Here is a 72,089-nt window from a genome sequence, read left to right on the forward strand (position 1 = left end):
TTTGCTGAGATACTGTCAAATATTTGCATGTTATTCCTCATCAACCCAAGGCATGTATTTGCAGATAGAATGCAATGAGCACTATAGCTGAAAACATTTTCTATACATTTGCATATAATCACACTCATAGGAAAATATATGTTTAATTGTGTGCTTCAGAGCAGAATATATTGATGTAAAATATGTTACCATGCTGCTTTGTACTGAAAACTTATGAAAAATGAGAACACTTCTCAAATCCCATAGTTTTTTGGTTTTTTTTTAGGAAAGTCACATACTCTTGTTTTCTGCAAGCCTATGTTTTATGGCAAAAATATTTCCCCTGTAGATATTCTTAGTCTACTATAGACCTCTGGGTACTACTTTTCATATCCTAACTTGTATAAATCAAGTTTACTCTGATACTGACATAATTACTCATGTAAACCAAACTCTTCTAACTTTGGCTGTTTTCTTAAAATCTACCTTAGTATTTGTCCTCAGTCAAAAGAAATGCAATGACTTGATTTCTTGGTCTGGATTCCTCCAAAACAAGGGTTTTGGATCCCACAGACTTATCTATAGAAAGAAGATTCTTGTTCATTTCTTCCTATCTAGTAAAATACCACTCTCTTCTCCACCTCTATGTTCATCATCCCTAGTCAATGCATGCATCTCAGTGAGAGATCTCCTAAGATCAAAATTACCCCTGCCATTAGAGGAATTTTTTGGGAACCCTGAAATGTTAGGCTATTTTTATTGGTGTTGTAGTACACACACACACACACACACACACACGTGTGTGTGTGTGTGTTTATATATATACACACACATATATATATGCTATATATATATATATACACACACACACACACACACACACACACACACACACACACACATATATATATATATATATGCTATTTTAAAAGGAGAGTTTAAAAAATCTTTTTTTTTTTTTAATTTTGCTATGGGCATGGCATATAGATATATAAATTATTAAAATCTTCTGGTAGATAAGTAAAAATTATAAGTAAAACTTGCTCACCATCACCTTCACTATTGTCTGCTGATGCTGACTTAATTTAATACTGCTTTATGACCACAAGATTCTTTATTACAGAGACTAGTTCTTACCACCTTTATGTACCGACTATCTAGTTCAGTACCTGGCATATAATGGGCATTCAATAAATGTTTGAACAAATTCATATATAAGTATACCAATAATTTTTTGAACTAATAATATGTTTTAGAAGACTGAAGATTATAATACTACCACTAATTTGCTTTAATCATGAGTCAGGACATTCATTTTTGAAACATGAAATTTTCATCCTTCCTATATCCTTCCCATGATGCATAAAACTGCTTATCATTGAAGGTCAAATTTTTAACCATGTCTGAGGAGGGTGAAACAATGGTTTCCTAAGGGCTGATTTCCATGTTCAATTTGGTCTGCATATTTCCTTGAGTCTTCAGTACAAAAAGTTCCACTCATCCCCAAATTCAAATTGAAATTGTGTAACCTGTTAATGCTTCATTTAGTTTATGGGTTCTGTGTCTGTGCAGTTGCTTGAATGTCGGCTTGCCCTTAGATGTTTTTTTTTTTCTTCAGCATCAGTGTTGTCTCTCTTGCTTGTCACTGAGGATAGCATCTGTTTAACTTTCTTTCTGTTCAGCAAAGATCACTTCTGTTCTGAGCTGTAGCCCAAAGCTAAGTCTGATTCTTGGAGCAAGTTATCGGCTTTGTTACGCTTCCCTCAACTCACAGGTGTGTGGTTGTGTTCTGGCCAATGAGGATGCAGAGTAGGGTGCAGAAGCACTGCCCTTGTGAGTACCCTGGCTCTTGTGAAGATGAGGGCAGAGCTGCAGTTTCTTTGAAATCATGGTGTTCTTCTTTAGGGGAAATGATGTAAGGGATAGCAAAGGCATGGCATTTTACAATTTTTCATGGATTTGAAAGTTATGTTAACCTCCTCTTTAAAAACTGGGACACATTTCTTAGTTCACTCTAACTGATCAATTACTGTCATCATCATAGGACCTTCTCCTTGCCTGTGAAACAGTCTAGAGAAACCCATGTCCTCTTAAGGATTAAGAGCCAAAAACATATTAAAACAAAGCAAAACAAAAAGTTTCATCTCATTCAGATTTTTAAAAAATTTCTAGCCAATTTATTAAAATAAAAACAACTAAAAGCCAAAAAAAAAAAAAAAAAAAAGGACCAAAAACACAATACAAATATATTTCTAATTTTTTCTGTGGAGATGCACAGAATATTGACGACAGATCCAGTTTTGATGTAACACCATATTTGACAATATACGGGGATAAATCCCATGCCAGACAGTTGCACATACTGAGACACTGCGCATCCTGGCACATCTTCCATTAGATTCTGCTGACTCCACACAGAGGGTCAGGCCAGCGCTTCCGGGTTCCACCCACATCTGCGTCACGTTTTCGCTTTCATCATCACATTCTCCAACTGTTCACATTTTCACATGATTTGCCTCGTCTGCTCTCACCAAATGCCTCCATGTACACACAGGTACTTAATCAATGCTTCAGCATGATGATTTATGGCGTTGTGGTCTTTTTTTTTTCAGGCCTTAATGACCACTAGAAGGTAAAACTAAATCAATAAGTACTTAGCATCTGTGGAAACAGAAGGTATTTGCCTGGTAATCAGTGTCATTTTGAGGTGCTTTATAGTTGAGTAAACTGCGTGGTAACAAAGGTTGCTGCTATTTTGGGTTGATTTATGTTATGTCAAAAAAATGCTAATTCTGGAAAGTCTGTCTAATGTCCTGAAGGCCATGATCTATAAAGTATGAGAAGTGTAAATAGCATATTTCCTTCTTCCGTCCTCTGAAAGTTATTCATTTTAGATTTGCTGTGTGACTGCTCTCATCACACCCTGACGAGTGGTGGTGATAGCTCTTTTCACCACGTCAGCTGTCTCTGTCAACAAGCCATTATAGCAAAGCAGTCAAGAGTTGAACCAGGCAGGACCTCAATCCAACAGGAACGTGGCACTGTTACAGGTGAGAACCACTCTTCAGTAAAATTGGTTTTCATACAAGATGTTTAGAGACATAAAAATTTGGATAGCAATTGCTCCTTATCCTGTCTATGGTACAATAAAGTATTTTTCCAGGTGATTAAAATTCCTTCAAAATATGTAAAATATTTTGTTTTCAAGTTAGAATTTTATACATCCCCATTCCCTTCGAAGACATAAATTATGAAGGATTTTTAAGAATGACTACTTCTTTAGTGTATACATGTTTGCCATCTGTTTGTGAACTGCATGTAATTATACCTAAAATTGACCAATTACGGGTCAATTGGACAACCTTGTGTGAAACTGGATATTTAAATTTATAAGGCAAAGTATTATATTTTCTAAAATTATTTACTTTCTTAAATTTAATTAGATAATTTAGATTATGATTTTAAATACTATAATTAGTTGATACATTTTAACAAAAATAATTACCAATTTATAAAAATTATATATCAAGATCATTTTAGAAGAAATTATATGACATAGCCCTAGGCAATTAAAAAAAGAATGGTTGTTGGGTTTTGGATAGAATTTAGAAACTTATTGGAATGAAATTAAATATAATAAACATGGCAAAATCAAAATAAAAGTGTACTTTTATTATATATGTTTATGTGAGTGAATATGTACATATATACAAAGCAGTCAGAGCTAAATATATAATAAACATAATTTAGAGGACTAGAAACATGTCTATGTATTGTATTCTTTCTCTGTGACCAAATGAGAGCTATATAGTGCTATATGCCTTTCTGATAATAATAATAATAAAATTCCTTTAAAGTGTTTAAAGAAGGGACAGGACACCTTTATTTCGTATGACATGTTGTCTCTTTTGGAAGGGTGCATTAAGTGGTTTTGCGAGCCTTGCATTTACTATGACAGCCAGTTATTTTCTATAACTTTAATTTGCATGTGTGTTTCGTGTATCATTGTTATCATTGTTGATTTTATTAGTGACATAGGATTGCCTTTTATTGCCTAGAAATCTGTGTCGTTGAGGTAAAGTTATGTGAATTTGTTTTGTGAAAATAGCCAATGTAATCAAAGATTCAATAGATTTGTCATCTGAATTTTTAGTAGTTAATATTTTAGAGGGACTACTTTTTCTGTAAATAACCCAGTCTCTTAGTTAGTATTTAAGTTATCAACCATTAATATAGAAGTATATATTATTCCATTTTCACGTAAAGTTTCTCTACAGATATACCTTAATTCTGAATAAAGATATTTTCATGTTAAAAAAACTAAGCATATACCAGTTTCCACACCTTGGGTAACATGAACAGAGAAAAAAAAATAGTTGAAAAATAACTATGTTTTGCTTTGTCTCAGTATGTCTTTATTATCTATATTATACAGAGTCAGTGAGCAAGTTAATAAATATTATGAACAATATACTCAAAACTCAGCCCAAATACAAATAGAATTCTGATTTCAAAGCAATGTTTTCACCTAGGAATAATAAAAATGTTTGACTTAGAGCTATAAAAGAAAGCATAATACAATATGAACTAACTGAATTCACATTAATAAAAAGGTTAAGGGTGAGATTTAGGATGTCATTAGTTGTTATTGAAACTTATTTGTGAAAATGATTTTCTTTAGTCACAGTGTTTCTTTTTTGTTTTTATTATCTATTACTAAAATAAGTTCTTTGTTATGAATGAACTTTTTTTTGTTGAAGTCACAGACACCATTAGGTCAACGTGGAACCTGCCTTCTCAATAGGACCCCACAGATATACATCAGCAACAGCCCTGTTTGACCATTTCGGGAGTGATGCACCTGTAAAGAGTGATACGATTGACTGGATGCACAACATCACCTGCTTACATTCAGTAATGTTTTCTAAATGGACTTTCTTTTCTCTAGTCCCAAATGAGTCAGCATTTGATCTGACCTTGGCGGAGATGGCTCCAGCATTGGCTGCTCACAGCTTCAACAAAGGGTTTATATAGGTGAGCATGACCATTACATTCTCTTCTGATAAACATGCTTACGTGTCCCTGCCCTGGGGGAACTACAAATGGATAGGAAGTCAGCAAGCAGGTGGAGAAGGTTGATGGGGTCTGGCCCAGGACTTCTCACTCTTGAATGAACACAAACCACTTGGGAGCCTTGTTAAAATGCAGAGTCTGGTTCAGTAGGGCTGGTGGGAACCTGGGATACTGCACTAACCAGCTCCTCCCTGATAATGCTGGTTCTGCTGGACCAAGGGCCAAACTGAGGAACAGGGAGGTCACTGACGTGGATACCATTGACCAACTGCAACTAAAGTCCTAATGATAATTCCTGACCTAGCAAATAAAAATGATTCTCATACTAAGACGTTTAAAGTACTCACTTACCCATCCTGATGTACATGCTGCTTCAGCACAGTAATGCTACCTCTTCCACAATGCTGACATGTAAGAGCCTATAGGTCTTTTTTTCTTAGACAAGTGATCCTTATTGCTGGAATTACATACTCTTTATTTATATTTACCATTCCTTATTCCATAATGTGAGACAACTTAAAAGACATAAAGATAATAAATAAATGAAATTGAAAATTGGAATATTAAGTCTAGAGAGTGGCAATAAAAAATACATTTGTTATTTAATTTTATTGGCCATAAATCAATAAATAGATTTTTGATTCCTACTGTTTCGCATATAGTTTTAGATAGAATGATAATACAGGACTTAATCTATTTTGAGGTATTATTAGAAATAAAAGTGCATGTATAAAATAATGCAATTACATTTCAACTCGAAATCCTTACTGAAAGTAGTCATTAGAAAATAGCCATTATTGTTAGAGTTTTCTACAATGGAAGGAGCTCTGAATCAAAAAATGCAGCAAGAACACTTCTGGCTGAAAATTCATTTGTGAGATTTTTAAGGGAGTGATTTATATTACATGCTTTGTCCTATATGCCCAACAGAAATAATAGTAATGTTTGATATATCCCACTTAGAATTACTGCAGTTCAGATGAGATTTCCTTATATAATAAAATTGCATGTACATGTGTATGTACATATGTGTATGTAGAAATATTTAACCTAATAAAATTATAATTTACTCATTAAAGTAATGTTACTAATGAAATAACTAAGATGTAAGTCATTGAACAGTTAATTTATGTGACACTTCACACATATTCATAACTGTCAATAATAGCATCTCACTTTTACTCTACCTATTTAACACTGTCTTTTTGCACTTTATTTCTTAAAAATTGAGAAAATTTCACTTGTACTGACAATTTCACTATGACTTAGGAAACTATTTTGCCTTTAAAATAGGTGATAATAATTCCTATCAACTATTGTCTTAAAATATTAAGTTAGTACCATAAGCTCCTTTGATAGAAGAAGTTGAGTCCTGGAAGTAATAAATCACCAGAAACTATAGCATGCTGTCTTTAATTTATAAGATTCTCTGGAGGGATTGGTTTAGTAACCTAAAGCTGAGGGTACTTTCAAGGCTAAACATCAGTTTTGGGTGACGGGTCCCCACTGTCATTTAGTGGAACAGCACTCCCACTACACAGTCTGATTCCATATTGATTAGGTGACTTTTGCCAAAATGACTTTAGAGCTATGATTTTTTGTTGTGAGTTGTTCTTTTTGCACCACTATGTAGACTAATGAGCAGAAATCCAGCTAATTGCACCACTGTGTAGACTAATGAGCAGAAATCAAGCTAAATATCCTACCAGATTAGCTTCTTTCAAAGAAAGACATATAGGGAACTTGAGAAGTGGAAAGGTGGTGACACAGTGGGACAGAAGACAAAGGTATCTCATCACACTCTGTATTAAAATGGCTTGGAAAATCACTTAATAAGTCTAGGCCTCAGTTTCTTTTCTGTAAAATCTGTGCTTAGACTAACATGTTACAATGTCCCTTTTAGCCTAAGATTTTACACTAAAGTTAAAAAAAAAAAAATTCCTGAGTACAAATAGTCTTTTTTTGAAAATGACCTATGCTGAATATTTCAAAGTTATAAAAAGTTATTCTTAGCACTAATAGTTGAATGCCCCTATTTGAGACATAGTAGGCTATTTTAAAATGCTCTCAACCCCTTACCTCATCATTATTCATACCCCCTCTATAGTTTGAGGGTCAAAGATAATGTCTAAAGCTATTATTTTCCCCTAACCTGAGAGAAAATATGCCATATTCTCATTAAACATAAAGTAAATGGTTATAAAATGAAAGGTTGTAATGCGAGTTTTCAAGGACAAATTCCCTACTTTCATTTTCCTTTGAAAGTTAGAACTGTCACATTTGTCACAAACACCCTTTGTATTATTTTCTTGTGTTATTTTCATTAAAGTACATTATCTGTCACACATTTTTCTTTGAATGTTGTGTCACCACATTTATGAACAGATGAATCAAAACATGTAAGATAAATTATGTAAATGTTTACATATTAATCAACATGAAATTATTCAAGAAGGAAGTAAATAAACATAAAAAAGCAATGAGATTTTTTCTTTTGATAGTGCTTTACACATTACACATTAAAAGGGTGAATGCTATATGAAATATGTATCTAATACTAGCCCAGTAGTGCTATGCAGAATAAGGTAGCCAACAAAGAATCTAGATAAAATCTCTCCATGATAAAAATTAAATCAATATTTTAAAGCGGTCCTTATAATGAAAATGATAATCCACAAAACCATAATATACATTATGCTGAGTGTAATATTACACTCATAAGTGTAAATTATCCACACAGGGGTCCTCAAAGACTATGGCCATAGCTAATCAAATCCTGTATTCCATGAGCAGCAAAATTCATCTCTGTTTTACTTTATCCAGGTGGAAAAATTTATCATGATTCCAAGAATAGAAGAAATTTTTAATATTCATCTAATTGTGTCTTTGTTGTCCTCGTATATGAATATAGACATTTATTTGAGTATCTAAAAAATATGGTATTTGCTTTTTCAAGAACCTAATAAAAATTCATTTTAAAACTACACTAAAAAATGTGTATTATACTTTTATATATTCATTCATAGTTACCTTTGAAAATTATTTTAAAACTATTGTTTTTCTTTTCTACAAATGTCAGGATTAGAAATTTGTGCAATTTTTCAAGTCTGTAATTTTCATGTGGTTTTACTTAATTTTTTTGTAATTATTCAGTATTTTTTTTTTCCATTTAAGAGTTCTATATTGTGGTATGGGGAAAAAAACAGTAAAAATACAAATGACACATATGTCTTCACTATTTTATCAATACAAAAATATGATTATTTACCTCACTGGTAAAGCATTAAACCATATGCATAAAATGAACCAAACCAATAAGTAACTTTTAATCCCTAATGCACTTTGCTGCTTCAGGATTTCTACCATTCAGGGTACCATGTTTTGGTAAGAGTTACCAGTGAAGAGAAGTCAAGTAACAACACTCGAGTTACTAGGGAAAAAAAAGAAAAATGACTTCCTTAATTTTGATTAAAAGTTACTATTAAAAGACAACTGAAGTAACTGTGGACAGCATGTGTTGACAATTCTGCTATTATCTTATTCCTCTGGGATGAACAGATTCCAAGATCATGGGGATATGACATGGGGATGTCATATATATTTATGGGAACTATGGCCTCCTAAGATATTTACCTTATAACACCAAATATGTTAATGAGAATATATTTTGACCTAGCAATATATTCGAAAAAGAAAATACTCTCATTCATTCTCAGATGCCAAGTGCTAGATACCAAGAATACACAGATGAATAGTACAATGTTTCTCTATTCAGAAACGTTCAGTCTAATGGGAGCCTCGATCTATCAAACACTTTCATTCTGTGTAATAAGTAGGTCCAAGTATAGAAGGAATTATAGAATCCCTTGAGAAAAGGGGCAAGCAGGTCGTCAAGTATGTATGACACCTAAATATTATGGTAAAGGACAGTTAAATAGGACAGACCAATGCTTCCACCAGAAGCAACTAGAACATTTGCTTAAAATATAAAATTCATGTCTAAGGCATCAGAGAAGTGCTGGGATAGTTAGAAGAAACTGGGATAATTAGAAATGGCAATATCCCAGAGAAAGGAGACCCTCAGAGAATTGAGCTGACTTTTGCAGAAGTGTTTTCCCTGAGGGGATTTGCTGATTCTGCCTTTATGGAGGAGGCTGAGAATATAAGCTACATACAAAAGAGGTCTGTTGTTTGGAAGAGAAAAATTAGCAGAGCTTTCAGTGGTCTCATGGGACTGCAAAGAGAAAATGGAAGCATGATGGCTCCTAAATATATAGCTGTTTTTCTCTCTGAAGCTGTATGGAAGATGAAGAGTCTCAAAAGACTAAACAGAGAGCTTTTGAAAAGAAAATGGAGCAAGGCTAGCCCCGATGAAGAGACAATGACTAACTCCATTCAACATGCAGGAGAAGGTTGTGGAAACAACACCAACCATGCATCTAAAAGCACTGAGAGGGCTGTGCCCAAGGGGAGGGTAAACCAGAAGTAGAACTAAACATTACCCACACTGCAAGACAGCAGACCCATAAAATCCTAAACCAAGGGAACAGAGGAGATGATTGAAACAGACCCAGGGATCGTATAGATATTTAGTTGGTAGAACAGGACACTGAAAGAACTATGGTGAAGCTGTTAAACGAAAATAAAGGAAGAGATTGAGAAGGTAAAGGGATGGTGAATTATACTAGAAAATGAAATATGTAAAAGCAATATAATGAACCTATAGATGAAAAAATAAAAGTTTAAATATAAGAACTCAATAGATGGATTCAGCAACAGATTAGATACAGCAGAGCATAGAGTGAATAGTCTGGAGTACGTGTCAAGAGAAGATAAACCTACCAAAGAAAATAAAGAAAAAAGAAGAGAAAAGAAAGAAAAGAATGTAAGCGAAGCACTGGACAGAGAGATTATGTATAGCATACCTATAATTGCTGTTCCAGGGGAAATCAGTAAGAGACAGAGGAAGAAATTATATTTAAAGAGATAAAATGGTAAAGAAATTCCAAAAACTGAAAAAAGATACCGTGTTCCCCTGAAAATAAGACAGGGTCTCATATTAATTTTTGCTCCAAAACACACATGAGAGCTGATTGTCCAGCTAGGTATTATTTTTGGGGAAACACGGTAGTATAAAAGAAACAAGAAAGGAGAGAAGTAAACTTGAAATAGATGGCCAAAGAGAAAATGAATAATAGTAATAATATAAACCTGGATATATAAAAAATTACATTGAATATAAATAGGCTAAAACAATAATTATAACACTAGCATTGCCAAATTGAATTAAATAAGAGCAAAACCAAAATCTATATATGGCTTACAAGAGGCACACAAAAGAATGCTCAAAATTAAGAACATGAAAGGTCTTTCATGAACACACTAACCCAAAGAAAGCCAGCCATTATGATTGTATTACCATTACCAGCCAAGTCAGATGCTAAGGGAAGAAATATTACTATAAGTTTCATAGTAACTTAAAAATACATAAAGCAAAATGTGATAATTAAATGAAAGACAAATCCACAAACATAGTGGGATTTTAATATTCCTCTCAAAAAGCTAAGAGAAATAGCAGACAGACACACACACACACACACAAAGACTAAGGACACAGAGGCTATAAATAATACAATTGACACTTATGCGCTCGTTGGCATATGTACAGCATTTCACCCAACAAAGAATACTATATTTTGTTTTTTAAGTGCACCTGTAACTTTTTTTTTTTAAATGATCACTTGCTAATCCATACAGGAAGTTTCAACAAATCTGAAAGCATTGGTAAAATTCAGACTATTTGTCTCACACTCATAAAAAAATGATAAGTAGGAAATCCCCAACTATTTGAAACGCTTGACATATAGTACTGAATAACCCATGGGTAAAAGAAGAAATCACTCCAGGATTAAAATGATAATGTGGACATGACATATCAAAGCTTGTGAAATTCTAAATTGACACTTAGGAATGTAAAGTATATGCTACACATACACATATATCTGTATATATGAAAGACGGAAAATGCCTGATGAATTTTGAGGCTTTTATCATGATTCACGATCAAGGCTTTTATCTCAAGAAGCTGGAATTTTTAAAAAGCATATCACATCCTCAGAAATTAGAAGGGAATAATAAATGAAGATAAGGACAGATATTAGTGAAATAAAAAGCATACATACAATAGATAGCATCAACCCAGGCCAAAGTTGTTTGTTTCTCATAGATTAATAAAATTGATAACCCCCCAGCAAGACTAATTACAAAAATAAGAAAGAAACACAAATTACCAATAACAAGAAAGACATCATTACTTAGATGCCCTAGGGTGGTAAGGCGATAAACAAATAAATGAAATAAATAATCTGATGCCAGACAATTATGAGAATAAACAGGCTATAACTACATCAAGAAAACAAAGGAATTTCACTGGCACAGTTTAGTGAAAGAAATCAGACACAAACATGCATACTATATGATTCATTTACAAGCATAAAAACAGGCCAAATTAACTGCTGCTGTCAGAAGTGGACAGAATTTACCCTTGGTGAATTAATTAGTAGGAGGCATCTTCGGTTACCCTGGTGATGGTGGTGGGCGGGGGGAAGGGGTCCTGCGGGCTTACTACTCCCTGTGTTTTGATCTGGAAGCTGGGTATATGAATATTCTCAGTGTGTAAAAATTATGTGAGATATAGAGAAGATTTTGGCACATGTTAAAATACATACATGTTAAACTTGAAAATACTTGCATTAAAACACAGTGACAAGTCTCTAGAAGGTACATATGCTGTAAATAGATATCAGATCACTAAAACATATTAATGCAAGAAACTTTAGCATTCTTAAATATTTGACATCTTTTTCCTGAATGAAAGGACACAGAGATATTTCTTTGTAAGATTTCAACTGTATTTGAGAGATTTACTAATGATGTTGTTTTTTTCCTGAAAGAGCAACCTTCCTGTTACCCCATTTCAGGGGGTTGGCTCACAATTTGCATGTCTGTGTGTGGGCAGGGAGAATGGGGGAGGTGGCACCTGTAGCTCTTTATGTCACTCGTTTCCCAAACATAAATTCATAATTGAAATTATGCTAGGAACCTAGAGAAAGAGTGAAAGATATCTTTGAATGATTGACGTAAATAAATAGATACATACTAAATAACAATAAACAAACCAACAGACCAACAAATAGCTGAGGCTTCTCCAAGAATGAATGGAAAGGGAAATGAGAGTGATGTGGTGTGCCCCTGAAAGGGCCAGGCATGAAGGGTCCACAATGGAAAGAATGAGGATCCTTCCACTATGTAAATAAAACTCATATCCTTTGGTTGGTTGTCCTAATTCTGAGAAGCACAGAATTTCAGTGATGGGATTTCCAATGGGGTTTAATACCTCATTAGTAAAATTGTCCTCAATATCACATGCATTATCAGATGGATTGCTATGTGTTTGGATCAAGTGGAGACCAAATACTCTCAGAGTAAAGGTACCGATGAAAAATGCAATGGCATACACGTAACGCCGGTGCCAAGATTTAGATCATTCTATTGGTCATACTGGCAGAATCATACTGAACATGGCAATTGAATTGCAGCCAAAAAAAGAAAAGAAAATCTGTCGGATCACATTAATATTGTAAACTTTATAATTTGATTGGCTTTGTATATTTTATTTTGCTTATACCCAGTGTACATATTGGTTTGGTCTTAAAGTTGGATAACACTATAATTATAGAAACTTCCTAACAATGTTATGTGCATACATACATTAATTTAAAATTCTAACTCAAACTTCACTTTATTAAAAACAAAATGTTCTTTAAGTCTTTCAATGGGGAACCATATTTTAATGAAGTTAAAACACTGGAGTAAACACTTTATTGTTGAATGGAGTGTTTGCTTTTAACGCATAACATCAAAGAAAAAAATTTCACTGATAAAGTTAAACAGGTAAGGAGGATGTTATTCAAGGGCTATTGCAGTAGAGAGAGAGGTCAGAATTCAGGTTGAACTCAACTGTCCTGAAACAAAGGTTGGGTAATCTTAGGTTATTAGTGCTTGCTAATTCTCTTTACCAAGGAAAAGTAAACTTTCTCATATCTTCAGGACAGCTAACAGTTTTATAACTTGGTTCAAGGCATGTGCTAAATTAAGGTTCTACCCTCCCACAAAAACCAGGAAGTCAGCTCTCTCTTCTTGATTATCATATTTCTAAGGGATGGATTCCTGGACTTTGAGAAACACATTTCTGAGATGTAAAACTAGCAAGAAGCTTTTTAAAAGGTTCACATTTCAAAGGGGTAGAGAAAGAATTTTCAATTATAAGTTTTCTTCAGAAAATGCTCTGAGGAAAAGGTCAGGGACCAGGAGTCAGGAAGAAGCCTGTCTAAAGTTTAATACTTTTCAGGGGAAAGTTAAAGCCATCAGAGTCAATAACATTATATTGACCTTACATTGACCACTTGTTCACAATGACCATAATGTACTCATATAATCTGCTCAGTTTAATCTGGTTAATTTTCATGGCAATAGCTCATGTTTGGAACTAAAATACTCTGTTTGATCATATTAAGAAACCTAGCGTAGAATAGGTTTTTGTTTGTTTTGTTTTGTTTAAGTTCTGTTGAGTGTTATGTATCAAAAGCACTTAGTAAATTTATCACGATTGTGTTTATTTGTATTTATTTATTTTTATTCAATTTACTTAAACTAATAAGCAACAAATAGTTCATTCATTTCCCCACTGTACGTGTTTTAATTACCACCGACCTGTAAGCCACACAGATGAATGTGAATAATTCACGGCAATTAACAGTTAAAGGGCATCGAGTGGTTGAGTGTTTGTGGGACGAAGCAAGGAGAACCTACAGGAGTACATTTCATTAAACCAAAGTCGATTTAAATTGTGAGAAGCAAATGTTCAAGGACAGTTTTAAAACTTGCCGTTCTAGACTCACATCTAATTTGTAGAAGCTTAATAAGATAAAGGTGCATGCTTCAACAGGATGCATCAATAAGTTAAACAAATCTGCAGTAACAATTTATTTCTAGCCCACAAGCATTAATCTGCTAGCTATCAGAGATATAGTTGATTAGGTCATTGTCCTTTGCCCTCAAGAGGTTAACTTCCAGAGGGGAGACACACACACTCCCAGATAATTTTGATACAATAAGCTAAAACGAAAATGTCTCCTTTCTACTCCTAACCAGTGCACATGAGTCCTTAGTTGGTCGATTTAAGAGTACTTGGAAAATGCAAGTCATGCTTTTCCAAGTGTCCCTATTTTTCATCTTTGGTCCACGTTCAGTAAGCAACAAGATGAAGGCGAATTCAGCATATATTACAAATTAATAGCCTTTTAAGCCTTAGCATGGGAATTCTATGTAAAAAGTATATTTATTAAAATAACTGATTTATATTCATAATTAACCAAACAGCAAATATCTTTTATCTGATTACTGAATACTTTCCTTAAGATGTCACTATCATACTGGTATTCCCACACAGGGCTTTAAGCCCAGCACGGACTGTGAGGCTTCTCTATCTCTTGGAAAGAAAGTATTCCAGGCGCAAGGCCCATTCTTAGGCAGCCACATGGGGGTCAAAAGACTGCATGCAGGAGACCGCCTTTCCCAACAAGGATAGACTACTAGTTTAGAAAGTAATTAATAAAATTGCATTTTTTTTGTGGCCATATTAATCATGCTACACCAGCGTTCACTGCTCAAAGATAAACTACTTTAACTGTGGCATTAAATTCTAAGGGTTTCTTCTCTTAGACTTTTGCATATGCTACTATGTTGTATTCTGCCTTGTAAATTAATACCTTTTATTTTCTCCCTAATTTATTTCCCAAATTTACTTCCTAATACATACAGTTCAACGTATGTACCTTGAAAAATGCCTAAAATTGATTTTACTCTTAAAGAAAATATCTTCCTATCTGCACTCAACATTATCCCAAAGATGAAGACATTAAGATGATGAGAAAAGTCTTCCTTTCTTTCAATATTGGAAAGAATGAAAACAAGGTTACCACATGTGGGCATTTTACAACACAGACGTGGAATATAATCCACACACTTGCCTCTCTCACAGAGCAGAAAAATCTCCACAGCACTCTCAGATCTTGATATGAGTACATGGTGGTGATATTTACATTCAAATGGAGATAGGATCATAAAGGGTTTAGCGGAGCTATTTGCTCATCAGGACTATAGGCCCGTCAGGACTCATCCTTTTTAAGTATTCCATTTCTTTAGAACAGAATCTAATTGTTTCTTGAATGATCCTTGTGTTTTGCCTCAGCAATTGTGCCTGATAGGCCGTTCCATATGTTTATTATGTTCTAAGTAGGAGGGAAAAATCTTGCAAACATCTGTTATGGGTTGTTTTTCCAAAAAAAAAAAAATTTGTTTACATCCTTTGAAATCGATACATTTCTGGAAATGGGCAATCCATTGACATTACATATTAATAAAATAGTATGTGGTTTAACCACTGCAATATCTGTAGTTTTATTTGTGTTATTTTCCTGATACTAAATTCTGTTCTATTAGAAATTAAAATGATCTTGATTTTATCATCTATTAGAAAAATAAAACAATAAAATAAAACCTAGATAGCAGCTGCTCTCCGTAACAAGGGATTTTTTTTTTTCTTTTAAATGAAGCTGCCACTTGATTCATAAGCCAACCTTTGTTACAGATTGTACAAATCTAGGGGTGTATAAACAGAGCTGTAGCAAAGTAAGACAAATAGAATGCTTTTAAAATTAAAGAACTCAAATTGTCTCCCATTTATTTCTTTTTATTCTTCTACTAATAGTTTTATAATAATGCATTCATCTTGGCCTTCTCTTTCTGTCGTTTATTCTTTGTTTTGAAAGTCTAAATATTATTTACAGTTCTATGTGTTATTAGTATATTTTCATAAGTCACTTCAAACTTTTATAAAGGCAAAGTCTAAATAAATAAAACACAATATTAACAATAAGGAAAATGTCTTAAATTTGTATGATATTATTAACATATTTGCTTATAAACTCTCATATGACTCTTATAACAACCTGCAGAAGATCACATATTTATTTTGTTTTTCACATCACCTTGAAAAGGAGAGTGAAACTCAGAGAAATAAAATAGCTCACCCCAAATGGCAAAACTGGATAGGCCCTAGGTCTCTGGGTTACAGAATCTTTTCAGTGCATCAGTTTTCCATACAAATTTTGCCCACTTTTACATATTTTATTTGTTAATAATTGACTTATATCTAGCTTCAATTCATTTAGAGTTACTAAATGATTAAATAACTTCTGGTGTAAGTGTGTGTGTGTGTATGTGTGTGTGTGTGTTGTCTGTGTGTTCACCAATACCAAGACATGCAGATTACATAATTGATAAGAACTTGAGGGAAGCATATATGACATAACCCCAAAAAAGAAGAAATTCAGAGAGAAAGTGAAGGAATTCTGATGTCCAGCACATACATAATCTTATTTAATTGGCATGCTCCATCGGCTAAAGATATCCAGGGATCTTTAGGTGATTAAAAACAGGAGGATGGCAACTGAACAGAAACACTTAGGGAACATTCTTGTATTTTGGTGAGGAAGGAGAACTGCATTCTAGGTTTCATTAACTCTCACATTGTGATCATGCAGAAGTGTGGATCTGCTTTAGTAGTTTAGGCCCTGGGTCCTCTAGATCCATGGACAAACCACTCATGACTCTATCATGCAGTTCCTACAGAACAGGTTTTATAGGCGGGCCAGTGGGAGCGTGTGGCTGCACTCCTGGAAAGTAAGCCATGTGGTCCCGCCATCTGAGCACACATAGGTGATACAAGAAGCCAAAAACGAGAGACAGATAAAATGGAGGAATAATCTCTACTCCATGTCCTTTTCATGTCAGAGAACTTACATTAAATCTTGTGCTCTTCATGTTCTTGTTTTCTACACCATTCTGCCTGTCAAAGATGACCCATAGCTTGCTAGGGTCACAACAACCAGCAATCTGGTTTGATGAAAACCGGCAGAATTTATATACATACTCTCAGAGATGATTTGGAAAGCGAATAGCAGGAGTCATTGCTCCTTAAGCTCTTCAAAGCAGGCAATACTATTTTGGTGGAGGGGGGAGTTATGTTACTGGATCAAGTGAAATGCATTCCAGCGTTTTTTGTCAAAGGTGCACTACACACAGTGATATGTGAAATCTTAATGTTTTAAATGTAGACATAACAATTATTAATAGTGTCATGTTACACAGCTCCAGTTCTAGGCTGTATGCAAAGGATTTTCTAACTCCTGCAGTAATCTCTGTATTAACACTCAAAATTTCAAGTCAAGATTTATCACTGTGTCACCAAAATGTACTCCTCGTATTCCCACATCGCTTGCGTTTGTTTTGAATTGCCACCATCCTCTCTGTCAAACAAGTTTGAAATTTCTTATTTTATATTTGTTTTCACCAGTATTATGTGGCTCAGGGTACTTGGGTGATAGAATGATCTCAAGATTTGGAGCCAAACGTCCACATTTCACTCCTACTCTGCCTTGTATTTGCTGCATGATCTAGACCTATTATTTTAACTCCTTTGAGACTCCATTTTCTCATCCTGAAAATGAGAAGAAAAGGAATTTCAGAAATATAAACTTCTGGTAAGACTTAACTGAATGTAGAATTTCTAGCAAAGTCTGGAATAAAAAAAGCACTCAGAGAATTTTAACCCTGCTCTATATTCTTCATTACACATGTTTCCATTAGTATACACTTTTATTCATTCACTGTTTATCATTTCCATTGCTACTAATCATGTAAACACCTCTTGCCGCAACCAGTACAATGGCCAATTAATGGATGACCCTGCCACCTCTGCCCAGCCACCCTCCCCAACCATGTTGCAATTGTTTCTGTAACTACAGTGCAGAACTCATCATGTTACTTGTCTATAAAATATATTAAATATTCCTCTGGTTGCTAAAATAAAACAAAAGCTATGAAACTTGGCATTTAAGAGCCTCCATTATCTGGTCCAACAGCATTTTCCACTTCAATTTAACTTACTACCTTTAATGTCCTCTTATGTATCCTGCATTCCCTGGTCCAGCCAATCTATTCATTCTAGTCCTTAAATACTTCCTTCTATCATGCCAGGTGTAACTTTTAATGTAATTATAATAATATACAACTTATTATCATTTATGTTTTAAAATTATATACCAGTACTTTCTATAGACTCATTTAATCATCACAAATATTATGCAACTGGTAAACGGTACCAAAAAAAAAAAAAAAAAGAAAGAAAAGGACATTGGCGCCCTACTGCCTCAGTTGGAAACGGAACTTTGCCACTTCCTAGACCTGTGACCTTGAACAAATTACTTAATCTTCCATTTTATAGACGTTCAGAGGACATTTCATTTCAAAGATATGGTTTAAAAACCATACAATTTTCCAGAATCCAAATGTAATGTCCCTTGTATCAAGCGAGGCAGAATGTTCTTCCATTCACTCATCACAAATATTAAGTATTTAGTTGTCAACGATAGCAATAAGTATAAAATTAATAAATATCTTAATGAATATTAATATTTTTGTTTTCTCAAACACTTAAGAACACACACACACACACACACACACACTGGTCTGTATACACACAGAGATAAATCCATTTGCTTGACTGAATTTCTAGAGTATAAGAGTGATTCATCAAAGGCAGTGGCAAAATATATGACCTTGATATCTTTAATAACAGGACACAGAACAGTAAGTTCAGGGAAGAGAATGAAAAGTAATGTTAGAAAACACCCCCAGAAGTTTACAAATGCAGATGTTTCATTATGTATGACCTTGTGTTGTGGGGTAACTCTACATCTTTCCAGTATAAATCTTACACTCATCATCAAATGGCCGACAGAGTGAAAACAGTCTTAAAAATATATATTTTTAGACATTTCCATAACTATGCTTCAATTCTTCTTTTAAGGATCAAGAACTATTACCAAGGACATTTCTCCTCATAATGAAGTGTTTTCCTTTTTACTGTTTTTTTCATCTCCATTCCTTTTCATGTTTCTGTTAGAAAGATGAAGGTCTCGTTCATGCTACCCTTCTAGTACGGCATGCTCATGTAGAGCTTTAGTGTTTACACTTCGCTAACTGAACTACCAAGCATTGCAGTTTTGGTGGGCTTGAAAGTTTGGGGGATAAATGTGCCTAATCCCTTCAGTGACATTTACCCTAAGTCCTCACTTCTCTAAGCAAAGTGACTCTTACTATCTCTATATAAAAACAATACAAGCTCGGTGGTAAAAATGTGAAAAACATAGAAAGGGAAAGCAACATATTTTCTCATAGTCACACAATCCAGAACTTCATTATGAGGAGAATCCAGTTAATTCATTCATTAGCTACACATTCATTCTTTTAAGAAATATGCATAAATATTCTCTACTGTCTCCAGTCCTGTATTCAAGATGGGGTAACTTGGTCTTTCAGGCTCCCAGGACGCACACTCCATTGCAATATAATATAAATACAATAGTAAAATGCATCTTTTTAACACTGAAATGCATCCTACACATTTTTGAAATGTTACGCATTTTCATATACACAGCGGATGGCATATGATCTCAGTTTCTTTTCTGAGTTGTTCTTTTTGGAAAGCCTCATGAGCTTTAACTGATGTGTCTCAATCATCAATGATTTCAGCTACTTTATGTTTTCATCCTTTTCTTGAAAAAAATAGTTGTTAAATTTTATGTTGAAACCCAATCCATATTCCACATTAAACAAGAAATTTAAAAATTAAGATATTAAGAGACAGAACAAATTCAGTGAATCCAGGATTTTTAGTGCACTTATTTTATTAAGAAAATGGAAGTAAACTAAATTACCTATTTCTAACTAAAATATCTGATCAACCACAATTGCAGCAGAAAACGAAATCTGTAGCAACAAAGTGTATATATGAATATTTATAGAATCAAATCAAGTCATTTAATAAAGCACCAAATTTTTTAAGAAGGCAAATTCTTTAAAAAAAATATTAGTTCTGCAGGCTTCTGTGTTTTTCTGCTTAGCAGTCATGCAGGCTACTCAACAGAAATATTATTAGCATATTGGGAACTAGTCAAGTTAACGTGAGTTCAATGCTTGGGTTCAAGTTCTGCCTGTGTGACATTGACATTTCTTAACATTCAGTTTCTTCTGTGGAAAATGCAGTTGATAACACTTTGCATAAGGTTGTTGTATTAAATAAATGTCTGTAAACTGCTTAGCCTAGTGCCTGGTACTCAGTGAGCACTGAGTCAGTCAGGGGTTCTTAACCCTTGTCCTGTTTTCCTATTCACGCTGAAACACTAATGCCATGAGGTGTCCTGAAAAACACAATCTTATCATATTTTTCAATCACTTATAAGAATGTGAAAATGCCAAAATGATGCCCTAGGCTCGCAATAAGAAAAAAAACCACCCCAATAACACAATTTAGGCTCTATTGAAAAGCATGTTTTTACTATTCCTTTTTACATGCATGAAACAGTCTTTTGTGATGGGAAGACATATACCTTGACTTTTAAATTCCATGTGGAGCTTGAGTGTGTTGGCGTAAAAATAAAGGTAGAATTCTTCTTAGAGAAAAGCCACTTTTTTCTTTGTTTATGATAATGCTTTATTCAAGGTCTTTGGTAATAGAAATTAAGGTTATCGGGAAAGTGTTGAAAACAAAACTATTAGACAAATGAAAGTAGAGACAGGAGAAAACAAGTAGAACGAAAATTTGAGCCACCTCTGGAGCTTTCAAAATAAAGACTGACCCCAGACAGATTAAATATATGGCACCATCAACGTTACAGACATTAAAGTTCACAAAATGTTACATATTTACCCCTTAAGTCTAGTTAATTGACAGCCTGGAGGACAAGCCTCGTGTTTTCATATTATTCCTGTCTGAGAGCAAGGTGTTAGAGTCAGTGATCCCACTATTTTAAGATTTTTTTTTTTTTTTTACTTATACTCATCTAAATGTAATGATTAAGCCTAATATCAATAACAATGACTAATATTTCCTGAGCATTTAGAACTAACTACCAGACAGTGCCTCAGTGCGCTGCATGTATTATCTCATTCAACACTCACAAAACTATTGGTTTGCCGTGATAGGTATTTCCATTTTATAGAAGCATAATGGAGGCGTGGTTTGTTAAGAAACTTGTCCAGTAACCCCCATCTAGTAAATGACAGGGACATATTTCAAAACTAGAGTTTCTGATAGAAAAACAGCTACACTAAAAGATTCCAAGAGCAACAAGAGTGTAAATGCTTAGGAAAACCATGATAAGACTTTCCCAGATCTCAGCCTGAAGTCAGTGGTTTACGAGAAGGCTGCATAACCCCTAAGCACACAGCAGGCGTTGAGTGTCCTGTAAAGCCAGTCTCCCACTTTTAATGCATTTCGCCTTTCATTTTTCCTTGGATCATTTTGGGTAGCTATCAAGCTGGAGTGAAAAGGTATGCTCAGTGATGCATGCTTAAATTAGATTTGCTCTTATTGCTTTATTTACCCCGTCATGATAAATCATAACATTTCCATCCTCTGCTTAACTGCATATTAAAATGACATGAGATGGTAACAGTTTAGTGGGCAGAAAATTAGAAGAATGTTTTTTGTGGGGTCTTTTGATTTTTTTTTTCCATGAGATACATTTAACTTGCACCTATATTTCCTTCTGAATGTATATGAGTGCCCTTTGAAAAATCACAATCCTTTTGCCTTGATATCGATAGTAATTATCAGGAAAAGCAATCAGTAATAGTTGTGACAGTCCAGTGAAACAAAATAGCAATCAACTCGGAGAAAACGGCATTTTAAACGCCATTTACTGATGAAATGTACTTCAACGTGACAGACCTTTAAGTATATAAAGAGTTATTTTAATTTCTGTAAATCCAGGTCTTTTTACCTTTCCTAAAATGCCATGGTTGCTGACATCCCTCTGTGCGTTACTAATACCTAAGTGTATAAACTACCTCTTCCATTCAGAATTCCCATCTCAATTGGTTATATGGATACTTTGGAAATACATATGCCACGTTTTGCTAAAATTTCCAAGTTACTTCACACATTTTTCAAAATTTTTGAATAATTTATGCATATTGGCCTTATTAAAGAGAAAAGCACAGACCCAAAATGGCATCCCTATGCCCATGACACCAAACCTAGATTTAATCCTTGACCTACTTGCTGTTTCAACCTCTCCCAGAAACATAATCTTAATCACTCAGTCTGGAATATTCTCACCAACTTCAAGGAGGAGATCTATCATGTGGGCCCTCTCCATCCTTCACAGAAAGAAGAGACACTCTGCATGATAAAAATAGTTGACATTCCTTTCCCCCCAAAAGAAGATGTCCTGGTCTAAAAATAATATTTTCTTTTGTTAGTAGCTGCCTTGCCCCATCCTTCTTTCTAAAGAAAACTTCCATTGCGTACAACCACTGGGAGTACGCTTCTAGATGCTAAATGGGGTGCTGCCTGATTTATGAATCGCTTAATAAAGCCAACTAAATCTTCAAATTTTCTCAGTTGAATTTTATTCTTTAAAAGCATCTTATGCAATAAATGCTTCTCTAAAAAAATTTCCTGTCCTCCTTTCCTTTCAGAAATGCTGGATTTATTTCCATTGTTCCCAAAGTGGTTACCTAGATGTCAAATCAACATCTTAATATATTAGCAACAAGAGCTTAAAGGTGTGGTTAAACCCTTGGAAATTAGAAAAAGAGAAAAAAAGAAAGTAGTGTCCAGAAATAACAACAGAAATGTTTGTAAGGGTAAACAACAATGGAATTAGCATCTGCCTGTATTTACTTGTTTATATCTAGGATTCTAGAAATTGGATCTTAATGAACCAGAAAGTATTAAATGTGTGAAATAATGATAAATAATATAAATGTTAAACAGCTCAAATCCAAGGGACAAATCCAGTTTTTATGGTTAAAGGAATCAAGGTAGAAAGAACTGAAATCCGGGATTAAAAAGGACAAGCTGTGGTATGCCATTGGAGGGAAGAGGGCCTGGAGTGAAATAATTCTCAAGTCTTTGTATTACCCAGGAAAAAGGTAAAAATATCACTTATACTTAAACATTTTAAGTTAAATATGAATATTAACATTTCAAAGGCACTGACAAAAATAATTTTTAAAATGGTATGTATAACCATATTAATTAAGGAAAAATAATGAAATACTGAAGGGAAACTCAATCCAAATAAATGACAAAAAAAGAGGAAAGAAAGAAAGAGAAAAAAATAGAAAACTAGTAAGCAAATATTATGAAAAAAAATTATGTATAACTTTTCTAATTTAAATGAAATTTTGAGTACACATATGAACAACAAAAATGATTTTTGAGGAGCTTAAATATAAAAGATAAAACAAATACTGCTAGAGTAAAGTAGAAGAGGATATTTATAACAAGGTTTGAAAGGACCATAGAAGATTGAAAAACAAAAACACAATCCATATACAAAGTAAAATATTTTCAGTCCACTATACATATAAATTATTAGTATCCAAAATACGAGTATATAGAAACTTTCTACAAATCAGAAAAAAAGACATATAAACCAACTGGAAAGTGAAGCTGTAAACATAATTTCATAGGTTTGCAAATACAAATCACCATTAAACGTGAATATACTCTCAACTGTATTGGTAAACAAGAAAATACAAAATAAGATTTATACTCAACACTTGGCAAAAACTTTAAAATCTGATAAGTGTTTTCGAGGACAGGTACCCATGGAATCCCTTAGTCCCATTTGATGGTTGTATAAAATAATACAGCCACATTAAAAGTCAAGTAGGCACTACCTAGTAAAGTTGAACATGCATATATACTGCAACCTAACAACCAAATATGGGCATACACACACACAATACATAGATATGCATGTACACAGATATGCATGTACACAGAGTCTGACAATTAAGTTCGAGAACTTGTTGCAATGATGTTGCTAACCTTTTTTGATATCAGAGGGATTATTCATTATGAATTTGCACCAACTGGACAAAGAATTAACCAAGTTTACTATTTGGAAGTGCTGAAAAGGATGCGTGAAAACATTAGACGACCTGAACTTTCCGGCAACAATTCATGGTTCTTGCATCATGACAATGCACCAGCTCACATGGCACTGTGAGTGAGGGAGTTTTTAGCCAGAGAACAAATAACTGTATTGGAACACCCTCCCTACTCACCTGATCTGGCTCCCAATGACTTCTTTCTTTACCTGAAGATAAGGAAATATTGAAAGGAAGACATTTTGATGACATTAAGGACATCAAGGGTAATACGACGACAGCTCTGATGGCCATTCCAGAAAAAGAGTTCCAAAATTGCTTTGAAGGATGGACTAGGCGCTGATTTTGGTGCATAGCTTCCCAAGGGGAGTACTTCAAAGGTGACCATAGTGATATTCAGCAGTGAGGTATGTAGCACTTTTTCTAGGATGAGCTTTTGAACTTAATTGTCCAACCTCACATGAGTACATATGTTGTGTGTATATGCATGTGTTTATATGTACACATGTACACACACACACCATAGGATATGCACATGTACATCAGATGACATATAAAATAATGTTCCTTTGGAAGCATTGTTAATAATAAAAAAAACACATGCACACACATCGACACACAGCAAGAAATACTAAATATCCATTTTCAGTAGAATGGACCAATATATTTTCAATTATTCATATAATAACCCACCATTTATTAATAAAATTTATGAAATAAAACTCTAAGTTCTATTGTAAAATCTTTTAGTGATTGCAGCTATTTTAAATCTCACACTGTTTGATTTTTAAAGGGACAGAAAATATCTTATTCTTCCACAGATTCATCATAATATGTTACAAAACATAAAAGGTTATTTATATATAGCAAGCACGATATTTTAGGACCATTCCTTGAAACAATAATAAGAAATTTTCGTTGGTCATGGCACCTGCCAATTAAATTGAAGTTGAATTTAAATTGAATGATTCTTGACATTTCAAGTAGAACTTTGAAGAAAGGAAACGTTTTCAACTGTCCACTGAACTACAAGGTAGATGTCCGCACATTGCACAGACCAGACGGAGCAGTAGGAGGCAGAGGGTAATTATTATTCAGATACAGTTTTCCTTTTTATACCATGCACAACATTTTTATTGTTAAATAAACTATTATGAAATAAAGCCAATATACCAGATATTAATAGCCATGAAATTCATTACTTCCTCAAAAACAATAACAAAACTATTTGATTATTCTTCACAAGCAAATTCTGGTGCTGGATGAATTATTTTCATTATTATAATAAATGAATCTGATGACTCAGAAGTGATCATTTAAGCAAGTTTTAAGTAATGCTCAGCAAGAACATTTGCTTTCTTATTGGTAGAGTGGAGGCAAATGGGTGTACAGTTTTAATTTATGTTCAGAACTTATGCTCTTTCACTAAGTATATTTTTCTCCTTCACATATTATCTAAAGAGTTTACTAGCATTTTATCTTCTTTAGCTTCTCTGTGGCTAGTGCCAGTTGAACTATCTTACAATTTAAACTTTTGCCTTTTCATTCAATCAAGAGCAAATGCAACTTACGATTTTGTGTAATACACTATCAAGAAAGAAACAAAGCATAGTGCTGTGTAAGATAATTTTGGATTAGACTGTATTCTAATGTTACCTTTCTGGTTTTATATTTTAATTACCACTGCACTTCGAGGAGTAGAATAATCCACACTTAAAGGCATTTTGAACAAACATCGTGATGACATTGACTGACTAAAAGGTAAAAATGCCGGATTCTTAAATGACTTTCTGTGGCTACAATATTAGTGCAATCTCTGTTTCCTGCAGGGGAAGTGAAAAAGACTCCTGATGTTCAGACGTATAAAGTCCCTTCAAAGGCTGGCAGTGAGGACAGAAAGTGGCATTAAGTGGCTCCCTGGCTCCCAGCCCTGGGCTGGTGGCAGCAGGTTAGTCAGCTTCTTGCAACTCAGGCCTGGATGTACATTACAGAGTCTGCACCAGAGTGGAACTATTGATCAGAGATGATTTTCTGTCATAGAGAGACAGGCTTTCAATAGCTTTTGGCCTTTTAGTGAAACTAGTCAGTAAGAAAAATGTACATTTAGTTTCAGCGTTACAGGAGAGAAGAAAAATATTCCTCAAATGGCATCATTAGATTCTGGCAGGATGTGCTCAGAGCTATTGTTTGAATTTAATTAGTGGACCCGTTTGTGGAGTCTAATCACTGGTTTAATTTTTCTTCCACCACATACAGAGTCTCTATAATCAGTTTCAAATTGAAGCACTAAGCTCAACTAACTTTCTATAGTTGAGAACAAACCGTACAGTAGAGCCTGTGTTTAGGGTACACTTAGGGTTGTGGCATAAACATAGCGGAGATTGAACACTATCTGATTCTCTAAGATCACAACCAAACCGTGCCCCTTTTTATGTATAGCCGTGTGATAATGAGAAAAATCTGGTCCAGAAAGTGGACTCTTCTCTGAAGAATCGGGCACACGGGATGTTTCCCAGAACTTTCCAAAGACTTCACTGCAGTCCCTGTTCAGTGTCCAGCCAGGGCAGGTTTCTAAAGCCAGACCTGGTTCTCTGACGGACTGACTCCAAAATCCAAGAGGAGGAGTTTGGGGTGGAACCATAGGGCACGCACACCAAAGGAAGAGCTTCCCTTGTGTCAGTTCAGTCTACTCTGTAGCCATAAACTCATACAAAACGCTGGTCCTTTCATTGGAGACGATGGGAAGCAAGAAAAAGCATTGTGTTCTATTAGGGGACAAACGTATTGTCATCACTATGGAAGATATTATTTAAATGCAAAAAAATTAACATACAAAAGAATTCCTTGACTTCTTTTTGTGTTTTCCACAAAGTATCTATACCACATAACACACACACACACACACACACACACACACACACATATCGTTACTTAGATTAACATTTAGTAAATTCATATTAGTGTTAGTTCTAGGCAAACAACTGGAGGGTATGTTGGAGATTACTTGTCTAATATTATTAACATTAAAAATAACTTTTGGGCCCCCCATCTTTTGGTATTGCCCCTGCACCCCACATTTCACAGTGCACTACCCTCAGTGAACGTTTCCTTTACTAAGTCCTCCAATATAAATATAATTGAAACAAGTTAAGATGGTTAGAAACTACCCAGTGACTTTTCTCTACGTCTGCTTATTTTCTTGTTTGAGTCCACAGAGTGTGCTTGAATTATGTGTCTTCAGTATCATCAGAAATTTTGTTCAGACTGCTGTATTTGGCACGGGGGGAGCACTTATGCCTATACCAGCTACGCTGCTAACCTAATCATTTCAGAAAACACGATTTTCCTTATTAACCTCTTCATATTAGGTCTTATGAGGAAATGACAACAAAGAGACCAAGGCATTAACTGTAAGTTTTGTGAAGTTAGAGAAATTTGAAGTCACATAACGTTCAAGCAAACGCAGTCACTGCAGTGCCTAAACTCCAACGTTGTCAGTCTGTCTTGTGAGGTTAAAAAAGTGAGTCAGTCCTGAATTCAGTCCCCAGAGGGTTCGTCTCCACTGCGAACATGGGCAAACTTCCTCTGTGCTTAGAAAGCACTGGCAAAGGGGACACTTTTCTTATAAACTACCACAGACTTCTTTAGACATTTTATCACATTTCTTTGTGCGTATTCATTTTTCTCTATTTCTGCCTGATTCTGTTACCTCTTCCTCCCTATTCCTTTTACTCTGTGTTTCTGGCCCTCTACAGAAATTTGATTGTGGTTTTGGATGGTTTTCATCCGTGTGCAATAAAATAAGAGTTGTTTCCACACTTTTACACAAGACTCGGGGAATTGTAGGCACTCTGGAGAATATCAAAGAAGTAAACATTCTTGCTCTCTGGACCTTTACGTTACAGTCTGGGGAATAAGGCTGTTGGCCATTGAGCCTACAGTATGTTCCAGAAACTGTTCTAGGTGCAGAGAACAGAGATGAATAAGGCAGTTAAGGCCTTTGCTCTCAGAAAACTCTCAATCAAGTGGAAGGAGACAGAAAAATACACAAGTAAGATAACTTTAAATATTGATAAATGAGTAAAAATAGGATGATAAATGTGGTAGTTTTGTAGCAAGTATATTTCCATGAAGATTATAACTTTAATTAAGTATGTAAACCACATGTAAGCTTATCATGAAATCTGTCATGCAAATATATAAACCTTATATGAGAATAACATTTTCTAGTCTTATAATGGTAAAACAAACAAACAAAGACACAAACAAAAAACCCTCAAACATTTACGATAAAATTTCTCGAAGTTTCAAGATGCCATATTAAGAAAGCCTGTAAAGATAATGAGTGGTTATTGTTATGCTATTTATATTAATTCTTGCAGCCAAGCTGTTTCATAAATGTGATATGTATAAAAGTTATATTTGCTCTGAAATGCAGGTGCTGGAAGCTTATGGTAATCTGTACGACACAGTTATTCCCTCCTGTTCCCCTCTGTTTTAATTTCATTTCCCCTTCGATTTAAGTGCAGCTAATAGTTTATTTTAATTTGAATACTTGCTACAGATGATGAATTGCTTGCATATCTGCATTTTTTTTAAAAAGACGAACTTTTATACAGTTTTATGAAGAGCAAGTTGGGCGGGCTTTTTTAATTGTGAGGAACTGAACATCTTCCAATTAAGTGCAAGTAAAGAGGCAGGAGGGGTGGAGAATAAATGAGAAATGTGGGGGATCTCACTTTCTCCAAGTCTAGATATGTACTGGGCCTGGAAAGGTAACAAAGTACACGTATGGGTGAGAAATTATACATTAAAGAGGCTTCTTTCTTTCCTTGGCCTCAGCCGTCCGCCCTCACTGTGCACCCACCTCCATTACTACATCCTTCATTCTAGACATGTTTTAGTCTGTGGGTCAGCTTTCACAGATTTAGTATGTGATGAGAGTATGCTATCTACATCGGCTTCTCGAAGGCCAGCTCCTCACGTCCTGCTCTGACCCACTAAGACAGAAATACTCTTTGTGAACTTGGTCACTTGCGGAGGTTTCCTTGTGTTTATTCAAGTGGGTGTGGGGTCAGGGTGGAGTGGATAGAAGAATTTGAAGAAGTCTCGAGAAAATAGAGCACTTCACGTATGAATCATACTGTAGAGGAAAGAATTAGTCTTGGAGTGATTGCCATGTGATGAAGAATTATTTTGGGAAATGATGGAAGAACAACAAGGATTGATTTTAGCTATAGATGGGGTTAGTGTCCCTTTGGGGTGAAAGTGTGGAAATGAGGTTCTTAGGAAGTCTCTAAAATTTTTATGTAGTAAAAAAAAAATTATTCCTGTATCGAGCCCCCTAAAGGACCTGCATTATAGTGTTAAGTTTCTTGTCTTTGCTTTTGGGATTGGATTTGTACTTTGTTTTTATTTATTTATTTATTTATTTATTTATTTATTTATTTATTTATTTATTTATTTTTTAAATGTAGAGTGACGCAGTACTGTGTCTAGTCTCAGTTTAGCCTTGTTTTATCCATATTACATTTACTTCCTTTTTCAAATGGGGAGAAAATGGCTATGTGTTCTCCTATGATGCCCCACAACTCCGCGTTTCTAAACTGCATCATAGTTTGATTAGGTCATATTCCCTAGCACTTACTCAAAATTCTTTATTATCTGCCAAATACATGTTATCAATGAGTAGATATCAACTTCATGAATGCTTTTACACATAATACTTGCTTTTTGCTTCTTGCTTCTTATCGCTTCTCATTCAATTACACCACACTGCCCAGGTATTAAAATATAATTTTCGTTTTCCTTTGGTCAGTATTCATTTGCCAACCTTTACTGATTTTTCTGCCCATTACAGTAAACTCATCCAGATTTATCACTGAACTCCCTGCCTAACTGGACCAGACTAAATCCTCCCTCCAGTCTGGATTCCTCCTGTACCCCACACACATTTGTATCTTGTATTTTATGGTTGACAGTACAACCCCACAGTTTTCAAAGATTTCCACATATTAAAAAAAATGGAACTGATTTATTTATTTTTTTATTTTGTTAACTCAAAGAGGCATCTAAACCAGCTACTTTCATTTTTCCTATGAAGAAAGTTAGAAAAGAGTATGTAATGGACAACTCTAAAATCCCAGTTAGTCAGCTAGGATGAAAATGAAACACACTGTACCAAACACATCACAAACACACTGTACCAATAACCCTAATCTCTTTTTCTTATTCTTAGTTTATAGTCAGCAGCTCATGTATTTATTACTTACAAAAATAAACAATAAAGACAAGGTAAAATTAACTCAGAACAACCACAGAGATTTCTGATTTTGTCGTTCTATGTTTAGATGGCAGATACCAATAAAAGCAGGCCACATTTCAAATCCCATCTGCCCGCTTGTCTGAAAGTCAAGGTTTTGATATAGAAGACGAAAGCGAGAAAAGAATGAGATGAAAAGCTTATAGAATAAGAAATAAAATATCCTGACCAGAAAAGAAGCAACAGAATGGGACAACCCATAAAAATATCAAAAGATGACAATAATTAACAAATTAAATGATCTTAACTAAAATCTTTTAAAGACTCCAGAAAATAACAATAAGCTTGGACAAAATAGACACAATAATTGGGATTTCTACCAATGACATAAACAACATGCTTATTAAAAGCACTGTAAAAAGTTCCAAGGAACAAATAATGTAGCCTGTATCAAGTAAACGGACAAATTAAGCCCAAAGTTCTGAATATGTCGAAGAAAAAGTCTTTGGCTGCATTTTTAAAATTACAGGACATTTAGCAGAAGGGAAAATATTAGCTACTATTTATAAGTGTCCATTAGATGCTATGTAAAGGCAGGTACTCAAGAGATATCATCCATTCAGACAACTGCTTTCTTTTCAAGATTATAAATTACGTGTTTATCAGGTTATGGTATCTTAATTATTAACTGGACTCTGAAAGGGTCACTTAATTTCTGTGAGCTTCAGTGCCTCTAATTATAACATAGAAAAATCAGACATGATTTTCAGAGTTTTAAAGATAAGTTTAGGTATAATATGTATAACAATTGGTTTGCTTTTTGGCACAAATAATACATGTTATTTTACAAAAGAATATAGAACAATTAAAACTCTTTCATTGATTCTAGTAATACGTTTAGTAGTTTTAAGAACTCAATTTTCATTAAATATGGTAAGAAAAAGCATTTCTTTGTAATTCTCTCTCCTATGCTATACAAAATAACCATAAAAACATTCAACTTATCAGAAAGGAATACTAGATAATCACAATCACATCCAAATTCTATGGAGAACAACAGTCAAATGTGATACAATTTTGGCCTCATTAAAAGAAATCCCTGATAGGTAAAATAATAATTTCTCAAATATGTCAGAAGATACAAATTAGGTAGCAGAGCTCTGACTAAACCAATGGTTCTTACTTAGAATGGGGGAGTCCAGAGTCCAGGTTTGACAATGAGAGCTCAACTGAAATCTACTACACACGAAAGAGGGGCAGGCAAGGCAAAATTAAAGAAGAAGATGAATAGTCATACACTGCTTGCAGTAAGCAGCTAGAGCAATTCCTAGAGAAAAAGAGAGAGCAAGAAAGACTCAGAAATAGCAGAAGCTGTCCAAGGCTACATTAAACAATGATGTGATAGTAATCACCATTATCATTTACTCAAGAAAAAAGTCCACCACTATTTGTGAGCCTTCTGTACTCTGTGGATAGAAGGGAACATGGGTTACAGGAGGTGGCATGTCCCCATAGGAGTTCAGACAGAGGTTTCCTGGATATGGCACCAAAAGCCAAGGCAACAAAAGCAAAAATAAACAAATAGGACTACAGTAAACTAAAAAGCTTCTGCACAGCAAAGGAAAGCAATAAAAAATTGAAAAGGCTATTTACAGAATGGGAGAAAATATTTGCAAACCCCATATCCGATAAGGGGATACTATTCAAAATAGATAAGAAACTCATAAAACTCATTAGCAAAAAACTCCATATTACCCTACTAAAGATGAGAAAAAGACTTGAATAGGTGTTTTTCCAATGAAGATATACACATGGTTAATAGGCATATAAAAAGTTGCTCAACATCACTAATCAACAGAGAAATGCAAATAAAAACCACAATGAGATATCACCTCACCCAAGTTAGAATGGCTATCATGAACAAGACAAATAGTAACAAGTGTTGTAGAGAAAAAGGAACCCTCATAGACTGTTGGTGGGAATGCAGACTGGTGCAGTCGCTATGGAAGGCAGTGTGGAGGTTCCTCAAAAAATTAAGAATAGAATTACCATATGACCCAGCAATCCCTCTCCTGGGTATCTACCCAAAAAATCTGAAAACATTTACACATAAAGACAAATGTGCTCCAATGTTCATTGCAGCTTTATTTACAGTGGCCAAGACATGGAAACAACCAAAGTATCCTTCGGTAGATGAATGGATAAAGAAGTTGTGGTATATATACACAATGGAATACTATTAGGCGGTAAGAAAAGATGATATAGGAACATTTGTGACAACATGGATGGATCTTGAGACTATAATGCTAAACAAAATAAGTTAGACAGAAAAAGTCGAGAACCATATGATTTCACTGATATGTGGTATATAAAACTGAAAACAACAAAATAACAAGACAAACAAATGAAGAAACAAAAACTCATAGACATAGACAGTAGTTTAGTGGTTGCCAGAGGGAAAGGGGAAGAGAGGTTTTCAAAGAGGGTAAATGGGGTCAAATATATGGTGATGGAAACAGAACTGGCTCTGGGTAGTGAACACACAATGTGAGATATAGATAATGTATTACAGAATTGTACACCTGAATCCTATGTAAATTTACTAACAGTTGTCACCCAAATAAACTTTAATTAAAAATAAAAAAAAAACACACACAGTGAGATATCACCTTAAACCCTAGGATGGCTATTATCAAAAAGACAAGTATTGGCCTGGGAGTGGAGAAATGTGAGTCCTTGTACATTGTTAGTAGAAATGTAAATTGGTACCACAATTTTGGAAAAGTGTGTGGTGGTTCCTCCAAAAACTTAAAAATAGAACTATATGATTGAGCAATCCCACTTGTAGGTATATATCCAAAGGAAAGGAAATCAGGACCTCACAGAGATATCTGTACCCTCATGTTCATTAAAGAATTACGCACAATACCCAAGATGCAGAAATAACCCAAATGTCAGAAAGGTGAATAAATTTAAAAAATGTGGCCTATACATGCAATGGAATATTATTCAGCCATAAAAAAGAAGGAAATCCTGCCATTTGCAACAACATGAATGGACCTGGAGGACAGTGTATTACCTGAAATAGACCAGACAGAAAAAGAAAAATACTATATTATCTCACTTATATGTGGACTATAAACAAGTCAAACCACAGAAACAGAGTAGAATGGTAGTTGCTAGGGGCCGGAGGTTGGGAGAGTGGAGAGATGCTGGTCACAGGGCACCAACTTCCAGTAAGAAGCAGCCGCTCTGAGGCTCTAACGCCCAGCGTGGTGATTACAGTTACTAACACCACACTGTGTCTGGGAGATTTGCACAGTGAATCTCGAGTGTTCTCACCACACACACAAAATGGTAACTACATGAGGTGATATGTGCTAATTTGCTTGATTGTGTCAGCCATTTCACAGTGTATAAAGTATATAGAATCATCCCATTTGCACTTTCAATATACATCAATATTATCTGTCTAAGTTACCTCAGTAAAACTGAGGGAAACATTCTATTAATACATTTAGTGGCCACACGATGCTTGGCAAAGGTGCATCCCCCTTCCTATACTCACAGCCCTTGGAATAGTGCAATTCTAGCATTAGGGTATCATCAACATGCTTCTAGCATGTCACATAATTTTTTATTACTCCTACATTTGCCTTTTAATTATAAATAACTATTTGTACATTTCATGCTAATGAAACATATGTGGGTTAGTCGTGGTTTGTTTAGTTAAATCTATAACAATGTATGTTTGCATCAAGTATATTTATGGGCTCGGTATTTCCCAATAATTTAAACTTTGACACATAAATTCAATGCAACTAAAATATCAGTAATCTATATTTCACTAAGAGATAGATACAAACTTTTTATCATAAAGATATTTTCCACTGAAATGTGAAAAAGGTAAGAGAAGGTGGATGATTTTATATTCCACCTATGAAGTCTCAGGGATCAAAAGAAGAGAGGAGGGGAGGAGGCAGAGAGACAGATGCATACTACAGACCATACAGCTTGCTGTAACCAATTAGGAGCTGAGAAGATTGAGAGAGAGATACAATCAATTCTTGTTTTCCATTGGACTTTGTTTTTTCCTGGTTCCAGTTACCATTAAAAAGTATATCAACGTGTTAGTATAAAACTCATGATATTGAACAGGCACCTTTAAAGCCAAACCACAAAAAGGGCTTGAATTTACAGGCCATTTACTCACACACAAAGATTCTCTTAATGGAAACCTGCAAAACAAAGGGTGGTGGTGGTCTGTCCTGGAAGTTATGAAGGTGGTACAGACCCCTGCTGACTACATTTCTCACTGAATCCCAGTAATTACTGTGGGTTTCATCTTGTTGGCCCTCTCTGTAGTGGCCCTCCACGACAAAGTCAACAAGCAGAAGGTAACAACATCAGAAGAGAAGTACCTCAGCATGTACAGGCATTTGTGGGCTGTGATTTTTCCTCTGTAATTATGATCAGCTTCCATAAAGGATACAGCTGGAAAAATGCCCTTGGAATTAAAATCCAGACTCCCTAATTGAGGGATGATTTTAATACAGCAATAGCATTTTTCTCTGAGTTCTGATGTTAAGATTATCCTGCACATGTGTATTTAAAATGTTAGATAATCCCACTTTTATGGGACTCTGATAAATCTCATCTCATTCTTAGCCCTGTTCAGACTCATAACTTACTCTTCCTGGTCTGGTAATTTTATTCAAAGGAAAAGAAGCACATTGTTTGGCTACAATTCAAAATGACAGCTTAATTCTTTGGAAATGTTTTTTCCTTCAAACTTGGGACATCAATACTGATCTTGTTGCTTGTGTGTCATCAAAGAGACCGTTTATTTTATTTTACTTTGTATTTGTATATGATTTAAATTAGTTCATTTCTCTTCCTTTTGTATCTGTCAAGGCTAAAAGACTATTTTTTCAATTCTCTAGCATTATGATGACCTTAAACTCTTAGCCGTGCAATTATATTGGAAAACTAACCTTTAAATAAATTTTAGATTGGTGACAAGTGCATAATAAAAATGCAAACATTTGAGTTTTAGCATAACCTTCCTTTGAAATTTCATTTTAAAACTGTACGTATATTTTATCATTACATATAGCTTAGCGAGGTATGATGTGGAATATATAAAATATTCTTCCAGGAGAGAAAATTAACATATATTTAATATGTTTGCATCTGGTGCATACATATGGAAGATATATCACACACTTATTTATATTACTAACTGTATACAGTCGCAGTGCAAGATGTTATTTCTATTTTAGAAACAAAGTCTGGAGCTGGAGGTCTGAGTAAATGCTAACAGTAAATATGTTCCATAACTATTCTCCAAGCTTTAAAAATCAACCTATTAAATACTTTATTAAGCAACGGTGGTTGTCAAAGATAATTTGATTACTGGTGGTCATTCATCTCACAGAAACGACATTTTACCAAAAAATAAAAAAAGAAGAAAAAAAAATGACTTGAGAACTGATAATACACAATGAAGCTAATAAAGAAATTATGTTCACTTTCTAGTTTAGAAATCAGGGAATGCAACTGTATTTTGCTCTTTGTCTGTGTGTGTGTGTGTGTGTGATATTCCTTAAAGGATGACCATAATAAAATTATGTAAAACAGTGTAAAAGAAGATAATTCTCATGGATTCAAAGGAATTTAAGGTAAGACTTATTTTATCACATAATGATATAGAAGAGAAAATTTCCACAAACGGGTCATGAACTAATAAGAAATGAACTAAATCAGATATAGAAATAAGGAAAAATAGTAGTACAAAAAAAATTTAACCAAGGAAATGTCCGATAAGAACAACAAAATCAACAAAGAGACAGATACAGATACCCGAACATAGTGGGAAGAAAGTCATTTACTTAAAACTTCCAGGAAACAGCCACTGACTTTTTAAATGTCATTTTGCTCTAGTTTGTGACAAGTACCATTTGATAAGGACAGATAACTAAGTCGATTGTTCTTCATTACTGCAGTCTGTGTTCAGTCCTTTTGCTCTGAAATTCAGCAGAGTCGTAAATAACATTAGACTGAGGCTTCATCATTTTCATATTCAAGACCAAATAGCAACCTTGCTGTCATAATCAAGCCTACAAAATAGATTTTTTTTCCTTCAGCATGAGTAAAAGCAGTTTAACTGTGTGTATAATTTTGAATAGCAATCCCCATGTAAGGCAGAAACCACCTTTGACCTAACATAGCTTTGCTTTGTTGAAATCTCTGTCCTTATGAGTACCTCGTTTTCCATGGAAGAATTTCATCATTGTTAACATATAAATCTAATGAAATGAGTCAGAATGAAAAAATATTGCAGGTGCAAAATAGGCTGCAAACCAAACGTAGAGATACATTTCTGAGGCTAACTTCCATTAATCTATTTTTGTATTGAAACCTATTAAGCAAAAATGTTAGCTTATCCACATAGATATCAAATCAATATAATGATTAAATTTATATATGCAGAATGAGTGATACTGTTTACTTACCTACATTGCAATAGATACTGACAGAAATATTTCTGAGAGAATATCAATTAAATCTTTGAATTGTGAAGAGGATGCAACAATTTTATCTCTGTTACAACCCAATGGAATAAACCTCAATTGAGGGCCTACTATGTACTGGGACTTTTTAAACATTGTATCACTTATTCCTAAAAATTATTCTATTAGACAGATATTGCTTTCTTAATGACATGCAAGAACACAGGGCCCGGCAAAGTTCAATAACATGTATTTAGTATTACAATTGGAAACGATGGGATTTGGCCCAGGTCTATCTGAACTAATAGCCTGTGTTATGTCTATTCTCAAACATTTTGAAGATGAGCATGATTTAGCAATGAATAGGTGTTTCGTTAGGAGAAACTACAACATTGTGCCTTTAAAACATTATTCTAAGTGAAAGAAGCCAGGCATAGAACCATCGCAAACTGTATGATTCCATTTACATGGCATATCCAGAATAGATGAATCCATAGAGACAGAACTGAAATTGACAGCTACTCGGGTTAGGGAGATGAGGAAATATTATTTTATGGGTTTGGGGTTTTGCTCAGGGGTGACAGAAATATTTTGGAACTAGAGAGAGATGGGGGTTGTACAACATTGTGAAAGTACTAAATACTACTCATTGTTACTTTAAAGGATTCCTTTTATGCTGTGTGAATTACACCTTGACAAATTATTTTTAAAAGAAAATAAAGCTGTGATGACAAGAGACATTAGATTGCAGTTCTACTATTATGACAGTTAATTCAGTCAAATATATATGACATTACGTCCCTCCATATGCCCATATTCCAAAACCCAGCATTAACTCTTTTCATAAAACAGAGGATAAACACAAGCTCCTAGGCTGTCCTGTGGACAGCAGGTCCATCTCGGAGGGTTTGGGATTCATAGCTGTGTCATGCTTGGTACCCAGCCCGGTATCTGGCAGAATATTCTAGAAAGTTTGGAGAATTCACTTTTGAAACCCAGAATTAATGTAAATAAATAGTTATAAATTTTTACAAGGATACCACATATACGTTTCACAGTTTTGCTTAATATTTTAGCAATCATGATTCAATGGCATATTTTTCTAAGCTTAACTAAAGCTATATTGTCCCTACTTCAAAGATAGGAGAAGAAAGAGAGTAAGTTGGATTAAAATTAAAAATATAGCTCTTTGATGAAAGTCAAATTCTTTGGCAACATCCAGCATATAATAGGCCATTTTATTGCTACACATAGATTATTTACACCATAGTTTATCTCAGTCAATGCTGCCATTTTATTTTAAATAGCTCTATAAACATCAAACTATTTTGTTACATATAATCAGCTACACTTTGCTGCTTGATTAAAAATGAGATTTCATCTTTCACAGGATGACACTTTAATGAAGAAAAAGAGAACGTTGTCGTCCATTAGAAAATGCAGGTAACAGATAGTTTTTGGAGATGCCAAGGCTTTAGCAAAATATGGGCAGTCAGGAAAACTTCCAAATGGAGAAAAACGTTATTCCATTCTCTTATGGGATTCAGCAGAACACAATTAGTCGTGTTTATAGCTTTTACTGGCCACAAGCAATAAAAGAATTATAATCTTTCTGACCTCCTGTCATAGGGCCATTTTGCAACCTCTGGCGTTAGGACTTTAAGTATGAACCAAGCATAAAACAAAAAGCAATCAGTGACTGCAATCCTAAAACCTGAAGATCCCTCAGATTTTAACCGGGAACAAAGATGAACATTTTGACTGAATGAAAATAGGGTTATCCATTCAAGGTGCAATAAACAAATGGAAAAATAAAATGCCCATTCTCTGAATATACCCAGATGTATTCAGAAGTCATTTTCCATCGAATGCAATTTATTTATACAGAGTGTACTTCCTGCCCTCTAAATCAGTAATGATTTATAAAACAGTCATGATTTATAAAACAAACTACCAAAGATCGCCCTCCCCCTGACATCTCTCTGCTCCTTTGTTCTCAACTCTCTGCTGCTTCCTGGTTTCCTTTGCTCTCCAGCCATCAGCCAGCCAATCTGTTTTGAACTTTTGGGATTGTCTGATGTTTCAGCAGGTTGGTTTTAAAACAGAACTTTCAAATCTTAACTACATCCCGACTTTAAAGGTCAATGTAAAAATAATTTAAAGTATGAAGTTTTAAAAAGGGGCCAAAAAAAAAAACTTTAAAGGTCAATGTAAAAATAATTTAAAGTATGAAGTTTTAAAAAGGGGCCAAAAAAAAAAAAAAAAGAGAAATTCCCCAATTCTGCTCAGTCATCTCTGCAATAGTGCAAAAATACACCTAATAAATAGCAAAACCTGGAAAAGGTCAAAATGGAAATTATTCATAAATGCTAAATAACCCAGAGCCAGTGCCAGCAATACATAAAATGATGAAATGCCAATTTAAAACCACCATGTGAAGCAAAAAAAAAATCTTTGTATTTAATTGAAAATGTCCATAAGAGGAAGAAATGAAACAAATTTTCCAAGCCACAGCTTTGCAAGGCTTGATTACTAGATTGCTGTCTGGAATACCATTTCTGGTTAGGATCCTACAGTGCTCAAAGGGCTTTTTTATCTTTCATAGATTGCTGTATACACATTAAAATAAATGAACTAATTTAACAGGTGACCTAAACATTGGCAAATAGATGAGAAACAAAAGAGTCATTTATTAAAAGCTCTTGGAAATCTTTGTCTTTGCTGACAAACTGGTGGACACTGGTTGTTCTCCCTCTCAAGGTTATTAACGCCATCACCCTCCATATTTTGGCTGTATTTTATATGTTTTTTCAAAGTCATGAAAAAACTTAACATTTAGTATTTAATGCAATTCTAAACATGTGTCTTTACGCTTAAATACAGTGTCTCTACATCTAATAACCATGCAAAATGCTTACTTTTCTACTGAAAGTACTTGCATCTTGTATGATTACTTATCATTAGTATTTAGCAAACTGGGTTCACGCCATTACTATCATTCCTTCATCTGTTTGTATTTGAAAACAGCTTGATAAAAGAAATTAGAACATTACTATGGGATATTGTTATTTAAAAAGATAAATCAAAGACAGATAGCTCATAATAAATAAATAAATAAATAAATAAATAAATAAATATATATATATATATATATATATACACACACATATACATATGTGTGTGTGTGTGTGTGTGTATTCATATTAGAGTTGCCTTCCCCAAACTATATTCCTATGGTTCCTTTTATTTCTCTATTTCATTCTTTGTTTGCCCCGATGTTTTCAATTTGATGGGTGAATCATAAAAATCTCACCAAGATAGTGAAAGCTCAGACACCTAGAGTATAAATGAACTTCCGTATGTTATAAACAATAAAAATCATTTAAAAAAATGTCCTTGGCTGGCAGACAATGGTAGGTGACAGACTATGAAAGTGTCTTCATAACTTTTAACTAATTTTTTTTTTTTTGGATCTGTTTTATTATGTTCCCTTCATGCATGACTTTTCTGAAATGAGATCAGGAAGGAACAGTATTTCCAGAAAACCCAAAGTTTTAATGACGGTTGTTTTAAATAATAAGGATAAGAAGATTTATTGTGATTATATTTGAACATTTTCCACAGCATGTGCCCTTTGGGGGAAATCTGCATTCTATGTGGTGACTAAAATACTGCATATGCTGTAATGACTGGAACAATATAGAAATAAGTCTTGGCTCTGTAATTGTAGCATCTATGTAGTGGTATAAAACTCCCCCATGAAAAAATAGGATGACATCTCTTAACAGCTGATTCACAATTTAGAAAGGTGGCATATAGAATGTTGAATAAAGAAAAATCAAACAATGTAATAATGACATCCTACAGTCCCCATGTCTAGGAACTATGAGACTACTATAAGTGTATTTTAAGTTAGAAAAGTAAAATAGCAACATTACTACAAGTTTAGAAAATAGTTATGGAAAAAATAACCAGTAGCTTAAGCAGTGCCTGGTAGGCGCTCCATACATATTTTTGTTGTTGACCCATGTGGATGATTTGAACATAACTGTATTTCAGATTTTAAAAAATGTGCAGTGCTGAAATCAGGCCACATAAAAGTTATAACGTATCACTATTTATGGGATGGAAAAGGCAGTGTTGTTGAGATACAAGTAATTCTTAGAGACCAAATTCAATTTTGGGACACATGAATAGAACTTTTAGGACTACTATTAGACTTTAATACATTTGCAGGAAATATGAGGGATGACTGAAAGCTCATTTACATTGAGAATTAATTAAGCTTGTATAAATATTCATATTTTTTATTGTGGATCTCTTAAAGGAAGGTTTTAGTCAACCAATTGTGAATGTTACTATGGTTAGAAAATATATTAGAAAACAATCTAAAATTTACCCATCATGTTTATAACATCATGTAGTACAGACACTCTTGCCTAAAAGAAGCATGCAAACAAAAAGGTATACAAGTGATGTGAAATATCTTTAAAATTATATGTAATGTTTAACAGAAAGAAAAACCAATGCAACAATGAAGATGTTTATGTCAATTCATGGTTGGTGAAAATATATCAGCAGGCTCTAACAGTCCAATGATGGAAGAATAGAGCTTGTTTATTGAGAAAGCATTTCTTTCTCTTGACCTCACGCGTACACATGATGCAATGAAGGGAGAAGCAGACAGCCACCATTACACTTACCAGCCAGTCAAATCAGTCTGGGAAATCAGTGGAGTATTAGCCATATTGCCTTCAGTCCGAAGACCAGAAGAGGAAGAAGTGCTGTGTTTTGATGGAGGTCAGGTCGTATTTTGTTTAGTATGTGAGACCAAAGGAGTTTAGTGTAGAAGGTGAGAATTCAGCTTCCTTCAGATCCTGGTTACTTGCTGGGAAGCGCATTATCCATTAAAAGGGCATTATACACATGGGGGTACTAGGAGGACAGTCAAGTTGATAAAGCTTCCTAAAGTAGCAGAGAACACTTGTCAACAGTCTAACGGTATTAGTGACAAAAGGTAAGTTCATCTTGAGATTCTGGGTAATTTAGAAGCTTCCTATGCTTTTCCTTAAGGTATTCCAAGCAGAGAATTAAAGAAATAATATAGACAGAGGGAATTGTGGAAGAGAGAGCCAAAATAGGACAAAATCTAAAGATGTATGAAAGGAAATAAAAGCACCATAGAGAAAAAAAAAAAGTTAATATACTGTATTTCAAAGAAGAGCCAATTTATTAATTTTTTACAGAATCAATGCTATAACTATATAATGCAGTTTTTGCCCCTGCTATAATTTAGACAAAATTACTTAATGGAACCTTCACTTTAATCTATATAGTTTGCATTCCAGTTTCTGAAACTATGATGTGATGTGAGTTTATGTGTGTACACATCTATATCAAAATACGTTTTCCGTTTCATTATAAAGATTATATAAAAAAATAAAAATTGTGTTATGTATAGCAAGCATTCGAGAAGAAAAATGAAAACTTTCTGTTAAAGGCCAAGAAAACCCTGCCAGACCCCTGCTGGGTCCATCCCTTTGGGTGAGCAGTCGCAGCTGGAGTGGCTGTGGCTCTCTGATCTCAGACTTGAGTCTGCAGGCCTTTGGTCCCCAATCTCTGGCAGGAGCAGCGTCTGTTCTCCTGGGGAGGGTCCCTGTTAGGACGCCCTCCAGGGGCTGCTTTTTGTTAGGACACCTTCCAGGGGCGGATCCCTCTTAGGACGCCCTCCAGTGGCGGCCTTAGAACCTCCGATGGCTCCCTGGTGTGTCAGTTCTGTATGTTCAGGGGCATCGGCCTCTGCAACCCCTTCCTGATGATGTTCACAAACATATCGCCAACCCCGCACTTATTTCCACCCTGCTTAAAAGACCTGGGATAATTTCCATTTTAGAATAAGTGACTGAAGTGAAAAACTTCCATGAGATACCTGGATCCTGCATTGAATAAAGTGGGAGGAAATTCTACCAAAATGTTTGGAATCTGTAGATTTTAAGGAAATATTTCAGGTTTGATTTTTTTTAAATATTTTTCTTTATATAAAATAATGTATACTTATTGTAAAATATTTAAAAGCATAAAATGTAAAAATGTGGAAAAAGTCACTCTTACTTCAGAAATAAGTAGCAAGAATTTAACATTTTGGACGATTTCTCCCACCAGATTTATTTTTCTATTTATGTTTTTAAGTACTTTGGATCATATTGAGTTCACAGTTTTATGGATTAATTGCTTAATTCACTGTTAATAATAATTATAGGCTAATATTTTTAATGTATAATAAACATTATCCTAATTACTGAGTTGTTTTTCTCTGTAAGTGTATCATAACTTAAACTTTTTATCTAATTAGATATCAGTGAAAACTATTCTCTTTTTAAACATATTTTCCATACTTAACCAAGTGAAAAGGAGGAATTGCTATTTTAAAATAAGCATTTATTTAAATTTTGGTGAAGATGATTTTTTTTGCATATATATATATATATATATTAATTGGCTGTTTGTACTTTATTTTTCATTATTTCTTTATTTTATTTTGAGTCACATCAATGAAATTGGGGTCTTGGATATCCATATTTTAATATTCACTAAGCAACAATGTGCAGGACAAATTGGGTCTATGCTTATAATTACAAGAGCTAGCAAATTTTCACCAATTACGTGTACCAGACACCTTTTAATGTGCTTCATACATATTAATCATCTCATGGCATGCTCACAGTAAGCCTATGAAATAAGGACCATTATCAGAATTTTAGAAAGAGAAATGTTGAGGCAGAGAGTTCCATCAACTTCCCCAAGAAGTTTCTAGATCATTAGATAAGAAGTGCTTAAAGCTGGGGCCAAGGTAATGTGAGTCCAGATTTTATACTCAGAACCACTAAGCTATATAAACTTTCACATATTATTATGGAGAGGACTCCATTGTTCTCTTTCTTGCTTTTTGTTTTGAATATGACTGAAGCTTGGGAATAAGCTTATAGCTAGAGACGTGAAATTTAAACTGGCTATATTAAATCCAGATCTTTCACAACCTTTGGACCTTGAAAAGGTTTGCTTACAAATAATTTCTCAGCCATAATCGAGACACTGAATCTTTGCAAACTGCTCAGACAGAAAATGGACTCATCTCTGTCACTAGAGTATCTCCAAATCATGCCATTTCTTTTCTTAGGATATATTAATAGTTGTGATTTTATTCTACCCTTTTTTGTTTATGGGTGTATTCTCTATCTCCACTCTCTAGAAAATAAGCACCACGAAAGCAGAACATTTGTTAGCCCTATGTTCAGGCTTTACATAGTAATTGACATATTAATGAATATTTGTTGAACGAACATTTGTTGCTTCTATTGTGTCTACCGTTTTCTCTGCCCAACATCTCTCTGCTTCTAGAAACAGATTGTGCTGTCCCAGGATCTTGCTTGTATGCTAAACATGTGGTTCTCAAGCGTGCTGTCAACCAGGCATCTTCCCTGATACCACACTTGATAGGGCCAATGCACTGATACATCTTTGGTAACTTTTCTGGTGTTGAAACTGAACAGTGCTCCTAAAAAGATACTCTTAGTTGTGTTGCCCACTGTGTAGAAGAAAGTGGTCCGAGACAGTGAAGCCGACAAAGAGAAGCAGAGAGGAGTGATGGGTTAAAATTGTGCCTTGGCAGCGCTTGAGTGTCACATCCCAATGCCTCTCAGATGAGCAGAACCCCTGCCCTTCACATAGTGACCTGGGTCGTCCAGTAAATCCCTTCTGCCTAAGCTAATACAATGTGGACACATGGTACTTGAGCCCAAATGGGTTGGGTACAAGCACACTGTCTTACTTTTTTATTCCTGCATATGACGTTACCACAAAATTAGTGACTTAAAATAACACCCGTCTATTGTCTCACAGCCCTGTCCATTAGAAGTCTGGGCACAGGACCACTGGGGTCTCTGCTCAGGGCTGTTTCCCAAGTTCGTTCTGGAGGTACACTGGGGTTGTGATCTCATCATATTACTAATCATATTTTAACTGTACTTTTTTCTTATGTAACAGCAATTGACTATTCACACTGGAATGTGATGCATATATCTTCTTGGATGTATTAGTCATTTCAAACTTATTACATCTTAAATTAGTTCAAAATTTTACAGCCACCCATGGTTCCCGTAATTATATCTATCTCAACTACTTCTAATTGCATGCTACTATGTTAGCAGACCAAAAATTTTAGTGTCCTTATTGATTACATTCTTTTTTCTCATTTAAATCCACAATTTAAAAATTCATTTGTAGCACTTTCAAATGAATAACCCGAATCTGACTATATCTCAATATCTCCACAGTTACACTAAATTACACCATCTCTTTTACCTGGATTATAGTACCAGCCTCCTAACTAATCTAATTCAACCTGTCACTTCAATCCCCTCTCTATCCTCAGTACAACTGCCGAATGACCCTTTACGTGTCAAATTGCATCATTCTTCTGCTCAAAACCCTCTAATGGTTCCCTGGATCAATGAACATTGTGGCAGGAAACAGATGACATCCTCAATTTAGGCCATTTGAAGAGCAGCTGATAGCGGGACTACTTTCAGTGGTGTAGATAAGGGGTAGTCCAGGGAAATTACAGAGGCAGTACTAGGGCATCTAACTGCAGGGCTGCATTACCACTGCTGGACAGATGGTACAAGAACAGTTATAGGGTCCAATTCACCTGATGAAAACTAAAATATAGAGAAGTCATGATAGAAAAAATGGGAAGTGTGGAACATGGACTGTTTTTCTTTAACTCGTAAGTTACATCTCCAAATAACGATATAAACCAACATAACAAAAATATTCCTTTTCTCCCCCTCTCTTTCTATATAGGCATAGATATATGTATTAGACATATAGATAAGGAGATGGATATAACACATGTGTGTATGTGTCTCTTTATACTGATTCCATTTACATATTCAGTGTTTTATACTTTACAATATGTAGTCAAAAATATTTCACAACACTCAACCTTCTCATCTATCTATACACTCGGGACCATTTACATTCCTCTTTGGAGAGAGAATAAGATCGTTAACTACTATATCTCTATTGAGCAAATATAGGAAATTACATATGTATTGCTTTCCAATCCTGATGGTGTTTTTTTATTAACTCAATATTTCTATCACTTACTTACTTAATACTTGTTAAATTTTTAATAAAACAAACTTAGAATGAATCTTGAGAGCACAGAAAAAGGATATACATTTTCTATATTTTTTCCCAGGGTTGAACCAGCATGATTATAGAAATGAGTGAGAATGGTAATATTCACTTTCTCATGCTTCAGCTACAACAACTGGTGAGCAGATGAGATGCTGCATTTCTGCTTCACAAATAACCTAACAGATTACAAAACTTGGTTAATAAGCAATTGAAAAATACTAGCACATTACTAAGATATAGGTTTTAGTAATTAGCTAAAAATATTAGCACACTACTAATAAGTAAGTTTTGGCAATCAGCAAAAACATGATTTTATATATTTGTATAGTTTTTATCAGAAAAACACACAAAGTAGTCGTGAGACTTATCATCCTGCAGTACAGAGCTGCTGGGATTGGACGGGTAATAGCTCTGACTAACGGAATTGGCCTAGAAACCATCTGTCATTTTCATGAAAGTGGGTTAATATTCAAGCTTATATATTTTGATATATTGGCCCTTCAATGCACAGGCTTCAATTCTAGCTCTGTCACTTTTAAAAATATATGACATATATTTTTAAAGTATAATATATATATATAATCTATTGAGATAATTACAGAGAAATACAAAGTTGGCTCCTCACCACATCCACGGTATGTTTGCATTGACCATGAGCTTGAAAATTCTAACCACTGTCTGCCATACCCAAATTAGTGAACTATATTTGAATAAAATTAAATAATAAAAGCAATTTAAAAATTCATTTGTAGCACTTTCAAATGAATAACCCGAATCTGACTATATCTCAATATCTCCACAGTTACACTAAATTACACCATCTCTTTTACCTGGATTATAGTACCAGCCTCCTAACTAATCTAATTCAACCTGTCACTTCAATCCCCTCTCTATCCTCAGTACAACTGCCGAATGACCCTTTACGTGTCAAATTGCATCATTCTTCTGCTCAAAACCCTCTAATGGTTCCCTGGATCAATGAACATTGTGGCAGGAAACAGATGACATCCTCAATTTAGGCCATTTGAAGAGCAGCTGATAGCGGGACTACTTTCAGTGGTGTAGATAAGGGGTAGTCCAGGGAAATTACAGAGGCAGTACTGGGGCATCTAACTGCAGGGCTGCATTACCACTGCTGGACAGATGGTACAAGAACAGTTATAGGGTCCAATTCACCTGATGAAAACTAAAATATAGAGAAGTCATGATAGAAAAAATGGGAAGTGTGGAACATTGACTGTTTTTCTTTAACTCGTAAGTTACATCTCCAAATAACGATATAAACCAACATAACAAAAATATTCCTTTTCTCCCCCTCTCTCTCTATATAGGCATAGATATATGTATTAGACATATAGATAAGGAGATGGATATAACACATGTGTGTATGTGTATCTTTATACTGATTCCATTTACATATTCAGTGTTTTATACTTTACAATATGTAGTCAAAAATATTTCACAACACTCAACCTTCTCATCTATCTATACACTCGGGACCATTTACATTCCTCTTTGGAGAGAGAATAAGATCGTTAACTACTATATCTCTATTGAGCAAATATAGGAAATTACATATGTATTGCTTTCCAATCCTGATGGTGTTTTTTTATTAACTCAATATTTCTATCACTTACTTACTTAATACTTGTTAAATTTTTAATAAAACAAACTTAGAATGAATCTTGAGAGCACAGAAAAAGGATATACATTTTCTATATTTTTTCCCAGGGTTGAACCAGCATGATTATAGAAATGAGTGAGAATGGTAATATTCACTTTCTCATGCTTCAGCTACAACAACTGGTGAGCAGATGAGATGCTGCATTTCTGCTTCACAAATAACCTAACAGATTACAAAACTTGGTTAATAAGCAATTGAAAAATACTAGCACATTACTAAGATATAGGTTTTAGTAATTAGCTAAAAATATTAGCACACTACTAATAAGTAAGTTATGGCAATCAGCAAAAACATGATTTTACATATTTGTATAGTTTTTTTCAGAAAAACACACAAAGTAGTTGTGAGACTTATCATTCTGCAGTACAGAGCTGCTGGGATTGGACGGGTAATAGCTCTGACTAACGGAATTGGCCTAGAAACCATCTGTCACTTTCATGAAAGTGGGTTAATATTCAAGCGTATATATTTTGATATATTGGCCCTTCAATCCACAGGCTTCAATTCTAGCTCTGTCACTTTTAAAAATATATGACATATATTTTTAAAGTATAATATATATATATATATATATAATCTATTGAGATAATTACAGAGAAATACAAAGCTGGCTCCTCACCACATCCACGGTATGTTTGCATTGACCATGAGCTTGAAAATTCTAACCACTGTCTGCCATACCCAAATTAGTGAACTATATTTGAATAAAATTAAATAATAAATGGAATTTAAAACTTCACTCTTTTATTTAGCTTCATATGCGGGCCTAATTGCATTTACTATATGGTACCATGCAGAGATAAAATGACTATTCCATTTGCCAGCTGAAACACCATTAACCTTGACTTTTTTCTCTTAAATCATATCTATATATTTTTGCTCTAAAACAAAACATTGATAGAGTTTCTGATAGTTTCTGTGTAAACAAAAATTCAGTTTACACTTTTGTTCCAAATGCAGTAATTCGTAATTCTTCAGGGCTAGAGTGCCTCATATGAGTTATCTGGTTTAGTGTTTAGCTCAAACTCCATTGACCAGAATCTCACACACACACACACATATATACATATACGTGTATGTGCATATATATAGAAGATATATGTGTGTATGTTTGTGTGTGTATATATATATATGTTTTTTGTTTGTTTGTTTTTTAAAGATGCCATTTCAATATTGTCGCCTATTCTTTATCTTTTGTCACTGAATCCTGATCAAGTATACAATTCAATTTTAAGGTCAAATTTAATATTTTGTTTACATTAAATCTCCATAACTTTGCCATGATCATTTGTTGGATTTGTGGTCTTTACAGAGTGAAGTCTGTTCCTAGTAGGTCGCAAACGTTGGCATGGTAAGTATCACTTCATCAGTCTTTATATTTCAAAGTGATGTGTCAGTATGTTGGGGGATAGTCTACCAGAAAAATTCGACATGGGATGTTTCATATTTTTTGGAATTACCCAAATCTGATAATATAGACATATTTTGATAGAGTCTTGCATTCATCCTAGAGTTTGTCTATTCATTAAATGTTTTGCTTATTAAGTAAAGATACTGGATTTATAGTTGTGTTTTTCCAAATAGATGATGATGGAAAATGTTTACTATCACTTTTCTTTATAATTAGATTTATTTTGAACTTAAAACTACTGAAAAGTTAAATGCACAATTTAAATTAAATAATGCAAATAAAATACTATTACAGACAGATGAAGAATTTGGAAGACAGAGTTATACTCTGTTATTGTTGTTAGCAGAGGAAATAGTGAAGATAAAGAGATGCAAAATGAAGGCTAAATTTAGGTAAGAAAGGGATAATATATTGTCTCCTGGAACACAACAATGTTAAATAACCAATTATATTATTTAAGATCGTATAGAAAATTTTAAGAGAAATTATTTTTTTAAAAGACAAAACTAAGCTGCCTGTGAAACTTATCAAACATACCAACACCTCAAATCAATACATGTTTCAATAAAAAAATAAGCAAGCAGGTACATGTCTAGACTAAGCTATTAAAAATAACAGGGTTAATTATTTAGATCTAATAATACCAGAGTCTTAGAAGTCAGAAGGACAAAAAAGAAGAAAAGTATTGCACTATTTTGTAGGCATTTGGTCCTTACAGAAATTAATGACCAATGAAAGCACAGAGATTTCCTATCCAATGGCTCCTTGTTACCATAACTCTCAAACAAACAGGAAACTTATGCTCTCTCCCTTTTGCCTAAAGGCCACTTCAAATATTGAAACAATGGGGGAGGGAGGGGAGATAGTACATGAGATGTGGAAATTTAAAAAGTAAACAAAAAGGGACTAGAAAATGTTCTCAATGATCTGAAGCATAGACTCTAGATAGCAAGGTAGATTCTGTGCCAGGGATGTGTCTGTCTCACCACCACATTTACATAATCCCATTTAATTCTTAGAATAATATTTGCAAGTAGACAAGATTAGACAAATTTCTAAATATGAAGAAACAGAGGAACCAAGAAGTGGACTCTGATCTGTTTGATTCAAAAACAGATATATCCATTCCATAATAACTACATTTCAATTAATTAAACAAAACAAAAAAAGTATATATATATACTTTTTATATATATCCAAAATGTATATATATATATATCCAAAATGTCAGAAACATTTTCTTCACTTTTCATTTAGATACATTGCATTTGAGAGCAGACATGACGAAAGATAAATTTTAATATAAATTTATCTATTTTCCTCCTCTAACTTTGGACACTAGCATTTTAGTCTCTGAAATTAGGAATATGTTAGTTCTGTTTTGTTTTCCTTACTGTTTTTATTTTTTCCGGAAGCTGTTATTCTCTGATTGTAAATATATGCTGGGGATGCCAAAAAATGTATACACATAACTTGTATTCATCTTTGATTATTGGTATATAATATTATAATTTTAATACAGTATTTTTTTTCCTTTCTTAAAATGTATATGCATTTTTTGGCACCCTCCGAATATATATTTTGAGCAAGAACTGTAGATAGCTTAGAGATGTCCAAATAATGTTTTCTGAGTGTGCTAAGTGTGCTTTTCAACAGAGAATGATGACATCTTTTATCCAGATCAAGTGTGGAGAGACTAGAGAAATTCAATCTGAGGTAATTCAGTTATGTACAAGGAGCCGCACAAAGGCTATTCATGGCTGAAGTGGGAGAAATCCTTGACTGAAGAAATTTAGAAAGTAAAAGATATTTTTTCAGCTTTTTATAAACAACTTTTTAGGTATGGACTTTTTGAAAAATGTCTTACAAAAATAAACCTCTTAAATATCCTCTGAATTCTGAAGTTTACATATATATATATATATATATATATATATATATATATATATATATATGTAATCCTGATAGAGAAAGAGAGAGAGAAATTCATTATCTAGAAGAAAAAAGGGACTAACATACTTTCCAGAAGTCATATTATCTCCTCATTAGAGCTTCAAGAAGTCCATGCACAGTCTACCCATTTTTTTTTTCCAGATGAGAAAATCAAAGATTAAGAGCTAAGCAAAATTCCAAACTTATACTGAGATCTTACTTGAACCAAGGTGTTGTTCAAATCCATTTTATTTCAATTCTGCCATACTCTTTGTGGTTCTTTTCCTGGTAGTATTTTTAACAGATGTGCTGATTAGAAATTGAGGGCAGGAATATTTATTTGTGTCCATCACTATGTACTCCAGACAATTTAGATTGATTCCATAATGGAATTTTTAGTTTTGTTTTTGTTTTTAATATAGAGCTTAGTATCTGTCAATAACTTATTCTGTTTATAATTAACTGTCTTAAAACCAAAATTTCATTCTGCTCTATAGAAACAATACTAAAATATGATATTTAATATGCTTAAAATAGAAAATAAAATACCATCATAAGGTAAGAATTGATGAATTTATAGGCTTTATTTTCATATCTTATTCCTTTCTCATCACTTTTTGGAAGTAAAGGAAGAAAATCAGGGGCTCCGAGGAAGTAATGGCTATGATTCCTAGTGGCACAGGTATGTTAATAAGGAAAAAAGACAAAAGAAAAATTTCAATAAAATACCACAATTCTACTAGCAAACTACATCATGCATGATGAGAGTATTCAGTTCAACTATCTTAATATAATTTTAAGCCAAAACATCTTATTTCTGCAATGGAGGTAAATTACTCTAAGTAAATATATACATATCTTTATATATGTATATAAAGATGTATACATATATATACATATGTATATGTATATATATGAATTATTTAAAGTTATAAAAATTTAGCACAAATATCAGTTTTACAAATATTTTCCGATGCTAAAATATAAATTAGTCTTATAATCGAAATTTTCACTCCAGAAAATCTGTTACTTTTATTTCATATATATTAGCTCATGAGGTTTTTGTGACTTTTTTTGCAAAATATTTTACAAAATATCCTAAGAATTTCAACTTTAGCAAATGAAATTTACACAATTTCCCGGCTAAAACTTTGCTTTAAGGGAGCATATACAATGCTCCTCAGAGTTAAACTAACTTATTTTTAGCTCTTTGCATTATTAAAAAAAAATTGTACACTCTATCTGAGCTTGTATTTATAAGCCAAATCTATTACATCGTGGCTTAGAATCAACTGAATACTGAAACCATGTAAAAGGCAAATCTAATATTTGAAGTAACATTTGAATTGTCCTTTGTATATTTTGAAATTGTTTCAATATTAAATAACTATCAATTTCTACCAATTGCATACTTAAATGACATTTCAATGTATTTGGAATTTTTCCTTAAATTGACAATTCTTTTTAAATGTTGACTTAGAGTCTGATGCCAATAGAATTGAAAACAAATGCCAACAATGTTTGCTCGGTTATAATCATAGAACATGTCTCTAAAGTAAATCTATATTAGCACACCTCAGTGTGGTAATTAAGATAGAAAAAAAGCAGTACTAAGCTGCACATCACAACAGGTTCCTTGGGGAGCAAAATTAACTGATGTGACAAGAAATTTGTCCAAGGGGTTTAGTTAGCCTCCAATTAGCTGCAAACGCCTGCTATTAAAATGCATAACAAATACCACCCACCATGTCCCTAAACCCTTCATTATTTAAGACCTAATTTCAGATGGCTCTTTCATTAGACTATATATCCGAAAAACTAGCTTTGCCTTTTAATTATACTATACAATCAGTGCTGTCATGTGATAAGTTGTAAGGACAACTGACTCTAGGGCATATCTTGGTGAAACTCCAGGGTCCAGCTCTTAACCAAAAGCTAACAACAGAACAAAGGCAAACAGTCTAAGAACAATCTATCATGAAATGCAGGCCAAATTCTCACCCCTCTTTGACCTTGACGTTTATACCTGTCATGAAATCCATATAGTAAATTCAAGAGGCTGGGCAGAGATATGAACACAGAGGATGTTTTAAGAATGGGAAATTGGAATCTATTTTTTCTCGGGTTCAGAAAGCACACACCATGTTTTTATATCCCTTTTTATCTTCTACATGGCAACTTCCCTTCAAAAACACTTGGACTTAGCAAGAAATGCCTGTCTGCACCTTAAATAACACTTTGACGAAGCATAAAACATAGGCTTGCTAAATACTGAATGAACACCTTGGAGATCACAACTACTTTATTCTTTGGACGTATTTATTTCCATGCAAAACAATGTCTACTTGTAAATCAGCTCTTTGGAAATTATGACTTATTTCCCTTTATAGAAGGTATCTTCAAATGTTGTTCAGGTCTCAGGACAGGTCAGAAGTTGACTGCTTAACCCACGGTGTAAATTGAACTGCCATTGTAATTCAATTTTACTCATTTGTAACAAATTTAATATATATACATGTTTTTATTGTCTTAGGTCTCAAGTCGTAATAATACTCTCTGCCCCAGAGTAAGACAAAATATTTTAGAAAAGACCCGATGCGGTAACGACTCCTGGCCATAAGGAGTCCTCTGACAATGTCAGTGGAAGCACTAGAGTGGGTGATGGGATGGATTTCCTATATGGAAGCAACTTGCAAAATCAATAGGATTTCAAAAGTAAAGAAAGGGATCTTTAAAAATTGTGTTAAGGGAAAAACTAGTAAGAATCAATCCTTCAGCTGCTCTAAACTAGGAAAACGTGTGTGTGTGTGTGTGTGTGTGTGTGTGTGTGTGTGTGTTGATGAGCATGTGTGAAGGAATGTGTGTACGTGTGTGATGCGAGGAAGAGGAATGCGGCGTTTGTAGGCTGAGGTTGACAAGCGAATCACATGGACGCAAGTGGAACAGTTACCACCCAAGAGCAGTTCACAGAAATTCAACAACATATGAAGGAATTGCTAGAAAAGCTGGTGAAGGAATATGCTGAACTTGATTATTAAGATAACATTCATTCACAGCTTATAATGCCCATATCATCTCTATGCATTAAAGATGAATCAAACCAACTCACTAACCATATGGAAAGAAAGTAATGAATCAAATTGCATTAAAATGACACCATTAAGAGAGTAAAAAGGAAAGCCACAGAGTGGGAGAAGGTATTTGTAATGACCAACAAAGGGATTATATCCAGTATGTAAAAATAAATACACACATACAAGTTATATATCTATATAAACATGTATAGATATAGATAGATATACACCCTCATAAAATTAAATTTTAAAAACTTCAGGCATTCTCTTAGAAAAAAAAGTGAAAAAACTTGAATAATCAATTCTCATAAAAGAATATCAAAAAGACCAATAAATCTGAAAAAATCTCTCAACCTCCGCAGGTGACCAGGGAAACACCATACACAACGATTTTGTAATATTACTAGATGCTAGAAGAATGGCTAAAATACCCTGAGCAGGTCGCGCTCGCCCTGGCACCAAGCATCACAGTGCCCCAGTCTGGTCCTCGTCTGGTCCCGCATCTCCTACAGGGCAAGGAGTCTGTGTGCCAAGGACATGTACACCCCAGACTCTGCCACCCTCTCCCTTCACGACCACGAATGACCTACCTGGGCCCCCTAGCCTCTGTCCAAAGAGCCTGGAGCCTGCTTCCAGAACATGCTCGGTGCTTTCCCATGGGTTTTTCATCCAAATGACAGATGATACCACCTACCTGGGTAGCGCTGGGTCCAAGGATGGTCGACACTCTGGGAGTGACAGGCAGTGACAGGAAGAGCTTCACTGCGTAGACTGGGTTTCCACAAGCCTGGTTCCCCCTTTGTACAGACACCTTTTTTTTTTGCTCACTCATTAAGTCTTATCTATTTTATATTGGAACATTTCTGTCATGTTTCTACTCTTCTCGAGTTATATCTAAAATAGCCTTTCTGTTTCCATTCTTAACAGTCCTCTTTTTTCCTGCCTAAAACAATCCAATGGCTAAGGATTGCTCATGAGATAAAGAAAAAAGAAATCCTTAAAATTACAGAAGCCTACATTTCTTCTGCCTGAAAAATCACCAGTCTCCTTTCATACAACTCTCGGCTTCAGTCTCTGCTTCCCAGTTCCTTTCTCTTTCCTGAAATTCCTCAGTCCTGCTATTCTTTTCACCTCAAGACATTGGTCCATTTTGTACCCCTGCCGAGAACTCCCACCTCTCTAAACACTCACATTTCACCTGGTTAATACCTACAAATTATTCATAACACACTTCACATATATTTTCCCGAGAGAAGATCATCCCGCCTCAGTTTATGTCAGTTCCTCCTTAGGAACTTCTCATACCATCCTGTGTAGCTCTCTTAGCATTTACTATAGTTTTAATAAAATCATTTCATTCTTTGTTGCTTGATATCTACCTCCCAAGCAAAAATGAATGTTACATAGGAATTCCAAGCACATAACTTTTCAAATATAAATGCTCAATAAATAACTGTTTAATAAATAAATATCAACATTTACCTGCACAGCTTAGTTGCCATATTTGTACTTTATGAAGGACGGTTCAATAATGAATGCTTTAAATAATACATTAAAATCGTCAATCATCTGTTCATGAGTTATTTTAAAATAATGTTCTATATAATATATTAATAAAATAATCCCTAAGATTGTAATTCTAGGAAGCATCAGTGTATAAGCAAAATACATGGAGATACAAACTCGTAAACCTATGTAAGGATTATCATTTAAACAAAATAATATAGGCATAAGTTCACAAATTATAACTTTTCATATCCAAATTGCAAGAGTAATGTTTAAATATACCTTGTAGCATAATGTTATTTATGATTCATATTAATAACTATCATTTGTTAATAATCTACTAAGTGTCAGGTGCTCCATAAAGCAAACATTATTATCCTTACCTCATTGTTGAGGAAATGAAGGTGGGAGTTGTTACAAAACTTACCAAGGTTACGTATGGTCTTAGACTCCAGAGAGCTTGACAGTTTGAAACTTTTTCTGACTCAACAGCATGCATTCTTCCCATTTTCTAAAGAAAAAGAAAGGGGGGGAAAAAAAAAACCTTACATTATTTTGCCAGAATTATATTTTTTAATCTCTAGATTGAGTATTTTGATTCAGAATTTAATGTTTCCAAGGAAAAATCGCTCTAATAAATCTGTGAAATAGGTTAGCATTTAACAAACATTGTGAATGCTGAACATAACAGAAGAAAACCAGGCAACAGCAAACCAACTAACTAGCAAAAGAACAAATTAACTTGGTAACCATTGAGAGGACTTTCATGAAAATCCTTTCTGCCTAAAGTGGAACTTCTAATAGATCATTTTGCATTTATTACAGAAGAGCAGATACAAAATTGAAGTTATAAACCAGGAAGATATTACCAGTGCAATGCCAATATATCAGAAAGGAACCAACCACACCACAAAAGGACTGCAATCTGCTATCGGGGCTCCTTACCGTGATTTGCACATACATATTTTCTGTCCATAGTAACTAAACTAGAAACTACTGAGGATCAAATCCAAGATAAAAGCCAGTCATTAAACACGGCAGCTCATTTTATGATAGGCTCTCAGTGTGAAATCTATTTCCATCCCTGTCCTACATCGATGGAGGAAGGATACACATGTGCATCATAATTTGCCAGATTGTTTCTTACATATTCATAGGAACGTATCCATATTGAAGAGACAATTAACCACATGATGTTAATTACTAAAGAAATTAGCATTACTACAATGAGAATTATTATACATAGCTACATAGGATTTTGAAATGGCATGCAATGTGCTGTATATGACTACTTTTATGTAAGCGAAAGCAAGAAGACATGTAACTAAAGTAATGTTTTTAATAGAGGACTTCATTCTAGAAAGGAATACATTTTCATTTAATGCAGTAGATTTTCCCTATGATTCTCAACAATAGAGGTTTGCTGAGACATGGGGGCATTTCTACTTTTCTTCATGATTGAGTTGTTGGAACCAGGTTACTGAACATCTTAGAATGTGTGCCCTCTTCCTTTTTCTGATATCCTTCCCAATATTATGGTGACAGATCTGTGTATAATTATCTGATAATAAAACATAAATTCCTTTTACATATAAACAGACTTCACTATAGAGTTTTACTATATTTTCTAAGAAAAAAAAAATCAAAGACCATGCATTGTTTTGCTAGAAATACCTTCAAAACTGAAAGATGTTTATCATTTCAGATAATCACATCAATAATGTAACATATATAGTTTGTCCCATTTGAGTTATCAGTACATACCAGTTGGATTTGTTGCTGTCACCTTCACAGGAATTCTACATACATTTTATACACATGAGCTCAATCTTGGCTACACATCAGTACCTTCTGGAAAGTTCTTAACATATCCTAGCTCCCAGGCTACACCACAGATTATTAAAAGCAGAATCTCTGGATGGTTGGAGCTAAGTTTCAGTGCCTTTGTCATCCACATTTGCTCTGATCACAATTATTTGCATATTAATACATATTATTTTATTAGATATTGCATTACTTTCTTCATCATTCCGTGAAAATGAAGACATGAGTTTTTGACATTCTGTGTAAAAGTACATTACAGAACAATAATGTTAGCCATCTTTGACCTACGGCTCCTCCCCACCCCTGCATGTGGACAGTCAAATGCAACTGAAAATCCACGGGGACCTTTAGCATCTGTGGCAGACTTTTCAGCATGACACTGCCAGCATCAGCATCTTTCACTTCCTTCCTTCCCACACTGTCACAGTGTCAAAGCTCTTCTCAATCTCTTTGTCTAAGGAAAGATACATATCAAGAACTCCCATTCTCTGTTATGAATGCCTCAGTCCCCCATTTTAAAGCTAGTAAGATATTACTGTCTTAGAAATTTTTAAATGGCATAAAAATTACATACTAGTGCTGTGAGCACTCATTTTCTAGAACATCCTGGATATTTTTACTGTGAGAATATTATATTTTTTCATAAGGCATAATTAAGAATATGATTTTAAAAAATGTGGAAAATTAAATTTAGGAAACCTAGTCCTAGAGAAAGTCACAGTTTCCCGTACTTTAAATGTTGTTTAGCTGATTCTGCAGGACACTTCAAACCAAACACTCAGAAAACTACACTTTGGGAACGACTATGGTGGGATAGTTGATTTCTTTAGTTATCATGAAAAAATGAGAGCGAGATAGAGATGGCACGAGGAGAAAAGGAAGAAAGAGGAAGAAAGGATACTTTAAAGTATTATACAAGACGCTATTTTATAACAAACAGGTACCATGTTGAATGCAGAGGACTTTGAATAGATCTCTGTCATTGAAATTCTTTCTGAATCAGAGTTTAATCTATATCTACTCTGTGAAAGGGAGGACTAGTTACCTTTGCTGTGTGGATGGCAATTCAAGAAGAGAACATGTATTTACCTCTTTGGAGGAGAATGAAATAAAACCTAGAATGACACCCATTGTGATACTAATGTGGAATCAAAGCACAGGATCCATATTTTAAAATGCTTTAAAAATATCCGTTTCATTTACACTATCACTCTAAATGCATCCTTTTCTAAATAAAGCATTTGCACAGATTTGCAGTAGTTCTCCATGATTTAAAGTTGTTATTTTGACAACAGTCGCCTAGAACTCTCAATAGGTTTAAAAATCTCCTGCTGAACATGGACACATGCTTCAAATGCGTTTAGCCATCTGGGAATGTGGAGTTCTTTGTGGGAACTCTGTTTCCCAAACTCTGTCAGTATCTTAGCTGCTTTACTCACTTAGCAGAAGTACATCAAGCTCCAAAAACGTATTAACTATTTCAGGTCCTGCAGGGAACAAATGGCCTGGATCATATTAAACTAGTAGATAAAGGGGGACAGAAGAATACAGATAATGTAAGACAACCAATACGCATTCATGAAGACTGGCACAAAGAATAGATAATTTAATAGTATGGTTTATATGTCTTCCTCAGCTTTTTGGCACCAAGCAGAAACCTGGGTATAGAAGTGGCATTTATTTCCACAGGATCACCTTTGTTCTCTTATTACCATTGTGGGAAAGAAGATATTTGGCATTTTTATCACGTTGCGAAATGCATAACATCTACCTAGAGGTATGAAAGTATGAATTTGTTTTTCATGCATTTAAATGACAAACTAAAAAACATTTTGTTGAAATCACCTAATAAATTATATGACATAAAAAAAATTTCACTCCCCAAAATAATACATATATATTTCTTGATCCTATAAGAGGACTATTGGGGCTACTGCTTTTCTGAAAATCGGTAAAGCTCAGTATTATTATTTTTTGTCTTGAATAGAATGCCAAAAAAGCACCTTTCAAAGGTGAGCCCCATGTAGACTCTTTTCCTGTGCACTTATCTTTGGTGGGGCTGCCCTGGTTTGGTAACTTGCCCCCCATCCTTTTAGGAACTATCTTGATATCATATCCTTAAACATATGCATATGCCTACCTGTACACATATCCAACAACGTACACATATGTTCTCTCTCTCCTTATCCTGAATGCTGTTACATGGTACTACAGGGTTTTTATATTTTGAAAAATCCCATAATTATTTAAACAAAGAAAGTTAAAGGCATGTTTATATTATATGACTATTTTTTAATGAATGTTAGTACTTTGGGTGATAGTCCAATAAAGAAGTGGAAGATAATTACTTAGTCTTTGTTCTGAGATTAAAAGCATCACAATAAAAAATAAAACAAAGCTTATTTGCTGGTGAGAGAGAGAGAGTTTTGAAGAGAGAGAGGGAGAGAAAAGTGTGCTGTACTGTAAGTGAATAGAAAACAGAAATGGCGGGGTGAACAGAGCTGGTATAGTGTTATCTCTGTGTCGGAGTTTGAGGGCCTTCTCTTTCCTTCCTTTCAATCTGCCTTCAAAAGCCAGGGTCAAAACTTTCTTCTTCATTAAAATGTCCTTGATAAAATCCAGGTAATGCTAATTAATTTTTTTTCCTATGGATGCCAAGAATTTGCTTACACAATGTATGTTAATTGATGGGTTCAAGACATACTACCCCAAAATATAGCACTTTAGCTTATTGACTATCTTAAGCTGAAGAAGTCTGAGAAAATGGCAGAAGCAGAAAGGTCACTCTGACCTTCCCCCGGCCCTTCTCTCCTGAAGCAGGTCATGAAACCTTGGTGTGGAGGTTGCCTGCCTACACCCTGAGAAAAGGAACATCTTTATTTCTGAAGACAAAGGGACGCTAAGAAGAATCCAAAAGGCCTTGCTCTTTCCCAGTTTGCTACACTCACCTCAGTCTTAGACCTATCATACTCACATTTCTCTACAACTGTCTACTCTTCATCAAACCGAGCATAGAAATACTAAGTTTCAACCATTTCTTTGAGTCTTCATTTCCTTCTGATAGCTCCTGTGTCACGTAAAACTGACATTAAATAAATATATGCTTTTCTCCTGTTAATCTGCCTTTGTCAGTTTAATTTTCAGACCCAATGTTGGATCCTAAGACAATTGAGGGAAATCTTCCTTCCCTATATAGTGTACAGATATATATGCATGCTTTATAGCTTCTGTTTCTTATACTGAACTTTCTCAGATTTCCTCAATGATGTCAACCTTATGATAAACAATAGGATGATAACATGGGAAATTTCACCGATGCGTCAAAACATGCAAACTGACAGATACTGAACAAAACTGTGAGACAGACAACCAAGAACTCGCACATTACAAATGAGTTGTCAGGACTACAACTGCAAACAAGGCTGTAAAAGAATCAGGAGAACGTTTTTGAGGAGGATTTTCTTTAAGAGAGCCGCTAGTATATCATGAGTTACAGGTATTCTCTTCTGCCCATTTCTTTTAAGTCTTAGACTTAGAAGAATTGATATTTTTTGTTTGGAGGAGGGGTCATAAAAAGCATTGGGTCCAGGAAATGCAAAAGAATGCTTTATAATTACATCTTATTTATTATTTACTGAGAATAATCATTATATGTGTATGTCTGTCAAGTTACAGATGCTTGGATATAAGTAAAATACATCAAGAAATCAGCATGCAAAGTTCCCATAAAGACTGAAAAACTAATGACAGTGACTATGATTTAAAAATTTCTAACCCATCCCAGGAGATTTTCCTATTTCTTACCAGTCTTAACGCTAGATGTTTATAAATAATAATTATCTGATATGAAGTACAAATGATATGAAGAACAAATTGAAAAAAAGTAAAGATGATAAAAACTTGCAATCATTACGTTCCCATTACCCAGATTTTCAACCCCTTGCTTATGTCAGCTATATTGACAGAAAATGGAAATTCTATGGCCATATATCTTTGTTCCTCTGCCCTGTGCCAAGTAACTGTTACCTTTCCTTGGAGAGAAAGTCACTTTCAGGAATTACTTTTTCACTCAATCATTTGAGTATGTCAGACTCAAGTGAATACTTTTTTCTAATATATTAATTTAACTTGAGAGGTTTCTATTGTCCTTTGAAGTGGTGACATAATCTTGCCATACTTACATTGATCTTTAATTATGGAATTTAGTTTTCTTTCTTTAGAGAACTGCAGTTTATGATTTAAGGACAAAAAAAGAAGCATAGACATTTTCATGATTTCTCAGTTAGGGTTAAAAAGAAACAAATGTATATCCTAAAATATTTTATATTCTACATTTATTTATACAACAAAAATGCCACTAAGATAAGCTATAATATTGTTCAACATATAGTAATATTTTCTTAAGTAGGTATCACTGTAAAGGTTGAAATCTTCTGGGGAAGAGAAAGTAGGGAAAGCTGAGTATATTCACAGAGAAATGAGAAAACTTCAGCTATGTTGTTGCCATGGAATAAGTCAGCATTAATTAAAAATCTATTCATTGATAATAAATGGCAAATAACAAAGCAGTTAGTAGAATGTTAATCACAGACTTAAGGACTGTGATTATACCATATTAACAATGAATGGCACCGTAAGAAACTAGATACGGCACAATACACAATGGGCATTAATTGAAAGCTCTTCTAGAAGTGTAATTCCCTATTTTCTAATGGGACAGTAGCACAATACACACACAGTTACTGACTTTTTCTTTCCTGAACATCATGGTATAAATTTAGGTACGACTAATATATCCAAATATACCTCTAGTACCATTAAAAAGTGATTGTTACAAATTGTGCTCTTTCCATTTTCATTTCCCTCTGGCAAAAGGAAACCTCATTTCATAAGTAAAATTGCTTTCTATTTAAAATAACAGGATTACTGAGTTCATATAAAATCTGAAAGAAGTAAAGCTGAACTACATACAAGACATCCATTTTGAAGAAGGCGTTCTCTTTCCACGTGTGTCTCTCAATTGTCTCTTCTGACAGAGCTAGCATATGTGCTCAATATACAACAGGACAGGACGCAATATGGTCTCTTCTCCCTCAGTGGGACGTGGCCCACACGCTTCCCCATTCCACACATGCCTATTCTTACGCCTATATCCCCATTCTCTATGCCTATTACAGCTGCTGCCTTAATAAATATGGAAGGACACTTTGAAGTGTGTTTAACGTGAAAGGAGAACATGGGAAGCAGGCTAGTAGATACTGAGTTATTGACTACCAATAGGCACTTTCCCTGCCTTTGACCATGTAAGTTTGCAGGTTTTGCACTGGCGCAAAGTGCTCTTTCTGTCTCTTACTTTGAACTGGGCCAAGGGGATGTTCGCAGAAGTGATGCAATGCAACCGAGACCCACAATGTGTTCCACAGTGGGGTTCTCCCTCTCATGTCTGTATCAATGCCATGGAATGGCGGAGGGCAGGGGATGGCCACAACTTCTTTGACACTCGCCTAAGGAGAAAGAACTCTATCTCCTCCCTCCCAAATCCTGGCTTGTAGATAGAAGGTGAAAGAGCTCTGAGAGACTGGTTTTGAAAGTTGGACATGCCCTGAGAAGACTCAGTGAAAGCTGGAAGAGCCTGAAGGAGATTAATGGTAAGAAATATAAGGACAGTGAGGAAAACGTTACTAGTGGCTGGAAAGACAAGAAGCATGCAATCAGGAAAATAGAAATAGCAACTAATGATCCCTGAGAACTGGCCAAGGATAATTGCAGGCAGAATGCTGCAAATGCCAAATGTCTTCTTATTGCCTATGATGAATTATAAGAGAGTGATGAACTGAAGAAGGAACTGTTCAATTTTAGAAGTAATGTGAAAGACTCAGGACCTGCTGGGTGCTACGGTTGGAATGTGTGTGCCCCTCACCCAGCTCATATGTTGATGATGTAATGTGATCATATCTGGAGGTGGGAAGTTAGGAAAGTATTTAGGCTGTGAGAGTGGAGTCCCTTGATGGGGTTAGTATGTTTATAAAACCAGGAAGAGAGCTAGCTAGCCCTCTCTCAGGTATGTGAAGACAGGGCAAGTAGACGACCATGTGTACACCTGGAAGAGGGGCCTTCACCAACCACCTGACTGTGCTGGCATCCTGACCTTGGACTTCCAGCCTCCAGAACTGACAGCCATTGTACTTCTGGTTTAAGCCACTTAGTTCGTGGTATTCTGTTAAGCAGCCCAAACTAAGTAAGATGCTGACTATGCTAAAAATGAGAATAATGATATTTAAGTGCACTGAGTATATCCCCATGCCCTTGCTAAACTTTAAAAAAAAAATTAAAATTGTTATAATGTTATGTAGACCTGCAAAAATATCTTGCTTGTTTTTTGTTTGTTTGTTTTTCCATTTGAAGTAAGAAATAATATCTGAATAAACTTTGATCCCAAGTTTTTAAGAGAATGAATGGCACTTAAAGGACTCTTCCTTCCCTCGAATCATTGAGAAACACTTTAAGGCAAAGCATTTATGAGCTAAAGTCAGGATGCTTTCACATCTGTTGATAGATCCTTGGGTTACTTCCATACTTTAGCTATTGTAAATAATGTTGCTACAAAGATTAGTGTACATATATCTTTTTTTAAGACCCTGATTTCAATTATTTAGGAAATATACCCAGAAGTGGAAATGCAGGATCATGTGGTAGTTCTATTTTTATTTTTTCAAGGGATTTTCATATTGTTTTTCACAGTGACTGTATTTTTATACATCCACCAACAGTGTACAAGGGTCCCAATTTCTCCACATTGTTAGGCAACTACTTGTCATTTTCTTTATTTCTCTCTTTCTCTCTTTCTCTCTTTCTTTCTTTCTTTCTTTCTTTAATAGTAGGCATCCTGATAGGTGTCAGATACTATCTAGTTGTGGTTTTTATTTGCACATTCCTAATAATTAGTGATGTTGAACATCTTTTCATGTGCATATTGACCATTGACATATCTTCTTTGGAAAAATATCTATTCAAGTCCTTTGCTCATTTTTGAATCAGGTGGTTTTGGGATTTATTTTGTTGTTGAGTTTTAGGGGATCTCTACATATTCTGGATATTAAGACTGTAACAGATACATGATTTGAAAATATTTTCTTGATTTTGTAGGTTTTCTTTTCATTCTGTTGGTAGTGTCCTTTGATGCAAAAAAACTTTTCAGTTTTCATGAAGTCCAACTTATTTATATTTTCCTTTGTTGCCTATGCTTTCAGTGTCATATCCAAGAAATCATTGCCAAATCTATTTTCAAGCAGCTTTTCCCCTATGTTTTCTTCTAAGAGTTTTATAGTTTAGCTCTTATTTGTAGGTCTTTGATGCATTTTTAGTTAATTTTTGTATGCCATATTAGGTAAGGGCCTAACTTTATTCTTTTGCATGTATTAATACATAGCCAGTTTTTCCAGCATCATATTTTAGAAAGACTGTCCTCTCCCTATTGTATAGTTTTGGCATTCTTTTTAGAAATCATTTGAACATCTTGTTTTTTTGTTCCTTTCCATTGGTCTGTATGTCCGTCTTTATGTTAGTCCTATACCATTTTGATTACATTGTAATAACTTTATAGTAAGTTTTGAACTTAGGAAGTATGAGACTTCCAACTTGGTTCCTCTTTTTCAAGATTGCTGTGGCTATTTAGGGTCACTTGAGATTCCATATGAATTTTAGGATTTTTTTCTATTTCTGCATAAAACATCGTTAGGATTTTTATAGACATTGCATTTAATCTGTAGATATCATTGGGTAATACTGATATCTTAACAATATTAAGTCTACCAATCCCTGAAGATGAATTTCTTTCAGGACAGCTATAGTGATTATGAATGCCCCAGTTTTTGTTTCTGAATGTCTTAATTTCTCTCTCGCTTTTGAAGGAGAGTATGCCAGGTAGTACAGGATTCTAGTTCGATAGTTTTTGCTGTTGTTGTTATTGTTACTGTTGTGTTATTTGTTTTTAGAAGTATGTGCACATGGGCACATAGCTTTCTGGCCTCTGAATATTCTGACGAGAGATGCCATAGAAATGATGCAGGCACTGTGCTGAGGATACAGTCCTCCAGACAAGACAGCATTTATTTATGTCAGAAATACAATGGACTACGCGTTTTAGACAACTTGAAGTGACATTTGTATCTTAGGATTTTTTTAACTGCTTAATTTATGTCAAATTATACCCACTCATAACTGAGATACTTGGTAGAGACTCTTTCATTTTAAAACCTGACTCAAAGTCTGAGATAGAAAATATTTCTTGGCAACTTTCTTTACCAGAGAATGGACCCTTTCCTCACCTGCACTACACTGAGTGTAGCCCTGCAGTGGTCCTAGTTCCATGTGGAGGAGGTCTCTCTGCAGATTCTCCATGTTACCACTGGTCTCTCCTTCACCTAAATAACAATTCAAACTCGGTGTGTGATATTGACTTATGTTTCTGGGGCCCCCTGTGGCTTTGTGTGATAACTCACTGGCTTAAGTTTTCTTTACTTTTCCCCTGTAGATTTTCCCCTTACCTTTAAAACAATGATTCCAGCTGTCTGTGTTTGTTATAATATCTCATCAGCCAAATTAAAAACAAAATGCTGAGTTTTGTGTGTTTGTTTGTTTTTAACACAAAACACATCATGTCTGTTTCCTGATTATCCTTTAGTTGTCTTGAAGTGACTAATTATTTCCCAATGTATTAGTCTGTATTCCTTAACAACATGGCTTATGAAATCCCATAATCCCCTTTTAACTTTATAGATTCTTTTCTTTCATCTTTATATGTACATATTTTAGTCTAGAAATCTGAAGTTCTTTAATTTCCCTCAATACCACATGTACACTTTCTCCTGGGACCTTTGCATATGACTTTCATTTTCATAGTATTATTCTTTTTTAATATTATGTAATGGCAATATCCCATCCTAGTAGGAGCCTCATCTGATCCATAGACTAGATTAAGCTTAATATATATATATATATATATATATACTCTCTCTATATATATAATTTATACACACACACACACTGTCTGCTTATTGGGACTTATAAGAAGCCAAGCACATTTTACTGTATATTTTCTCATATACCAAAAACAATAAATATTATTGAAATGTATATGTGGACTCTTAACTATTTTTTGAATAAATTTTATTGGGGCATATTGGCGAACAGTGTGTGTCTCCAGGGCCCATCAGCTCCAAGTCATTGTCCTTCAATCCAGTTGTGGAGGGCGCAGCTCAGCTCCAAGTCCAGTCGCCGTTTTCAATCTTTAGTTACAGGGGGTGCAGCCCACCATCCCTTGTGGAAACTGAGTCGGCAACCTTGTTTTTGAGAGCTCGCGCCCTAACCAACCAAGTTATCGGGCCGCTCTTCTGGAAGCTCAGCGGCAGCTCGTTGTCTTCAATCTAGTTGTGGAGGGCGCAGCTCACTGGCCCATGTGGGATCGAACTGGCAACCCTGTTGTTCAGAACTCGCACTCTAATCAACTGAGCCATCCAGCCGCCCCCTTAACTCAGTTTTTACTGTAAATTCCTAGAAGGAAAATTTCTTAAAATAGCCTCCACTTTTTGAGCCTTGTGAAATATTTTTTTTTTTTTATTTCCAAGGAGAAAGAGTACATGAAATTAATCTTTACTAGTAATGTACAACAATTGAAGTTAAGTCTGTACAGCCGGTGTGATTGAGATAGTCATCCGAAGAATATTAATAAGATATGCATTCTTCCTTTCTTCTAAAGTAACAGAAATCTATATTTTCAGCTATACATATGTATACTCTGAAAATGACTACAATTCCCAGCTCCCTTGAAGATGAATACCTGTGGCCAGATGGCTAAGTACCAGATGAATAGTATAGGAAAGGAGGGGGTATGGACAAATTCCAAGGAAAGTCCTTTTAGAGAAGAGTCGGCCTTTCTGATTCCATTTTCTCTTTCATAATGTTCTGTGTGTGATCATCAAAGCTGGTGGGTGAGGAATCCATCTTGAACCATGAGCCGATTTGGGCAATGGAAATACACAAAAGGAGTCTGACGTGAGACATCACGGAGGGAGCCCCAGACAGTTCTCGAATGCCTGGCCCTGAACAGCAGGCCATGCAAAACACATGCAAACAAACCACCATGGCCACAAACACTCTCTTCTTTAAACAACTGCTGGGAAACTAATCCTCAGGCTAATTCTAACCAATACACTGAATATCTAAATGGAAATATCTAAGCAGATACTTTTTGTTCTGTTGCTAGCCAAGATTATAGTTGTAAAATTTATTTTCAGTTTACTACATAACATGTATAGGACGAGGCACTTTATAGGCATTATTTTATTTAATCCTCACAATAATCTCTAATGAACATAACATTATCACTTAGTTTTACACTTGATAAACTTAAGCCTCAAAGAATATAAGTAGCTTGCCCTAAATCCTACTGTGAAACCCAGGTCATCTCATAACAAACCCCATTCTTCCAATTGTTATGTCACAGAGCTCACTTAATTCTTACCATATGCTGAGCTTTGTTCTAAATGTTGGAGATCCTGGGATTAATTAAAACAAAAATAAAACAACAGAGCAAACAGGCACATTCCTTGTCCTTCAGAATTACATATCCCTCCATACATTTAAGAAATATTTCAGATAGAAAATGATTTACCGATTTCTTCCTTAGAGATAATAGTTATAAAATTCTACATGGGTACTTAATTCAAAGTTAAATTGACTAATTCCTCTGACTGTCGACCTCTCATTATACTGGAGATCCTGCTTTCCAAACCCACTGGTACACGTTTTATTGCATACAATGCTGCATTACATGCCGTGTTGCTTTTTAGCAGTTGGGAAAGCTGGGATTCTAGATCACCAATTTTAACCAGTAACACAATTAATTTCTTCTAAAACCTGATCAGTGATTTTGATGACAGTTCGCCAGCCACGTACTTTTCTGTGATAGTGGCATAACCAGAAGCCTTTGAAACATGCTGATGATCTAAGTGAACATTCCTGCCATGTTTGACTTTTTTTTTATCATCTTGATGGATTTTCTCACTTGAATGAAAGAAAGTGAAGACATAAAAAAAAAAAAAATGGCTGTGAGAGCTGAAGAAACAACTGTCAGAGAAACAAAAGAAAAAAATAGAAAAAAGAGTTAAAATAATTTCTTTTAAAAATGAGTACGGCAGAACAAGAATTGACATCATTGAGATTGTAGAAAATGAGAAAGTCACATACCTTTTTCTTGTCATTTTTATGTATACAAGAAGCAAATAAAATAAAAATAGTGAGTAACGTTTTACAGAGGGTCATGATTTTTAAAATAGGCTCTTGGACATCAACAATAATTATAAGGAATGCTTTCCTTTTGAATTTAGGTAAATTGAGGTCCCAAGAGAAGTTAACTGACAAGTAGTGTTCAATGGCAAATAAAAAGTGACAATAGAACTTAGCTATAAGTGCAGGCGCTTGACTTCCAAGTCAATCCAACAGGACAGTGTTTGTGCCACTGTCACAGAGTGGTATCCAAGGACACTTTAAGGTCAAGACTGTCCAGCATGTTCCGCTGACCCTTCTCCCAAATAATTAACAATTCACAAGTGTCAATTAGGGTTATGGTGACTCTTTCAAAATAATTTCTATTGAAAAAATGTGTTTTCAATCTCAAAGACTAGATATATCAAAATGTAAAAGAGTGGAATTCATACAAGTTGACTAACAGTGACAAAATGTTTGTCTTCCTAAACTTTAGATCAATTAGATTGTTTATTTTGGTTTGGGAATTACAAGATTTAACAAATTTCTCAATCTTAAGGATGGTCAAGCAACCTTATACATTAAAAAAATATAGAATTAATTCCTTATCATTTAAAATAGTATATTAAGATATTGATAAGCAACATTCACTGAGTTTACTATGCACAAGTTATTCTACATGTATCATTTGTCAGACTCTAAGAAGCTGATGTCTTGAGTGTATAGACATAATCATTTTCTATTGTTTAACAAATTATGGCACATCTAGCAGTTTAATACTACATGGACTATCTCACATAGTTTCTGCGGGTCAGGAGTTGAGTCATGGCTTGGCTGAGGGTCTCCGATGGCCACAATCACCATGCCAGCCAGCTGGGCTTCTTCTGAGGGACGGGTCCTCTTCCTGGCTCATGTGATTCTTGGCAAATTCATTCCCTTGCAAGTTTATGACTGAGGCCTGTTCTCTTGCTCGCTGTCATGCACAGAGCACTCTGTTTTCCAAGAGCTGCTATTTCCCTCAGTTCTTTGCCATGTGTCCTCCCCACAGGGCCTCTCACAAGATGGCACCTAATGTCTTCAAGGCCATCAAGAGAAGCTATCCTATTGGCTAAGATGAAGTCTCATATAATAGAACACAATCATGGAATGACATCCCATCACCTTTGTCACATTCTGTAGACCAGACGCAATCACAGATTCTACGCACCCTCACGGGAGGGTTTTAGGAGTCATGGGTGCGACTCACCGGGGTTCACCAGAGTGGTGCATCGGTCACAGTACGTCAGGAGTGAAAGAAGAAACAGGGGACACTTGGCTTCACTCCCATTTTTTCATCTTCCTAATGCTACGTTCTACCTATTCAAACTTTTTCTGATTTAATCTCCTCTTTCCCAGGGCTGTTTTTAAATGGGTCTGCAAAATAAAATGAGCAGACAAGTTCACACTTGCATTCTTGTAAATAGCTTGACCTTTATTCCAATTCAAGGTATTTCTCCTTGGAAATTCTCATTCCTGGTTAGCATTCGGTTTCTACCACCAGGTCCCGTAAATAGATAGAGATGGTGTTGGGGGAGCAGGTGTGAGAGCAAGAGCTTGGGGCATCTCACTGACTTTTGTTTATCTTCTCCTCCAGGCCCAGGAAGGATTGCTCATGACAGTGTGGCCTGCAAACATTCACTGTTAGGTCCCCACATTATAATACCAGGAATGTCCATGTGCAAACCTAGTACAGCATATGACCTTACATAGTACTTTTATTTTAAATAAATGTTACTGATGTAGAGAGAATATCAGAAAAAAAAAAGCAATGAGAATGGTAAATTGGCACTAAATGCCATTGGGAGCAGTCTCTTATTGAGGAAGTTAGTTATTTACATGTGTCCTGGATGAGCCACATTCCAAGTCACGAGGACTTGACAAAGTTCTGCTGCTGTCTATCCCTCCCCTATCCAGGGCACAGGCTAGAGGACCTATTATATATTTTCTATATCTAATGAATTTAACAACAGGAAAACAAGGTGACAATACAAAGATACTCAGCTTTTCTTCCCAAGTTAAAAGGTATTTTTTTCCTCCCAAGTTTGAAGGTAAGGACATTCCTTAATTTCAATATTTTCTTTTTCTAATTAGATGACATTATTCTCTGTCCTAATGAATTATCTATTGCTATTTTAAGGGTTTCTATTGCTGCTATAACAAATAACCATAAATTCAGTGGCTTAAAACAACAGACATTTATACTCTTATATTCCTGGAGGTCAGATGAATGAATTGAGTCTTTCGGGGTTAAAATCAAGGTGTTTACAGGGCTAGTTCCTTCTGCAGGGTCCAGGGGCATAGCCCTTCCTTGCCTTTACCAGCTTTTGGTGGCTGCCGCATCCTTTGGCTCATGGCCACATCCCTTTACTCTCTGTGGTCACATGGCTTTCTCCTCTTCCATCGTCAGTTCTCCCTCTCCCTGTGTCTTATACGGACTCATGGTTATTCATTGGACCCACATGGATAATCAGGATAATCCCTCCATCTCAATTTCCTTCACTTACACACATCTCCAAATTTCCTTTCTTAAATAAGATGGTATTCACAGATTCCAGGGATGGGCATGTGGATACCTTCACTGCTTTTTGAGGGAATGGGGAGACATTATTCAGCATACTGCCGCTATGTATCTAGACACAGAGCTGTAGGATTCAAGATCTGCTTCTCTCAGAATGAAACTTAATGAAACCCTGTATTTTTCTACTGGATGACTTTTTAGTCAAGTGAAGAGAATCTGACAGCTTGGTGAAAACCAAATATTTGTAATTATACAAACACTTGTTTCTCATCCACTTTTTTATTCTTTTTTAGTCTTTTGAGATGTTTATCCTTGGAAATAGGAATCCAGACAAACAACCTTCTAAATTACAACAATGCACACAAATACTTGTAAGTGTGTTGGGTTTTGTCTCCATCTCTGAAAAAAATCTATTATTATTGTCAGTGAAACATTTTTAATTAAATGATTGAGTTTGTTCAGTAAGTGCTCATTTGGATCCATGATTTTGTCTAATATTATTTCGCACTTTCAATCATTCCATGATTTTTATAACTTCATCTTATGCACATTTTTCTTCTTTAAAAGTTTATATCAGCTTATTAATAAAATGATATCACCACTGCATATACAGAAAACGGCTCAGTCACTTACTGGCATGTGTGTTCAGAGCGTTTCTGCCACACTGTCTCTGCAACTCAGAAGCAGATGTTTATTTACAGTAGCTACTTTTGAAAG

Source organism: Rhinolophus sinicus, linkage group LG09 (genome assembly GCF_036562045.2).
Source record: "Rhinolophus sinicus isolate RSC01 linkage group LG09, ASM3656204v1, whole genome shotgun sequence".
NCBI lineage: Eukaryota > Metazoa > Chordata > Mammalia > Chiroptera > Rhinolophidae > Rhinolophus > Rhinolophus sinicus.